This window comes from Lactuca serriola, chromosome 4 (genome assembly GCF_051521515.1).
Source record: "Lactuca serriola cultivar US96UC23 chromosome 4, Lser_US96UC23_V15, whole genome shotgun sequence".
NCBI classification, from domain to species: domain Eukaryota; kingdom Viridiplantae; phylum Streptophyta; class Magnoliopsida; order Asterales; family Asteraceae; genus Lactuca; species Lactuca serriola.
In genome coordinates, this window is record NC_136411.1 from 146,045,946 (window position 1) to 146,118,034 (window position 72,089).

General features: G+C 35.3%; 4 protein-coding genes and 1 long non-coding RNA gene across 6 annotated transcripts; 4 read left to right on the forward strand and 1 right to left on the reverse strand.

The window, feature by feature from the left end:
• The first annotated feature begins 11,099 nt into the window (after positions 1-11,099).
• LOC145102697 (uncharacterized) lies at positions 11,100-14,881 on the forward strand. The gene is made up of 5 exons (XR_013706238.1): positions 11,100-12,190; positions 12,276-12,322; positions 12,389-12,593; positions 12,997-13,059; positions 14,104-14,881. It is a non-coding gene; the product is annotated as an uncharacterized LOC145102697 (long non-coding RNA).
• A 31,783-nt stretch (positions 14,882-46,664) lies between these two features.
• RAD23A (Rad23 UV excision repair protein family) lies at positions 46,665-49,434 on the forward strand. The gene is made up of 12 exons (XM_079040151.1): positions 46,665-46,882; positions 47,165-47,326; positions 47,440-47,478; positions 47,553-47,644; positions 47,726-47,906; positions 47,987-48,097; positions 48,192-48,257; positions 48,414-48,461; positions 48,542-48,651; positions 48,779-48,857; positions 48,940-49,087; positions 49,168-49,434. Exons 1-11 carry the CDS (start codon positions 46,817-46,819, stop codon positions 49,054-49,056), a joined length of 1,071 nt encoding a protein of 356 aa, XP_078896277.1. The 5' UTR covers positions 46,665-46,816; the 3' UTR covers positions 49,057-49,087; positions 49,168-49,434.
• A 3,426-nt stretch (positions 49,435-52,860) lies between these two features.
• LOC145102700 (ephrin-A3 protein) lies at positions 52,861-54,128 on the forward strand. 2 transcript variants are annotated; one of them, XM_079040154.1, is made up of 2 exons: positions 52,861-53,085; positions 53,705-54,128. In XM_079040154.1, exon 2 carries the CDS (start codon positions 53,725-53,727, stop codon positions 54,025-54,027), a length of 303 nt encoding a protein of 100 aa, XP_078896280.1. In that variant the 5' UTR covers positions 52,861-53,085; positions 53,705-53,724; the 3' UTR covers positions 54,028-54,128. The 2 variants fall into 2 exon arrangements, with proteins under 2 accessions (XP_078896280.1, XP_078896279.1); XM_079040153.1 differs by having other exon boundaries at positions 52,868-53,085; positions 53,697-54,128.
• Positions 54,129-54,148: 20 nt separating this feature from the next.
• LOC145102699 (nuclear protein) lies at positions 54,149-55,850 on the reverse strand. The gene is made up of 5 exons (XM_079040152.1): positions 55,422-55,850; positions 55,130-55,347; positions 54,928-55,056; positions 54,488-54,619; positions 54,149-54,340 (listed from the first exon to the last, which is right to left on the reverse strand). The coding sequence occupies exons 1-5, from the start codon at positions 55,771-55,773 to the stop codon at positions 54,224-54,226; spliced, it is 948 nt and encodes a 315-aa protein (XP_078896278.1). The 5' UTR covers positions 55,774-55,850; the 3' UTR covers positions 54,149-54,223.
• A 4,663-nt stretch (positions 55,851-60,513) lies between these two features.
• On the forward strand, positions 60,514-62,517 carry LOC145098888 (uncharacterized). Its single transcript, XM_079036483.1, has 3 exons — positions 60,514-60,886; positions 60,937-61,170; positions 62,252-62,517. The coding sequence occupies exons 1-3, from the start codon at positions 60,514-60,516 to the stop codon at positions 62,515-62,517; spliced, it is 873 nt and encodes a 290-aa protein (XP_078892609.1).
• Positions 62,518-72,089: the final 9,572 nt, after the last annotated feature.

Genomic DNA, 72,089 nt, shown 5'->3' on the forward strand with positions numbered 1-72,089 from the left:
TATCTAATTCTTTAAAGTTGATTATCTGTTTGTGCATCTCCGATTATCATCAATAAAGTGTGCGGTAATGACAATATAATGCACCCTTTTACTCGGACTTGTCCAACAATCGGTGGTCAAATGAACCGTATTAAGGGGATTACATAAGAATGTTACCAACTTATTTCTCTCTTCTTGATAATACAATGACACTTTTTTTGAAATTGTTGTTTGACAAGGTACAACCACCTTCCCATTTAGTGTGTTTGTATATTCAATAAAGGAATCATTTACTACAAATTTAAAAGGTAGACCACCCACTACAAACAAATTCAACATAGCCTTTTTAATTCGTTTTTTGTCATGTTTCCAAGTGCTAACACTACCCTCCCCGGTTGGTTCTTTTTTAAATTGTAATGTTTGTTGGTTTTTTCAAATTCTCGGGGTTTTGCTTATAATTCTTTGCATGCTTATTTAAGCTAGACGTACCGGTATTATTCTCGTCGGCTTTGAGAACCCTCTCGCACCATTTCCACTTTCCATGCCGAACTCCATCAATAAAAATCTTCTCAAATGATTTCCAACAATCGGACCTTGTTTTCCCTACTCTTTTTCTCTTTTATGTTGGTTCCTCATTGATTTCTTGTTGAGTGTTGTCAATGAACACATCATCATCATCAAGCTACAATAGAGAACAATAAAAACACAATTAAAATACAATAACACAACTTAATTCATAAACTTGACCTACAATACATGACAATTAATTCTCATCCATACTTGAACCACAAAAATAACACAACTTGATTCATAAATTTGACCTAGAATACATGACAATTAAGATTATATCTATTAAGTAAATAGTCCAGTGGACACTTATATAAAGTACTCTATTGAATTATGTATATTAAGTAAAAAATTAGTCTGATGGAGTCTCTTTATTTAAAAAACAATAACATATATTTGAAAAATTAAAAACCAAGTTAGGAAAAAGCTATGACATTGAAAGTACCCGGCTTATTCATAAAATTGGCAAGGGAGTGTTCTTTTTTCTTTATATTGATTGTTTTGGAATCAAGAATATTCTAAATGTGATTCTTTAAAGAAAAAAGGTAAAATGACATTGAAAGTATTAGGCCATCTCTTAATCAGTGATTTAGATAAAACACATGTGTTAATTAAGCACATGTCGGGTAAGTGGGTATTATGCAACTTTATGAATTTAAAATGACAATTTCATCCTTCGATTATCAAGTCTTTATGAAAAATGTTAGGGGTATAATGTGGAATTGTGGATTAACAGAAAGCCATTGATAAGCATATGTCACGTGTTTCTTATACCTTTTCTTTTTTTTCTAAAGTTTCAAGAAAAAAAAATTGCATTTTGACTTTCGAAATCAAATTGTTTGACCAAAAAGGTCAAACTATAACTTTTGTGCACAAAATCAAGATTGGAACTTAATTCATTTGAATGGGATGAAATAACCATTTTACCCTTTTAACATTTCAGATTCCAAGGCTACGATTGAAACATAAATATCACAACAGGTGATTCCATTACATAACATAATATTTGAATGTCTACCATTGTCGATCACAGCGAAGGGAAAAAAACGAGTTGTGTATCTTCATAACACATGAAATCAAAATTCTTGACACTTACTTGTGTATCTTTATTGTTATATATCCAATTGTCCACCATTGTCGATCACATAGAGAAGAATTGTTGTTGTCGTCGATCACATATAAGGGCCAAAAAACCGATTTGTTGTCGTCGATCACAAAGAAGGGCAAAAAAAAAAAAAAAAAAAAAACAAGATTGAATGTATTTGATGATTATCACAAACAGATGAGGATCCTTTCAATGTCCAGTAGAGAAAAGAGAGTCGTCAAGCAAGAGAAAAGAGAGTTGTCATCTTTTCGAATGTTGATCACAATAGATAACCCTTCAGTTCCGGTTCTTTTACTCTATACCGGTTCCTTGGACACTAAACCGGTTCCTTGGCCCACTAAACCCGGTTTCAGTTTTTTAAACATATCCGGTTCAAAAAACCCGGATAACTCGGACCCGTTGGCCCCATATCTGAAATACCCAGAACCCGGATAAGAGTAATTTAGGAACCCAACCGTTTAAACATTTTCCGGTTATACCGAAACATTTTCCAGTTATACCGATTCAGGTCCGGTTTTCCGGTTTCATAACTCACCCCTAGTTAGGAGTAGTAAAATTACTTTGAATTGATGTACTTGGTTAAACTCATCTAGGTTGAATATGTAAATTGTTGAAATGACATGTTTTTCCTCGCTAGCTTGTGCCTAACTTGGGCTCATTTTTTGCTTAATATATGTCGTTTTAAAAAAAGAAATATACATAATAGTATCATCCCTCCTCAAAGTTATTATGATTTACATTTTTGTATAATTCTTTTGGAAATAAGAGTAGAGAAGCGTTCATGGTGATAAAAGCAATAATAAATACATAAGTATGCTAGCGGACGGAGGAGGTGGGAGATAGACAAGCTATATTTTTAGTGATAGATTTTCGATAGAAACGGCCGGTCAATATTACGGTGCTTGTTGTGTTCATAAAACATGTAATTATAGGAAATATGGGTAACACATCTATTATGACACCCGATCACATTTAATATTGTATCCAGTAATGATAGATTATTTATTGCTAAATGATGAGATAAAAGATGTAATATCCATAAAATTACGACTTTACACTAGTACAAAACGGACCTGTGGCCACTGGTTTTTAAAAAAAGGGTGGTCATGGGGGTTTTGGGAATTTGCATCACTAAAGATCATTAATCAAACTTCAATAATGTTTTAGCTCACATGTTAGCTAAAATCCGTCACCATTGCAAACTATTTTCACACATTTTGTCATTGTTTTACATAAAAATTGTGACAAATACTAGCCAATAATCACGGAAGATTATTGTGACCAAAAGTATTTGTATGAAATTTAAAAAAACATGTGATTATAATTGTTTTATGATAACAATTTAATCTCTAAATATTATTAAAAGATAACTTTTAATTCTAAACTGAAAAAATCATTATTGCATTTTAATCATATATTTTCCACCCTTGGATTATTTGTTGACATCATCCATTGACTCAAACACAGTTGCTTTCTGTTTCCGCTCAAATCTTCACCAATATCTTCTCTCCCTAAAATAAAATTCAAAATTCAAATCCTCCCCAAATTTAAAGTCATAATTTGTGCATTGACAATATGTTTGCAAATCAACAGTCTATTTCTTTCTCTATGTATATCAATGGAAACTCAATTACTTAATTTTCTCGATCAACCAGTTATGCAAGTTTGAATCCACTGATTTTTATCTTTGCTACAACCTACGATTTTCAATATGGTGTTTGCCTCTTTGACATCCCGATGAAGACAGGCCAAAGAAAGCTTTTTTTTCCTATCAGGTAGGTGTATGAGGTCTCACTGGTGTATCCATGTACGATCTCTTATAAACTCCACCTACGGTACCACACTTTGATTTCGGCATCTTTATCTTTCATTTTTTTTTTCACACGATACATTCATCATCACTAAAAGAAAGTCACCATTTGTTTTTAACGAAAGGGTTTGAAATCTAAGTTTGTACACTTTAAAGTAAACATGAAAATTGTGTGCACACAATCTGTTTGTTTAAATGCCCAAGTGGATATTTTTTGCTCCTTCAACTATCCTTTGATTATTGATTCTTCAATTACCTTTGAACAAATGAAAAAGTGCATAGTTATAGTTAGTTTTTTTGGGGTATGGTTACAAAACTCAACATGGATCATATTATACCTTGACCAAAATCCCATGTAGTGAATAATGCACTGCCATTTTGTATCCGATATTTCTAAATATGGATCTATTGTCATTTCAGCAAAGAAAGAATAATGAAAGTTCTAAAGACACTAGATTTTTAGTCGTCTTCTAACAACCATTTATAGAAGACATATTGCAGAAATTTTCAGTAAAATTTACTGCTCCATAGTATGGATTACAACAACCTCAATTGAAATTTCTAGTACTATTTTCTTATTTGAAAATTAAAAGTCTTACCTAACCCTTCCCAACGAAGAACACGCCAAAGAAAGCTAAAAGTGATTTTTTTTCTCTCAGGTGCAAGTGGAGGTTCTCCATTCCAATTGTCAACCACCATCGCCCATGTCAAAGCTATCACACACTCTCCCGCTGTGTGTTGTGTATGTTTTATATCTATATTATATGTCTCTTTTGTTTGTATTTTACAGTGTATAATCAATTTCTACTATCAAAGTACAATTTTATTACAATGTATAAGGAGATGTTCATTTGTAGTGTAACACCCGGTTCCCTGTACGTATTTAAATTTAAATAATTATATGTTTTTACAATGGGACTCGGCGAGTTGGAGGCCCAACTCTTCGAGTAGACTAGACTTTGGACGCGGGTTTTAAGTAACCTACTTGACGAGTCCGAGAGCCCGACTCGGTGAGTAGGACTGTTTGGATGAAACTCTAAAATTTAGGGTTTGCACCCTATTTAAACAGCTTATGGGGTCTCCATTCCAGCCTCCATCACCCTTAGACTCCCTTCACAAAACCCTAATCAGTTATTGAGTGTTCTTGAGCTTTTTGTGCCATTTGTGTGTATTTGAAGTTTGAGAAGAAGAAGGAAGCTTGGGAGATCAAGAGAAAGCAAGAAGATCCAGAGGTTTTGGCACATTTCCAACTCATTTGAGGTATAAAGCTGATACCTTGACTATTCATCTCTTAGATCTCTAGTTAGGGTTCATTTCTACCTTTTCTAACCCTTAGTAGAGCCATATTCGGGATTTTGTGGTTCTAAGGGGGTATGAATTTAGATCTGGAACCATTGAGGGTTCCCATGGCATGAATATGCCAACTTTATTGCCATAAGAGTCCCAATCATCTTGTAGACTCCATTTTATGGCCATTTGAGCCAAATACCCTATGCACGAACGTCAAGTTTGTAACTTTACATGTATTATGGACCCTAGGAGGTTAGATATATGTTTTGTATGTGTTAAACTCGACTGAAATCAACTATATGGACATGGACTTTGGGGGACTCGGCGAGTCGTCCATGTGACTCGATGAGTCGGGGTACGGTTCCCCAACCTTTTATGTTTTTGATCGAACTGGTTGAGTCTATAAGAGGACTCAACAAGATGGATGTGAAAATGGACCTGAGATTATGGAACTCAACGAGTTCAAGAACAGAACTCGACGAGTTCAAGACAAGTCCCAACTACATGAAGACGTACTCGACGAGTTCATAAGGAACTCGGCGAGTCCAAGGCTAAATGTGTCTTATTGCATGAAGAAGGACTCGACTAGTTCAAGGATGAACTCGGCGAGTCAGTTGTTGAAGGTCCCGACTTTGTATGAAGTAGAACTCGACGAGTGCGTGCAAGACTCAATGAGTAGGATCGAGGTCTTAGTGTTTTGATTGTTTGGGGACTCGGCGAGTTGTTGGGTAAACTCAGCGAGTCGAGTCAACCAGACGTTGACTTTGACCTAAAGTTGACTTTGACCAAGGCGTTGACCTTGACTTTGGCTTTGACCTGAGTAATCCTTGTAAGGGTTAAGAGTATGTAATTGTAAATTAAGGAAGGTTGTTATGTGTAGGAATTGAGAGGAGTTGATCCCAGCATCGCGGACATTTTTGTTACTGCACGACATTGAGGCGAGTTACCTTCCAGTATTGCCTGGCAGGGTAGGTCAAGCACCCCATAATTGTTTAACATGGATAGGTCGGACACCGTAGAATTGCCTAGCAGGGTAGGTCAGGCACCCTAGAATTGCCCGGCAGTATGTTTGTTGTATGGTATGTGCCTATGTGGTATGATGGGGGAACTCACTAAGCTTTGTGCTTACGGTTTTTAGTTTTGGTTTCAAATACCTCTTCGTCGAAGGGGGAGGAGCTGGCACAGTAGCAGCGCATCGCACACACATGATTCCGCATTTTGAGATACATGGGATTATTCTCTAACATTATTACTATTGATGATACGATTTTTGAGACAAGTGATTATGGTTTTATGGATTAATATGATATTGATGATATTTTTCAGTAACTGTTTTATAAGTAACATAATTAAAAACAAAATTTTTTGTCTTGAAAATTAGGATGTTACATGTAGTCAAAATAAAATCCACAGCCGAGTAAAGGATAGATCGTTTGTTGAATTTCAGAGAGATTTCACTTATAAGTTATACTTTTATGATTATAGATTTTTTGTTCATTTTTTTGAGAGACCTTCAAGAAAAAAATGTTATGCAAGTTGCTTTAGATTGGAAAAACTGAAATTGATTTCTACAATAGAAATGGAAGCCTTATGAGGTAAACTATCTTCCAAACCACTATAAGTGTTTGTGTCTGGATAATTTTGTCAACTCATTGAGTTAGTGAGCCATCAAATTTTATTCTTTGTTAGTCTTTCATTTAACATATAGACACGTGTTATACAAAAGCACATGTGATAATTTTCTTAGTCATAATGAGTTATATGATAGGTCTTAGTTGATGAAGGATGAGATTTGGACATGAATTTATCAAGGAACACAAATGACTAGCTTTGCTATCAATAAAATCGGATTGCACCACCAACATCCAAGAGCAAGTGCTCAAACACCAAGATAAAGGTTAACCGAGCTTATTCAATTATAACATTTAGGTATTTGCAGATGCTAACATTCTTGAACTTCATACATTTTATTTAGGTTTTTATGTTTCCTTTTTTTTTTTCCTTTTTTTTCAGAGTGTTCACAACAATGGAATAGGGAAATTATACCATAGCTCCGTGTATTAAGGAGGAGCTATGGCTATTGGAACATCTTTATGAGCTAACTGTAAGAAATAGGAAGACAATTTTCTTTATTTGTTCATTACATCATCTTACTTTCATTTTTTTTCTATTATGATATTGTCTTTTGTTGAGTTGTAGTTGATCTGATTGAAGTTTATATTTATCTTAACATGAAGTTAAGCCTACTTGAATCACAGGTGAGCATAACAAGTTATGATACAGTTACATTTATGTTAGTACCTTGGATTGTTGGAGTTGATGCTGCTATAGAAATTTTCAAGGTTGATCAGTCATATCCTATCATCTAATTACATAAGGACAATGATAGTATTGTATATAGTCCTTATTGTTAATTTATTTACTATCTCAGTATCTCACCATTGATTATATTTAAGTGTATTATGTCATAAATTTTTCCTTAATATATGTTAGTTTATGTTCATGGCAAATATGTAGGCAGTGAGGTATAAAATATTTTCAATTTCTAACAACCTGGTATTAAAATAGATTTGGAAAATATATTCCTTTTGCTTCATTATAATAAACCTGACTGGTGAAAAAAGAAACTAATTTGTGGCTGATTATATTCGTTTTGTCGTTCATGGTTGCCATTAAACGCTCAATCAATTAGCGATTTGTTTCCATTTCACGATTCAACTATAAAAGAAGACATCGCCTTCTCATTCAGACACACGAATGAAATTACTCTTCTTCTTCTTCCTTCTCTGCACTCCTACTTCCGGCGATTCTTTCAGGCAAGTGGTAATACCCAGCAGTACACAATACTGTTTAGGTTGTTGTACCCTGGGAACAGACGGCAAATCTGTTTAAGGGAATCGAGTCCAACTCGAGCCTCAGCCACATCGTTTGCATCTAATTTTTCTTTAAAGGAACCTTTCAAGGACAAAAATCGAAGACTTTATACTAACATATTAGACTTTCCTTTACATATAAACTTCATCTTTCGGGTTTCTCCTCAATTATGAGATAGGATGAAATATATATATATATATATATATATATATATATATATATATATATATATATATATAATTTTTTCTTTGATTATTGACAGTGGAATGTGATTATGTTTGATAAGCGCTTAACCTTGACTCTTGATGTAAAATTGTAAGAAAGTGACTATACATTTATTTATTTATCGGCATGGTTGCTTCTGTCTATAGAGTTTCATTTGGTCGCATCCATTGTTCCCAATAAATTCAATAATAGTTGTGTTAAATTTTAGTTCTATGTGAAATATACATATATTGGATCATTTTTCTCTATATTGATGAACAGATAGTTGAGAAAACCCCAATTATGATTGATTATTTAGTTATGATTTTTTATCTCTTTGTATACATATGTATCTTCATACCTGTTTACAATTTGTGAATTTTGGTTGATGTAAAGTATATATATTTTATCATAAAATTGAGGTTGGTTTGGTTTTAATTCATCAAATAATACAATGGCATTAAGAGCACCTGTAAGTATCGCTTCAAGAACATCAACTTCACTATAGGATTCTTCTACCAGAATTGGATTTTACATGATTCCAACTAAAAGGAAATCGTGTGTATCTATATTTTTTTATAAAATCGTGTTTGTTTATATATATATATTTTTTTATAAAAACGTGTTTGAATAATTTTTTTATATAATACGTGTTTGTATACACTTTATAAAATCGTGTTTGGATAATTTTTTATATAATACGTGTTTGTATATATTTTATAAAATCATGTTTGTATGCATTTTATAAAATGTATACAAACACATATTATATAAAAAATTATTCAAATATGTTTTTATAAAAAAATATAAACAAACACGATTTTATAAAAAAAAATATAGATAAAATAGGTGTTTTATACATTTTTTTTGTAAAATACGTTTTTGTATACAGTTTTTATAAAAAACGATTTGTATATATTTATATACTTAATAAATATTTATTTTTATTACTAGATATTTTGATATACAAAAACTTTTTATATAGAAAATATAAGATTTTTAAGTGAAAATACGTTTTTTTGTATAAATATGATTTTATAAAGAAAAAACATATTAGAAAGTATTCTTTGAAAAAAAAAAGTTGTAAAGAAAACTAAAGTTAGGATGAATACATAATAAAATTCTAAAATTTGGGCAAAAAGGATAAAGTTTGGACCAAATTTGTAACAAAATTTAAAATCTGGGCCAAAAGTGTAAATTTTGGACCAAATTTGTAATAAATTTGAAATTTGGGCCAAAAATATAATTTTTGAATTGGATGACCTGTCGACCGGGTCAAAGGGTTAAATTGAATACGATTACCGGTATTTATGACTTAATTGAATATATATATATATATATATATATATATATATATATATATATATATATCTTTTTTTATATTCTAACGTCTACAAATGTCATCATTAGTTGAACTTTTGTTGTATCAAACATAAACCCCTAATTTCTAGATTCATGTAATTTTTTTTAATGATTCTATGAGGTTACTAATAGTAATATCTTTTTTTTATTCTACATATTTTTATTTTGTAATTGTAGGTATGGGACACAAGACAACAATCATGTTGCGGTTTTTTTAAAGTTCTTGTACGTCCTCTTTTATTCACTGTGTTACAAATGGTAGAAGTATAATAAAGGTTTATAAAGTTCTTCCCTCTTTTACCACCTTCTTCTTGATTGTTTATGATATATTCAACTTTTATCACATGTAATTACTGTGGTTTGGTTGAAGCTTTAGCTCCATGTAATCATTTATTTTTAAAATTTCAGACTTCAATTTTATCTTTGTGTGATGTTCTTATACGGAAATTACATTATGGATGTTGTATTTTATCAAAATTTTTGTTTAAAGATTCGTCAACCATCTGCTCGACGAAATGCTTAATAGAACCCTGTCATTCTTTTTTAATATTAAGATTAAGATTTTATACATTTTTATGCAACTTCACATGCAATTATTGTGGTTATGTTGAAGCTTTAGGCCTCTACAGTTACGGGATATCTTCTTCTTTGTTCAATTTGGGAATTTAGTATTACGCTTTACTAGTTACGACTACCTCATTTTGTTGAATTGTTATACCTTTTCAATTGAAGGATAGGATAAAAACAATAACATTTCACCACCATCTACTGCTTTTTATTCAATTCTATATTCTCTTACTATCCAATTCTTTTTTTGATGCCACATTTAGCCACATGAAAATTTATGAAGCCGGTAATAATTTTTTTAAACAAGTTTTATAAACCCAGATGATGATTTGAGCTAGATCCTGGTCAGAAATTAGTAATTTCTTTTTGTGATCTCTAAAGGTATATGAACTTATTTCCAAAACTTTAAGCAAAATGTGTACAATCCATTTTCAGTTATTTTCAAGTGTCTAAATATACCCTCTGTTCGATATCTTTACTTGATTTATGTGCTTAAGGTAGATGTCTTTCTTTATTTTATCATATGGTTGTTATTGTTGTGTTATTACTTATCAACAAGTTCAAATTTCTTACAAATTTTCTGCCAGTTTTTTCTTGAATTTTTAAAAGCTTTTTGCTGCTATGTTTATTGACTATTTTGCTGAAACCATTGACTCCCGTGTACTTAATTAAATGGCAGTGATATGTTTAGTTCATTGTTGTTTACATTTTTATATTTTGTATAATTTTGTGTTGCATGGCATGTGAAAGGTGCATTCTAAATCGGAAGTAGCAAAACAAAAAATGTTACTTTGGATTAAAAATAATCTTGAATATGCTTGCCTCTCTGTGATCATGTAGGTTGGTCAGACTAAATGAATTTTGTTGTTTAAAGTCAGTTCTTTCATCTTTATCTTTGTGAAGTTTAAATATAAATGAAGTTTCATCATAACTCGGATTGGAGACTTTCCAAGTTATCTTTCACTACTAGAAAATAGAGCAACAACGACAGAATTTTAGCGACGGAAAATTCCGTCGGAAAAAAGCAACAGATTTCCGACGGATTTCCAACAGACAAATTACTATGATATTAGCAACGTTTTTACGACGGTTTCGCAACAGGATAAAATTGGTCAGTAACCCATTACAACATTCCGACGGTTTACCGACGGAATTCAACAAATTTGAACTCCCGTCGGAAATCCGTTAGTGAAATTCCAATTTCTTTTTTACCTTTTTAAATAGCTGGGTAATTTGGTAAATACACGTGAATGTTAGAGAAAGAACGCGTAGAATTACCTCTTAGAATGAACATGAATTACCTCTTGAGCATCACTTGATTGGTGGAGCAAACGAAAAACGTTTTAGGAATAGTTAGGGTTTACTTAGAATGAACATGAATTACCTCTTGAGCATCACTTGATTGGTCCTCTGCTTCTTCCTTAAGGATCTCCTTAGGCGTTGAGTTTAGAGCCTGTTCCTCCTCTAAATAGGGCCACTGTAGTAACATGCTCACCAGTTGATTCTTTTATATCCTCAAATGTTGCATCTTGTGAACTTGTAACATCATCCCCTAAACCTTTTCCTGACACATAAACCTCTTGGTCCTTTTCTTCATCTTCAACTTTGCTTGCTATTTCGTTCTCATTCAGACCGATATTAACACTGTCAGAAAGTTTTAACCCTTCTTCAGATTCAACCTTCTCTGAGACAGTCTCTTCACATACTTCCTTCACCATGAATGAATGACATTGGGCCTTTTTCTGTTATTTACTTGATTAAATTACAATTACATGCACATTCAATCAACAATCAACATATGTGTGTGCCCAGCACTTTTGGTGCAAATAGATCACCCATGCAAGCCATGATTTGTCTCCATTCTCAGCTCATTTATCACCACAAAGATACATAAGTGAGACAAATCACATTTTTAACAAAAGTAGCAGGAAATGCTTCCCACAGTACCTTTTTGTACCTGTTTTCATCTCATTACCTGTGTCAATTCCTTGTTCCCTGTATTCCAGATTTTGTTTTATCATTGTCTACTAAACTTCTCTATGAATAGAGGCTAATGGTTTGTAATAGTCAGTGTGCCAAAGATATATGAAAATTAATAGTAGAAAAAACCTTATTTTCTGGATATCTTCATCTTCCTTTAGAGATCTTGATCTTGGTGGATTCTTCCCTTCCTTCAGAACTTAGAGTTTGTATTGTTTAACTGCAAGAAGCATGACGTGGTTTCAGCATCCAATTTCTTGGAATCTAATGTATCAGTTTGTTTGGCTTTGTCTCCTGCTTTGGCTTTTTTATAACTTTTCTAATAATTTTCTTTTTTTTCACTACTGGTTTTCTTTTCTACAGAGTTATTGCCTTCGCCAGGTGTCTCAACCGCATTTTTATTCTCTATATCTAGTGCAGAATCAATTAGATCTGAACTCCCTCATTTTCAGGTTGTATGACTTTATCTTTTGCTATTTTTTTCAGTTTTAATGTTGACTTATCAAATTCAGACGCTTTCTTTGCATCCTTTTTCAGATCTTTGGGTGTCCCTTATCTGTGCAGAATCAATAGGGTCATAAAAGGTAAATTTGAAATACTTTAATAAAAAGAGATAAGTAACTTTCAGGCATGATAATATCACTTTCCAGGGCTTGTTAAACTTCTTGGCGACTGAAAATGGGTTCAACAGTGACAGGGTCACAAAGGCAAGGAAATCAAATGATTTATTTGTTTATTTATTTTTAAAAATCTTTTTCTAGGTCTTTGTATATGTAAATATATAACTAATCATGTATTTTGGTAATAGGCTGTAGAGAAAATAAAGGCTTTCAAGAACAAGTCGTCACAAAATCGGTAAGAAAATCAACCAAATTTTTTTTTTCAATCATTGTTGCCCAATCTCTTAGATTCCGTGCATTAGTTATAGTTCTAGAGGGTTTATAGCTGTTAAGAACTTAATTGAGTATGACCAAGAACTTTTTTGTAGTTCCCTGCACAAATGCTATACAAAACTGCAGACTTTGTGTTAAGTAACATATGTGGTTGCTATATTATGAACTTCCTGATTTCGAACAACTTCAAATAGATATATATACCTGACATTGCTATATTATGAACTTAATTGATTAACAACTGTCAATTTTTTTTCCTCTTACCACATACCTGACATTGGTATGTAATTTTAATTTTTTTTTATGCTTGTATGCCTGACCAGTTATATAAAATTGTTGTGACTTGTAGTTTTCATGATATGCAGTTTGAAACAAGTGTTTTCTATTATCTTGAAGCTGGTGCAAATATAATAATCACATCTTAGCAGGTAAGTCTTTTTGTTATATTCTAAAATATCCATTCAATTATAACTATAACTATGTTCCATGTAGGATTTCAAAATATGATGTTGTAATTTCTAAACAAAAGTTGGATGCCATCACAGTGACAACCAAAATCAAATATTAAAGAAGGAAAAAAAAGGCATTTCTTACAAAATCTTACCCCTTTCCAGCCAAACATTTAAATAAAGAAAAAAAACTAAAATAAAAATAAATTACACCAAAAAGAAAATCACTAACAATATCAAATGAAAACAAAAACCAAAACGTTATACTGTATAATAACAATAATTTCTTCAACAGAACATAACAATATTAGACTTAGTCTAAGTGGGACAAAAACTAACTGCAATTAGTTGTCCCAACAATATGCTTTACAATAATCAACTTTTTTTTGAAAAATTATGAAAATATAGATGTGATAGGAACATATGGCTCTACTAGTATATACTACTGGGAAAATAAGAAAAAACGTCATTTCGTTGATCAACTTCAACAGTACTCAGGTTATTTAAAGTTGATTTTGATTTTTAATTTTTGATTTTTTGGCTTAACTATCAAAAATGAATCATCATATAAAGACGTGTTGTGCAATAGAGGAAACATAAACCAATAATTAGGAAGAAAACAACAAAGAAAATTTGCTCAAAATGTCTCAAATGAAGTGTTTGTTTACATGGTTGACCCACTACACGGCTGTCATATCAAACCAAGGGCAATTTCGTCATTTCCTATTTATATATACATTCAAATTTTACTTGATCGAAAAAAGGAAATACCTTATCATAAAGGACAATTCCTTAGCTTTTTCACCCTGTATTACTCAAAAAGACCTAATTTACACTTCTGGTCCCTGTGAAATATCATTTTATTCATTTCTATTTCATTGTTTCTTAATGTTTTTCAACTTTACTTATTCGCACATTAACCACTAAACTTTTAAGTTCTCCATTTGATTCCCTTTAGCTTCTATTTCACATTCATTTTGACAATATATAAACATCTCTCTAGCTAACAACTCTCAATGATAGGTGTGGAATCCACGAGAAAGAATTCTCTATTGGTTGTTGATAATATTTGACAATATGGATTGAAATTTTTGGTATTTGACAATATGAAGTTATAGATTTAATGTATGTCAAATAATTGAAATGTATGGATTTACTTTTATATTTGGTTGTTTTAAAATACAGATTTAATGTATGTTTAAAAAATTTGTGTTCAATATGTAAATTATTTTTAGTTTTTAATTTCTTCATTAATTTGTAAATTTTTTTATAATGTCAAAATCCGTTGCTAATCTGTTAGAAAAAAAATTTGTAGTCATTTTGGGATTCTGTCGGTAACCTGTTAGTAAATTATTTCAGATTCTGTTAGTAATCCGTTAGTAAATTTTTCTGTCGGTAATCCGTTGCAAACAAATTCCGTCGGTAATCCGTTGCAAATATATTCTGTTGGTGATCTGTTACTATTTCTGACGGAAAAATCCGTCACTGAAAATTAGCCAAAGCCGTCGGAAATCCGTTGCAACTAATTAGTGACAAGAATATAGCGACGGATTTTCGTGTGTTACAATTCCGTCGGTAAAGAGCTTTAGCGACGGATTACCGACGATTTTGGCCGTCGGTAATGCTCTTTTTTGTAGTAGTGTTTGTTCTTTTCATTTTTTAATAAAGGGTAAATTACATCATTCGTCCCTCGTGCAGTGCCAAAAAGCACGTTTAGTCCCTATTTTTAAAAATTAACTCGGACAGTCCCTTGTTTGTTTTAAACTTACACACTCCATCCCTATTGACATAAATGACTATTTTGCCCTTAATAAATTCTTTTTTCATTTTTTATTTCTTTATCAATTTAAATTAAAAATAATAATAATAAAACAAATATCCCCACCCCTCCCCTTCCATTTCCCCAGGTTCCACAACAAGATTCGAAAGCACCACCACATGTCACCGCTAGCTCCTCCGACACCACCACCTATCAACATCACTGCAGTCTGCAAACACCTTCCCCTTCCTTTCCCTAGTTTTCTTCTACCTTCGTCTCCTTCTTCTCACCCATTCCTGACAACCATCATAAACCCCAAATTGGACCCCAAACCACCATCCCCTATCTTCGTTCTCCCCATTTGCCTGAAGAACACTAGATACCATCACCAACTTCAATCTATCTACCTCTGGATGAAACACAATACCATACTTTAATCAAATTGATCCATCCACTGGTCCCATATAAAGTTATTTCTATGAACCATATCCATCACCATCGAAACAACAATTCAAAATTTGAAACTTTAAAATACCAACTAGATTCAATAAACACATATGACACCCGGAAGCAATCAAAAGCACGAGTTCACGACATCTCATTGCAATCGAAGTCTCAACACATCTTCATTTCAAAGTCAAAATAAGTAACCGATCGAAATCAAGTCCAAGATGAATCCATCGAAATAAAATCAAACCTAACATAACCTGAAACTCAAAATCATAATCGGAATCTGATTCAATTTCTAGATTTGATGACGATGAAGGAGGAAACACAAAATCAAAATCGAAATCAAGTATTTCTCTCTGTATTGTGGTACATCTCCATCTCACATGTTTCCTCTGGTCTCCTTTTTCCCTTTCATCAATTTTGTCTCCCTCAGCCTATTTCTCTCTCAATGTCGTGTTACATCTCCATCTCACTTGGATTCTATCTCGATATCACATTTGAACACATGTGGGTGTGGGTGTATATTTGTTTTGGGTTACTCTATTATCTTCGATCGGTAAAATAGCATGAGGGTTTGGAAGTGAATGGGGCAGATGGGTTGGGGAAACTGAGAGTAGGTGTTAAACAAGAATGTCGGGAGAGAGAGAGAGAGAGAGAGAGGGAGAGAGAGAGAGAGAGAGACGTTGAAGGTGATGGTATTTTGCAGTGTAACTGAGAGAGATAAAGATGAGAGAGGGTTGTTTTTTTTTAATTTCTTTTTTGTAAGTTATATATAATAATAAATAATATTATATTAGTTAAAAATAAATATCCAATTATGGTCATTTTAAATGTGGCGTGGACTAAATTTGCAACAAAAAAGCATATTAGGGACACAGTGTGCAAGTTTTAAGCAAACGAGGGACAACTCGGGTTAATTTTTGAAAATAGGGACTAAACGTGCTTTTTGGCACCTACCCGAGGGATGAATGGTGTAATTTACCCTTTAATAAAAGATGATTTTTTTTTCTTTTTGTTTATTTTTGTAGTTTACACTTCTATAAATGCTAGACGTTGATGTCCAAATAAGCGATGCAATGAATGCAGTGTGACAAAGCCAACAAGATTGATGAATATGTCGATGAACTTGTCATCATTAAATAATAAACGGTAATTATTTTGTTTATTGTTGGAAGAGTTTTATAGTTACAGTTGCAGTCAAATGGTTATTGGGATTGGGGATGTTGTCTTTGGATTTTTTAAGCAAAAGAGTTGTCTTTGATGTACATGCCAGTCATTCTATATTGTTTTTTTTATCATGGTTTCTGTTGTTGCTACTACAAGTGGATGAATTCATCGATTTTTCTATGAGGTTTTTTTTTATGCATTGTGTAACGTCCCAAAATTCAAGACTAAAAATTTTTTTTAATAAAACATTACTTTAAAGCAAAGTCGTCATTTCAAAACATAATGAGAGTATTAATTTCCAAAACACATGTTTGTTATCAGAGTAAACATTCTCGGGTTGTCTAATCTATGGTGTGTACCATGCGATCACCCCGAGCTCTTCCCTCCGCTACCGGAAGTACCTGAAACCAAAACTGAAAACCATAAGCACGAAGCTTAGTGAGTTCCCCACCCTACCACATACCATGCATAACCACATACCGCACATACTGGGCCACGCCCGCTATCCTGGGCCTCGCCCCTTACCTCGGGCCTCGCCCGCTACAACGGCCCCGCCGCTCCAGGCGGGTTCGAGCCCCGCTCGGATACAGATCTGTTTCACTTAGGCCTCACCTATCACAGGGCCTTACCCGCTAACATATAATAGCACATAAACATATCACATCACATAAGCTAAACACATACTAACGGGTCTTGTCCTAAGGCCTCGCATGTCTCTGGGCCTCGCCCTTGTCCTGCTACTGATGAGTCATGGAACCCCGTCCATACTCCTGCTGATAATGAGGTACGGGCCCAACCCACCCTCACTCCTTCCCTAACTTGGGCCTCGCCCCTGATCTGCTGCTAATGAGATGTGGAACACCATCCACACTCTGCTATTGGTGAGTTACGGGACCTCGCCCACACTCATCTCCCTACCAGGCACATGCAAGTATAACACAGACAACAAGTATAAACTATCAAATAACCCATTCCTTGGGCACCCGCCCGCTATCATTGGACCTCGTCCTGAATATCATACTAGCATACTGTGCCTAGGGCTAACCCCCGGGTCTTCTACTCATAACTACATGGGCCAACATTATGGCTGTAGATCCATTCACACAAAAGGGAAACTCACCTGCACTGGCTGAACTTGCTGATGATCCCACTAGCTGCTGCCCGGCAACTTTCTGAACTCCTGCTCCACTAGCTCCCCGAACTACCAATACCAATGCAACACTTAGTCTAACTGACCCCCGAAAGACAACCAAGTCAACTCTGGTCAACGTCAAAGTCTTGGTCAAAGTCAACCTTCCTGGTCAACCCTACTTGCCGAGTCTGCCTATTGACTCGCCGAGTTCATATGCTCAGAGTCCTTCCATTCGCGACTCGACTCGCCGAGTCTACCGATTTCCGAGTCTTGACCTTTCCAACTCATCGAGTCTCCACTCGACTCACTGATTCGAGTCTCAACTCAAAGGGTTTGGGGTTCCGCGTCCTGACTCGCCGAGTCCAAGGCAATCTTCATCCTACTTGACGAGTTGTTCATCCCACTCGTTGAGTTCCTCCTAATCTTCATGCTACTCGCCGAGTCCACTAAAAGGACTCGCCGAGTCCATTCAGATCTTCATACATGCAGAGGACTTTTGAGTCATGCATGGACTCCAAACTGTAGATCTACCCTTCCCAAGCCTATTCCTCACGTAAAGTTGCAAACTTTACGTGTAGAGAAGGAGATCTAGGCTACACACACCATAAACTAGGGTTTAAGGCAAGGAGGCTCTACAATCAACTCAAGGACAGACACTTTATGCTTCACAAGGCCAAAATATGCTTAGATCCAAAGTAGCAACTTCAGATCTGGCTTCTAACTCAAATGGATAGCTAATCATGGCTAAAAAGCCCCAAAACTCACAACCATAATAGATCTAAAGGAGGGAAACGACTTAATACCTTCAATAACTCAGAAAGTTTCCCCAAACTTCAGATCTAAGGCCAATCCTTGAAGCTTTAATGATTCCCCTCCTTCTTCTTCCTTCAAATCACCCAAAAATGGCTTGGAAGCTTGAATGAGCAACAATGGGGCTTAGGGTTCGATGTTCTGGGTGAAAGAGGCAGTAAAGGAACCCTAGGGGAGAGAATGAGACGTTTAAATAGGCTCCAAGTCCCGGATTTAGGGTTTTCCTCGTTCAGACCAAACTCGCCGAGTCTCCTTGGCCGACTCGCCGAGTCGGTTACTTACTCCTTGACCCGGATCCCGCTCGGACTCGTCGAGTTCCTCCTTGGACTCGACGATTCGTCCCTTAAACTTAGGGTTTCCTTTCCTTTCTTGGCCTTCCTGACTTTGGGTGTTACACATTGTTTATGTTTGATAATTACGACCATCCAACTATGTTGTCCCTCTTTTGATTTTTTTAATTACTCCTTTTAGTTTAATTTTTCAAAGAATCAATATTTTTAATAATTAAATGGTTGGATTTATTTTAATTACTCCATTTAGTTGAGATTTTCATGCCCTATATGTTGCTAAAGCGTCGTTTTTTTTTTTCTAAATAATTGTTGGATTGGCTATTTGGCTTGGATATTATAAAAATTAAATTAAGACGAGTACAACAAAAGCACCTATTCATTACAAACATAGCAACATACTTATACCTAAATGCAAAATAGCAATTTATTGTAATTATCATTGATTTTTGTTTGTTTTTGAAGTTTTTTTTATAGTTTGTACCGAAGAGTTCATACCGTTTTTAAATAGACATCTTATATAGGAAATGAAAATGAAGCTCAATTTGACCCATAAAAGCATCCTACTTATGGCTCTTTACCAATAATAGCAATGCAAAAAAACATTATAGATTACATAATTACTCCTTAGGCAAAAAAAAAAAAAAAAAAAAAAAAAAAAAAAAAAACCATTATGGTAATATATCATTTGGCAAGAAAAATATTACATAAGTGGTTATTAATGGTGGGATTTCTTTTGCTATTTTAAAAAAGGTATTACTCTGTTGTAACTATAATTGGTAGATTTGTCATACTACACTACTATAACGATGAAACGTTGATCATTCGTTGCCATTAACAAAATTCAAGGAGAGTTATTATTAGATGTTGGATTACTAGGTGTAAGACTCATGTATTATATGGGTTTATTTAAAAAAAAATATGAAGTTCTAAACATTTGAGAAGTTTAAATTTATAAAAAAAACAAAAACTATTAATTATTAAAATTAAATTGTTTGTTTTTCTTTTAAATTAAACAAATTATTTAGATAAATAAGCAAATGAAACTAATAAAACTTTAATTTAGAAATTTTGAAATTAAAAGGAAGTCAATTAATTAAATTGATATGCATTTATTATTACATTTATTACATTTAAATATTATGTGGAAATTAATAAAATGAAAAAAAAAACCACAAAATGCCATGTGGAAAAAAATTAATTGAAAATAACCACAAAATGACATGTGTCTAAATCAATGAAAGTGTGACATGTGGCAAAAAGTTCTTTATTTATCAGGGAGGATATTTGCGTAGGTTCATCTTCACTCATGGTCAGTTATATATTCTTTTTCGCGTCACAAGTAAAAAAGAAAAAAATATATATTGAAGGTACTCGTATGTGATGAATAGGTCATCCAACTAATAAAACAAAAAATGTTGTCAAAAAAAGATCCTTCAATGATTACAGATACTCAGACATTTCATTGTTTTTTTTCCAGACATTTCAATGTTACCAATAACACTATGTTTTTTTTATGTTAATTTATCTTTTTTTTATAACTATTGTGCCGTCTTTTATACCTTTATATGTATTATTTTATATGTTCCCCCGCGTTTTACACCGGTCATAATCTAGTTTCATATATATGTCTAAAATTAATGATTTTGAATATTAAAGAATAACAACATTTGACTGTAAATATTTTATTATGACATTTAAAAAATGAAACTTGTAATTAAAAGTATGTTACAATTACATTTTTTTTGTATCCAAATATAAAAAATGGTAACCCATAAAAGAAAAAAAAAGACATGTGACTATAAGTGTTTGTATGGTAACCATAAAAGAAAAAAAAGACATGCGATTATAAGTGTTAGTATGGTGACAGTGTTGAAAAGTGAAACCAGTATCGGGAGGAAGTACAATTTTTTTTTCATCTATAAAATGTCCATTTTCCCTCTTTACTGAAATTTTATTATTTTTTCCTCTTTACCAAAAATTAGATATTTTTATTTCCCCCTGTCTCTAAAAAAATTAGACCTAATCCTCATTCTCTCTTTTTCTCTAGTCGTCATCTCAAAAATACTTGGATTCGCTACTTTCTTTCTCATACCCAATGACATACATCATAACCTGTACCGGAACTGCTACACTACACAGTCAACATTGGTCATCAATGTACATGTTGACGCCATCGTCCTACCCTTTAGCGATCATTAATTTTATGTTCATCTTCACCCTTTAACCACATAAACGAAAATATTGATTCTGCCGTCGTTCCTTCTCATCCGAAATCCCTCCGACATCAGACCTTATGATGGGTTTACATGTATTAATGCGGATAAATCATTAACACATGCAACCTATTAGATCTATGTTATAACACTATTGAAGTAACATTTTATTGAACAACAAGAAACCGATGAACCCTAGATATTTTCGAAATAGAAAAACAAGTTATAAATTACATACCTTTTTTATTGTTGTAGTAAACAATCCAAAATCTTTTCTTCTTTGATTTGGAAGCTAGAACCACAAGTGTCGTGCCTCTAATGGTTCACACTCAAACCCTAGCAACCAAGGAAACTTGAAGATAATGGATATAAGAGATAAAATATCGTCTAGCTCCGCCTGAAATGCAGGAGCTGTCTACGTAGCTTCAGGAGATGCTAGACCGGGGATTCATTCATCCGAGAAATTCCATGTGGGGAGCACCGATCCTGTTCGTGAAAAAGAAGGATGGGTCACACAGGATGTGTATTGATTATCGAGAGTTGAACAAGCTGATGGTGAAAAACCGTTATCCGCTTCCGAGGATTGATGATTTATTCGATCAACTTCAGGGTGCATTTTGGTTTTCCAATATTGATCTTCGTCCAGGGTATCATCAGATAAGAATCAGAGATGAAGACATACCGAAGACAGCGTTCAGAACTTGTTATGGTTATTACGAGTTTGTGGTGATGTCATTTGGGCTCACCAATGCTCTAACCAGTGACAAATCCAGAATCTAAACTAACAGGTGTCCAACTTAAATACTATAATAAAATAACAAAAAAAAGGAATCGAAATTCTGTAGCTAGGATTCAAACAATAAATATAGTTATGACTTATAACTACATATATTTTCAAAGAAATAGTGTTTTTGAAAGAATGAAAATAAAAAAAAAAAATCAAAAGATGAAAGCAATTTTAATTATTTTATTTGTTACAATTATCTAAGTATTTATAGCTAGTCAATTACAAAACTCCTAAAATACCTCTACTTTCTACACTATACTAAACCAAATACAAGCATCAATAGATAAAATCAAAAAATCAAAAAATGATGTGTGATACGGTGATACCTCAAAGATAAGACTGGTCATAGGAGAAAAGAGAGAAGTATGCATCCGGGTTCTCCACCGGAGGGAATAGACAGAGAATCGGCAGAACTGTTGAGCCAACCGACGACATCAAAGAATCGGCGAAGATGTGCAGCGAGCGAGACTGCTGATTACAACAAAGAATGGTTAGCGAAGGATGTAGGCTGAGGACGACATGGACTTCCGGTGACCCAAATTATTTAGAAATTATGTTTTTTTAGGTGTTTTTGCATTTTAACCGACACTAGGGTGATATGTGTATTTTTATATATATTTTTATGCATTATATCTTAATATTTTGGCCTTTATTATTCTCTTTTAGAACTAAAAAGTACTTATAATGCTTTGAATTGTGATTTGCAGCTATTCGTTGACGATAAAGCACAAAAGAAAAGACTGAAGCGGAAATCGGGCTTAGAAGCTAAAAGAAAGGAAAATGTTGGAGGAGCCAATTACGCCCCGCGTAAGTTTCATGTACGCTAAGCATAACGACCAAATTCAAATTACACCCAGCGTAATATTAGATTACACCCCGCGTAATGGTTGGCATCGGATAAACTCAATCGCGTAATAATCTTCACTACGCCGAGCGTAATCCGACTTACGCCCAGCGTAATCCGACTTACGCCCAACGTACGTAAGTCGGCTACAAGGGTTATAAAAGTCGATTTTTAGCTAACCAGAAGGGGGGATTCGACTTCCAACTTAATTCAGTCGATATTAAACTTCTGTTAAGCCGTTTTTAGGGTCTAGAAGGCGGCCGGAAGGCCGTTAAGCTAACGGGAGTGGAGATCGGAAGGGTTGGAGAGCGGATACATGTCGGTAATCATATGGGTTGTTAACGTGACCATGTTTAGCATTCCATTGTGTTACTATTCTGTATTTAGTTTCTGATTTAGGTGTAAAAACATTTTACTTTGTGTTTATGATTGAATGAAGCTTTGATTATTAGACTAATTGCTATATTGAATTGTTTGTTTATGTTTAATTTATCTTGCCAGGCTTTTTAAAAGATCCTTACGTATTAATGATAATTATTTGCTGTTAATTGTTAAGTGAATTGAGTTGTATGAACATCTGCTTGATTGCTTGTCTCTTATGATTTTGATGACCATAGAGATTATAAGTCTAGGAATAACGAATGTGAAACTAGGATTAACTTGAGAATAAGTAAGTTAATGTGTGAGCCTTGTTTGATGACCATCAACAAGAGGTTAATTGAATGATTAATTTGATTAACTATATTTACAAGTCTTGCTTGATACGAACTGAACACTAGGAAGCATGTTAGTTTAACCAATTGATCATTGTTTGAATTGACTTGTTTGCTAAAGGATTAGTTATAGTGAACGCGAATCTAATCATTTTAGGAATCGGTGAACATGAATAAATGAATTTGTGTATGCAATTGTCTATGTTTTTAAGGTGTAATTTATCTAAACCAAAGTACCTGAAGAGATTTGCTTTCCTGTTAGTTTATCGAGAGTTAATTAATTGTTAGTTTGAGATTTATTAAACTATTTCTTTATTCTTTTCATGTGACCTGTAACCTATAATCAAATATATTAAATTAATTCACCACCGTTCCCTGTGATCGACACCCGACTTACCTAAGTTATATTGTAATCTGACTAGGTATATTGCCTATAAGTGCATAGTTAGTCTAAGTTTGTTAGGTTATAAATATTAAAATTAGTGAGTACTTTTGTGCACATCAAGTTTTTGGCGTCGTTGCCGGGGAACGGCTTGTCATTAATTTAGTTTATTTGATTATTCGTTATTTGTTTTTAGTTAGTTTTTATTTTTAGTTTGATTTTCGTTGATATCATTTCACTTGCCGGGAAGGTTCTTGTTGTTATTTGCAGGAATTTGGGATTGTACACATTGCTTGACTTTACTTTTGCATGGGTTTCGAGGATGAAAGCGATTAGGGAATTCTTGACCTGCTTGGCCTACTACTTTGTTGATTTGTCCAACTCAATCCATGAGGCGTAGTATAGCAAGGCGTATTGTGGTGGCTAAGTGGAAGACCGAGCTCTTGCTGTTCTTGACTAGTTAGGTCACTTCTTGTTCCGCTTTTAGTCAAAGCTGCAAAGAAAACAAAGGAAATATTCTAACGGGTCCCGAAAGTGGGTGTCTTCGCAAACCAATTCTTGCGTGCAAAGGTTTTTAATCAACCATTGTTGTTTGATCTTGACAAAGATAAGTGATTATGATGTCTCATTTTTTTTTATGTCACTCATCGGAAAGTCATCAGTTGCTGAAGAAATTAAAAAGAAAAATAATTAAGTTTTAAGTCCCTTGATTAAATAGTTAAAAGAAAAGAAATTTCAATTAAAGAAAATGAATACTTCATTACGCCCAACGTAAGTTTAATTACGCCAAGCATAATAAACCCTGGATCGCGGATGGACTTTTCATGGAGTTGGGGTTACGCCCAGCGTAAATCAGCGACCAGGTTATATCTTTTGACCCTTGACTTTTTTGTTACTTTTTCACAATTCCTTCCTTCGCACACACGTTGTGACGGACGAACTCTCTCAAAGAATCTCGATTGTGCTTCTTTTCTTGTAAAATTCGACACACAGGTATGTTTTTCGGATACTCAATGGCTTGGATTTATGTTTCAATGATGAAATTGGCTGCATATTGCCTTTAATTACGCCAAGCACAAATGTATGTTTTGATTAGGGCTTGAATGGATCGATTTCCATCAATGGACTAAACCCTAGGACTTAATTTGTCCTTAATCTCGTGATAGACCCATTGATTTGAGCTCGGGGACGGACGTCAAGCGTACGCCCTGTAAACTTCGATTTTTGACTGCCCCTATGAAGTTTCCCTGTTAATTGTTTGCCAATCTTGAATAGATAAGGAATTAACAGGGGATTGATTCATCTTTTTGGACATAAGTTTAAAGGTGGTCCCGATTTTTTTCCTACTGCCTTGGACCACGCAGTTATATGTTAGATATGGTCCCGTTTTCTCTACTACACTGCCTGCGTATATGCGTAAATTGAAAGCTTTGTCATGAGTATTAATTTTAGAACCAGCAGGACACAGATTAGTGAAATCTGGACGTACGCCCAGCGTAAGCTAGATGTACGCCCAGCGTACAGACCATGCCCAAGGACCATTACTTTGGTCTAAAAAAAATTGTTAATGCTGTTATATTTTGTTTGGTTTTGTGTGCAGATTATGGCCCGAAGAACTCAAAGGACCAACCCACCCGAGGACGTGACCGATCACCGTTTCTTACAATTTCCGCAAACTCTGAACGATGCAACCCGGGCACGATATGTCACCAATTTGAGTCTACTTCTCACCAAGGAGATCGACATAGCACCCTCATTTGACTGGGACTTGGCGACCAGGACTGGACTTGCTGCACTGATCCAGGATTTTTTGCAATACACGCACTCGGATGCGAGTGGAGTGGATTTGTTCGTGTGTCAGGGATGGGCACGATTGTTCAGGATCCAGGAGCCTGTTTATCAGGAATTTTTGCTGGAGTTCTACGCTACAGTTTCCTATGATCATAAGAAGGCACCCAATGATAGGACAACTTTTGCCTTCAGACTGGGGGGAGTGAGCCGGGAATGCAGTGTTATAGAGCTTGCGACTCGAGTGGGTATATACACAGCAGATGAGACGAGGAATGTCCACTTCCTGGCATTCCTTGCTGATTGTCTCACGGACCGGCCAGATGACTATAACGAGAACACTTTTTAGGCCGAGATTACAGGGGGAGTATATACGCCATCTACTGCACGGGGGAGGATGATTCGACCAACTACTTATAGAATGTTGCACCGTTTGATTTCTATGTCTCTCACGCATCACAAGAACAGTGAGAGAGTGCCTTCGACAGACTTGTATTTCCTATGGGCACTTGTTACTCCAGGGAGGCACCTGAACCTTCCAGTTGCTTTAGCCGCATATTTGGGACGGAGGACCAAGGGACTTCGGGAGGATAGCCTGATTTGCGGAGGGCATTTTATCACGCGTTTAGCTCGATCATATCAGTTGTTGACGCGTGATATCATGAGATCGATGGTGTTCCATGATGTGAGGCTGATGAGCCTTCAGTTGTTGGAGTCGATGCGTGTACTAGAGCGGGGCGGAGATGGTGTCTTGCGGGTACGAGTGGATGATGTGGCGGACGAGGATGGTGCAGCCAAGCCACAGCCGAGACGGGTCCAGCGGCGTAGACCTGCTCCTCGGGGAGCGCAGCAGGGACTTGAGCCGGATATTGATATGCACTACCTAGCTCAGGGCATTGACCGTCTTGACATGGGGGTCCAGAACCTTAGTGAGTATGTTGCACATGTAGACAGGCGACAATAGTGGTATGGGGATGCGTTGAACACATTCTTTGCCCACCATGGGTTTCAGTACTCGGTTCCCTACCCACCACCATTCCAGCCATGATAGGGCCGGTACTTCTGGGACACAGCAGCATGATGATGGAGATGATGAGTGATTTAGTTATCCTTTTTATTTTTATTTTTATTTTGTGTTATTTTTTTATTTAGTTTAGTATTTTTATTTGGTATGTAATTAAACTTTAATTTAGTTTGTTTTACTTTTGTTTTCCATGTTGATGCTTTTTGGTTGTTAAGATCTCTGTAGAATTTTCGCCCTTAGAAAGCTGGCAGTAAGTTCACCATCTAGGTCCGACTGTTGCTAGAGAGAGTCGTGTGAGAGTTCGGAGATTATAGTCAAGACCCACAATTTGTCATAAGTGTGGGGTGCATATTGATTTCGTGAGCGATTGTTTAGAAGATTGGCATTTTTTACGATATTTTGACTCTTATGATATGGATGAGTTGTTCCCACACCATAGAGTTTTATTTCGACGCGAGGAAGAAGTATCATCCCGGCAGCCACGACATGGTTGACACTTTCCTATGTTGTGGGGGATTTTTCATCGCAAGAAGAGGATGTCATTCTTGGCGAGACGACGTGGTTGACACTTTTCCACGTCATGGTTATTACACATTGCATTTGTTTGCAATTTTTTGCACCACATTTTTGAAGTCGGCAGTCTTGATTTTATTTTTCGGCAAATTCAGAAGCAGCAGTTCCAGTTCCAGTCTTTCAGCAATATTTGAAGCAACTTGTAGCAGCCCCATTCGATCTCGCCACAACCACCCAGGGGAGTCTATTCCTTTTTCTTCCTTTTTATGTTCTTAATTCGTTTTTGCATACAATGAGGGCATTGTATGAAATAAGTGTGGGGTAGGGGGTCGGTAAAAGTAAATTAAAATTAAAAGAAAAAATGAAATAATAGTTGGAAATTGCTAGATTTAGGGAAATTTAAAAATTTAAAATTTGAAATAATAGTTTAATTTAGAAAAATTTAGTGATAATTTAAATTTTTTACTATATTGTATGAGATGATCCGATGAGAACTCAAATGTTTAGTTGAGCCAATATACGTTATAGTGCATTTGTGGCCTCCCTTATTTTAGTGAAATCATGGAACAAAAACATAACCCCGCTTGGTTTGAGGGATGCAATATGTTTAGCAGCCTAAACCTGAAATGTATCCAAGAAAATTATTATCATTAACCAATAAAGGTTGAGGTTGAGCGCCTCTGCTTAAGCATGTAGGTTTTGAGTGAAAAAAGAGAGGTACATGTAAAAAAAATTACGAGTAAAGTTTGAAGAATTTTGGAGCAAATAAAGTGAAGATCAAAAGATCAAAATTCCAAGAAATTTCAAAAAGTTGAAGATACCAGAAATCAAATCAAATAAGGTGGTGAATTCAAAGAAATCAAAGATCAAATGTCAAAGAAGTGAAGAATTCCAAAAGAGCTCCATAGTGGTATCATAGATTGTAATTCTAGATTATGTATGCTTAGGTTGCTCAACTAAAAATACTTTGAGGATAAGGAGGTTTTCTGCGGATGGATTCGGAGGGTTGCATAAAATGAGCATTGTTCGAAAAAAGTGGACGAGTGTTTATGAAAATTGTGAGTATTTAAAGTATGGGGGGGTACTTTAGGAAAATTTTAGACACAAATGCATGTGTTGCGGTCTTGACATAATGGCTGAGTTTTAAATGGATTCTTTAGTGCGATATTGGTAAAATAAAAGTAAATTTGCTTGAGGGCAAGCAAAGGCTAAGTGTGGGGTATTTTGATATATGTATTTTTATATATATTTTTATGCATTATATCTTAATATTTTGGCCTTTATTATTATCTTTTAGAACTAAAAAGTACTTATAATGCTTTGAATTGTGATTTGCAGCTATTCGTTGACGATAAAGCACAAAAGAAAAGACTGAAGCGAAAATCGGGCTTAGAAGCTAAAAGAAAGGAAAATGTTGGAGGAGCCAATTACACCCCGCATAAGTTTCATGTACGCTAAGCGTAACGACCAAATTCAAATTACGCCCAACGTAATATTAGATTACGCCCCGCGTAATGGCTGGCATCGGATAAACTCAATCGCGTAATAATCTTCACTACGCCCAGCATAATCCGACTTACGCCCAGCGTACGTAAGTCGGCTACAAGGGTTATAAAAGTCGATTTTCAGCTAACCAAAAGGGGGGATTCGACTTCCAACTTAATTCAGTCGATATTAAACTTCTGTTAAGCCGTTTTTAGGGTCTAGAAGGCGGCCGGAAGGCCGTTAAGCTAACGGGAGTGGAGATCGGAAGGGTTGGAGAGCGGATACATGTCGGTAATCATATGGGTTGTTAACGTGACCATGTTTAGCATTCCATTGTGTTACTATTCTGTATTTAGTTTATGATTTGGGTGTAAAAACCTTTTACTTTGTGTTTATGATTGAATGAAGCTTTGATTATTAAACTAATTGCTATATTGAATTGTTTGTTTATGTTTAATTTATCTTGCCAGGCTTTTTAAAAGATCCTTACGTATTAATGATAATTATTTGTTGTTAATTGTTAAGTGAATTGAGTTGTATGAACATCTGCTTGATTGCTTGTCTCTTATGATTTTGATGACCATCGAGATTATAAGTCTAGGAATAACGAATGTGAAACTAGGATTAACTTGAGAATAAGTAAGTTAATGTGTGAGCCTTGTTTGATGACCATCACCAAGAGGTTAATTGAATGATTAATTTGATTAACTATATTTACAAGTCTTGCTTGATACGAACTGAACACTAGGAAGCATGTTAGTTTAACCAATTGATCATTGTTTGAATTGACTTGTTTGCTAAAGGATTAGTTATAGTGAACGCGAATCTAATCATTTTAGGAATCGGTGAACATGAATAAATGAATTTGTGTATGCAATTGTCTATGTTTTTAAGGTGTAATTTATCTAAACCAAAGTACCTGAAGAGATTTGCTTTCCTGTTAGTTTATCGAGAGTTAATTAATTGTTAGTTTGAGATTTATTAAACTATTTCTTTATTCTTTTCATGTGAACTGTAACCTATAATCAAATATATTAAATTAATTCACCACCGTTCCCTGTGATCGACACCCGACTTACCTAAGCTATACTGTAATCTGACTAGGTACACTGCCTATAAGTGCATAGTTAGTCTAAATTTCTTAGGTTATAAATATTAAAATTAGTGAGTACTTTTGTGCACATCATAGGGTTTGAATTTTTTTTTATAGATACAGAGGGTTTATAAATTGGGGTGCTTTCATGTATTTTCATTCTTTTATTTTTTCTTTTCCGTCTCACATACATAGGCGGATCCAAGGGGATCCCGGGGTAGCCCGAGATACCCCTCAAATTTTTTTCGGTAGTGTAATTTTTGTTTACGGATTCTTCAATTTTTTCGGTATAATGTGTGTGTGTATATATATATATATATATATATATATATATATATATATATATATATATATATATGTGTATCCTTTCAATTATAAATGCAAACAAATAATAGAGCTACTGGTTAAGGCGCTGCCTTAGTAAAATAAAGCTCTCAGGTTCAATTCTTGCTCGTTGCATATTCTTTGTTTATTTTTGTTTTATTTTCCCAACTATTCTATCCTACATCGCCAAACATATGTAAACTCAACCATTTTTGTCTATTATATAAGCTTGTTATCCTCATACTTCATTTAATATCTACTTTGAATCCCACATCGATTCAAATATAAAAATATACTTCAACTTCATGTTTATATAACAAGACTTGAGGTTAGCTAAGGATTCGATCAAGGTTTGGGTTTAAAACTGCAATTGAACCGGCGAAGCCCAAGTACACCGGAAAATTTTTTGGGTTAACATAAAAATAAAATTGAGATACCCCTTTACTTTGATCCTGGCTCCGCCACTGCTCACATATTATCTTGTATTTTACTATTGAAGTTTGAAAATAGATTAGATTATGATATGAATATAAAATATATTGTTTCTATTAACTATATTAAACTCCTAAAACATCTTTGTTTTGCTTTTCTTCACTTATAAAATATCTTGTTTCTATTAACTATATTAAACTTCTAAAACATCTTTGTCTTGCTTTTCTTCACTCACAGGTGTCCACCTTGTGTTGCCCACGGATGTCCGTTCCAAATTTTCTATATAATTTACAAGAACAATTCCAAACTTAGGGGTATCCATGGACACCTTTGAGGCTAATGTAGATTCGCCTCTAGCTTCAACCGCGTTCATGGATCTCATGAACCGGGTCTGCACCGATGTTGGATCGGTCTGTGATCGTTTTCATTGATGATATTTTGGTATATTCTAAGACCAATGAGCAACACGAGCAACATTTGAGGGAGGTTATGGAGACCTTGAGGAGGGAGAGGCTTTATGCCAAATTCTCCAAATGTGAGTTTTGGTTGCGTGAGGTGCGTTGGGAGGTTTCGAGGAACACATCTGAGATCCGAAGTTTCTTGGGGTTAGTAGGGTACTATCCGAGATTCATCCATTAATTCTCTGAGATTATCATGCATTTGACCCGTTTGACCAAGAAAAGTGTGATCTTTCATTGAGGTCCAAATGAGCAATCGACTTTCGAGACCTTGAGGCAGAAATTATGCGAGGCCCCAATTCTAACACTACCCGGGGGATTGGATGATTTTTATGGTGTATTGTGACACTTTTATTTCAGGTTTGCGAGTTGTTCTGATGCAAAGGGGGCATGTGATTGCTTATGCCTCGAGGCAGCTGAAGCCTCACAAGGCGAATTACCCCACTCATGATTTGGAATCGGGGTCGGTGGTATTTTCCCTCAAGATTTGGAGGCATTATTTATATGGGGTCCGATGCACCATTTTCACCGATCACAAGAGTTTGGAATATTTATTGGATTAGCATAATTTAAATATGAGGCAAAGGAGACGGTTATATGTTGTAAACGTAACACCCATAAAAATCATGCCAAATTTAAACTTTAAACATTCAAAATCGATAATTATTACAAAATTTGTATTCAGAATAGTTTAGTGTCAAAGTATCCCAGAATCAAATCATGAAAACATAAGGAGGCGAACTATCACACCTCCGCCTTCCCGCGATCATCAGAAGTACCTGAAACATAATCAACAACTGTAATCTCGAAGCTTAGCGAGTTCCCTCAAAATACCAACGCCATACAAACCATATCAATAACATATAAACAAACAGCATGCATAATGAGCCATCAGCCTGACTGGACCGCCTCGCAGGGTCATCAGTCTATCTGGACCGTTCTTCGAGCCATCGGCACGTCTGGATCGCCTCTCAAGGCCTTCAGCCTATCCGGACCGCTCGTAGGGCCTTCGGTCTGACTAGTATGCCTAAGGGTGGCGATTTATGACACGACAAGACAAAAATACACGAAATGAAACGAAATTGGGACGAAATTGAAATTTGAATTCTTGTTTGTGTCGTGTTCGTGTTAACTGTAAAAAACACGATGTCGTGTCGTGCCGTGTTCGTGTTCAAAATTCGACACGAAATTAACACGATTTAGTAGTTCTTTATCGTGTTTCTCGTGTTTGCCGTGTTATATTTGATAAAGTATTCATTAAATAAACTAGTGTTTAGTATATGTTATATTTGTTGTGTCGTGCCGTGTTTGTCGTTTTTTACTTCGTTCGTTTTCGTGTTAGTTAGAAAAAACACGACATCGTGTCGTGTCGTGTTCATGTTACATAAAACATTTTCGTGTTAGACTGAAACACGAAACGATAACACAATTTGCCACCCCTAAGTATGCCCTCCCGGGCCTGCAGTCTATCCGGTTCGCCCTGGGTATGTTGGTCTTCAGCACAAAGCAGGTCCACCTCAACCCAACCCTCAAATCAAACAATCATGCGCACATAAATATCATACGCTAGCATATATAACAGTCAAATCGATCTAACATATCACTAATCATAGCAACATCCTATAATTCGGATACCGACCTAACTGATCCCTAACATAACATTATCCTATACACTAGGATACCGACCTAACCAGGTCACTAAGCATCTCACCATCCTAACTACCAGGATGTAAATTAGTAAGGATATCATGAAATAAACCCGGATACAAATCCGAAAAGGGCCGGAATTGGTGCCTTCGACCATGTTAGTATAGTGAGGACAACAAACCTTACCAGTAGCTCGGGGTGTGTAACACTCCAAATCAGGTATTATCATTGAAGCCCTTGAAATTTCAAATATTGCATAATAAATCCCTTAAGTATGATGGGCATATTTCATGGGTACACTTAGCGTACCATGCATGAATGATCGCGGAGGGACATCACGTACGCTGGGCATACCAAAGGGTACGTAGGGTGTACGTAACGGATGTTCAAACCCCAAATTCCAGAAATGAGACCTATATAAGCATCCTTATCTCATTGAGCTTCACCCTAACCATCCTCTTTCATCCTCAAACCTCCATGAAAACCCTAAAATCATTAGAGAGTGTGTTCTTGAGCTTTTGATTGTTTAAACACCATCCTTGTTGTGTGTTAGTTACTAAGAAGAAAAAGAATCAAGCTTAAACGAGGAGGAGCTTATGGATCTTACATTTTGAGCGGTCTAGGAAGCTTAAGGAGGTAAAAAGCTTTCACCTTGGTTATCACTTCCATTTCTAGAGCTAGGGTTTTCTCCTAAGTCCCTTTTTATGTTCTTGAACCACCTCTTGAGAGTTTGAGCAAATCTAGGGCTTAGGGAGGATAGATCTGAGGTCCTTTTGTCCATTCATAGCATAAAAATGGAGTCTTGATGTGTGTTTTGACCTTATGCATGGATTAAGACTCTTGGAAAGGTCTTAATGGGTTGTTGGGAACATATGAGACCTGCAAAGGCATAAAGTTGCCAACTTTATGCCTTGAGACGTCTTAATGAGCTCATATATGATATTGGACGATAGAACATTGAGTATTAAGCACTTAATCGAAAATGTGCTTAATTTGTTTGTGTGTTGGGTGTAACTTAGAGTATGCAGCGGGTACGGCTCAGGGACTCAGTACATTGCGCGTACCAAGGTGGTACGCAAGGCGTACTCATAGCAAATGAACTCATACTTGTTCTGTGCTTGTAAGCTTTTGGGCCTTAATTAGTCATTGGGCCTGGTCACATTTTGGAGTTAGTGGGCCAACTTATATGTTTTGCGCCACGGATGCTATGGTTGGGCTTTATTGGTCCATGAGGCCCATTAATGGTTTTGGACATGGACTTTGGGCCCATTAGCAAAGGAAGACTTTTTGGGCCATTGTGAAAGGACTTGGGGTTTGGGTTCTTTAATTGGATTGTGTTCAGTCCTAACCTTGGGTAATGTTATTATTGTTTGGCATAGGTGGTTACAAACTGTTAAGAGAGCAACTTTCGGATTCAGCAGACAGAGGTGAGTCTTCTCACCATACCAATGGGTCTAAGGCACCAAGGTCGACCCATTTAATGTTATATGGATTGATAATTGGTTATGTGATATGTCGCTAGGACATTTGTATGGAAGTCCCTGGTTGTGGTCCTAGGGTAGAATCTATTATTTGAAAGTCTATTTGATCCTTTTTTGTGTACAATTTTCATGCATAAAGGCAGCCTATTATGATTGATTGGATGTGGGTAAAGAAAATCTTAGGTCAGCCTAGGATTTGAGCTATACGATAGCCTATGATATATGGTTTCTTTTGGGACGAATTAGAGTTATCAGGTATAGCCTTGGGGAAGGCACAGGTAGGTGTGAAAGGTAGTATTGGGCCCGTACTACTGAAAGCACAAGACCTGTACCCAAACTGATGTTAGATCTGGAAGCTCTAAGGAGGACTGTCGTGGGAAGATATCCTATAAGGACATCCTGATCATTACAATTTTTGACATTGTAGTTCAGTATGGCGGTGACACGACATGGAGTTGGGGGATCAGGATCGGGATTTGTATCAGGTTCGGGCGATGGTGCCGAGCCCATCGACGAGAGGCTACGTGAGATCATCGCAATTGAGGTTACGGGGGGAATCCTTAACGCTACCCTAGTTATCTTTGGGACGGACAAGGAGGGTATGATGGAGATTATGGAGGAAAGGCTTAGTGCATTCGGAGCCGAGATTGTTGAGGGCCAGGTTGGGGCCCGAACTCCCTCATTTTGGGAGTCCAAGGAGTGTGGGGCGCCATATTTTTTCGGGGTCAGGGACCCCATTGTCAGCCGACATTGGGTGGTGGATTTAGAGAACGCCCATCGCACGAGTTCTTGACCTGATGCGGCAAATGTGGGTTTTGCTTCATGTATGTTGAGAGACGGAGCCCGAAACTGGTGAGGAGAGGTGACTAGTCAGGTGGGAGTAGCCGGTGTAGTTGAGATGACATGGGCCGAGTTTGTTCGGCGATTTGATTTGGAGTTTGCACCACCTATTGAGGTGCAATGGCTAGTGAGGGAGTTTTATGACATACAACAGACCACCGGGACTGTGGCGGATATGACCGCCAAGTTTCAGGAACAAGCATTGTTGATCCCATAGTATGCTAACAATGAGGACATGGGGAGGACGAGGTATCATTCCATGTTGAGGGATGATATCCAGGAGTTTGTGAGCTTCGCAGGGTGCAAAACCCTGAATGAGATGGTGGAGAAGGCTTGTAAATGGGAGATGGAGTTGGATTTATGCACCAAGCAGAAGCCAGAGCAGGTTCAGGCGGCTGGGGGTCAGGCGAAAAAGCCTAAAACCTCTGACTCTTCGGGTAGGGGCTAGCAGGGTCGTGGCCGGTGTGCCAAGTGCGGGAAACCGCACAATGGAGGTTGCCGGGGGTCGGTCCCGGTATGCTATACATGTGGTCAGTCGGGCCACACGAGTAGGTATTGCCCTAATAAGGGCTTGATATGTTTCCACTACAGCCAGGCTGGCCATAAAAGGCCGATTGCCCAAGGTTGCAGGGAGGATGAGGAGCAGTGGTGACGCCTGTGCCCGCCACCATGAGGATCATTGATGGTCGCTCTGTTAAGGCGGAGACTCCAGCAGTGAAGAGCCACACATTCCAGTTGACTACCGAGGAGGCTCGGGCAGAGCCAGACATTGTGACTGGTACGTATTTTATCTTCCTGCTCTAGATTTTTATTGTATTGCTTATGTGTATATTATGCTTATGTATAAGAACCTTTTTGGTCAATGGTAAGTTTGCACATGTTTTGTTCGATTTAGGAGCTATCTGATCTTTGTGTCTCTTGCACTTAGCAAGAAGTTTCGGCATGCGCCTAGAACTTTGGATTCCCCGCTTGAGGTGGATATTGCAGACGACCGCACCGTGAGTGTTGTGAGTGTGTATCGAGACTATGTCCTGAATGTTCTTGGGGAGAGGTTCCGTGTTGATCTAGTCTTGATACCGTTGCGAGGGTTGAAGGTGATTGTTGGGATGGACTGGTTGGAGGCCAGTGGGGCCATGATCCATTGCGAGCGCCAGCTGGTGAGGGTTCGAACCCTAAGTGGGGGAGAACTGGTTATCCACGGAGAGAGGGACTCTTAAGGGCTGACCCTCTGTTCAGCTGCGAGGGTTAGGAGATTGCTTTATCAAGGTTGTTCGGGATTTTTGGCTTATATCTCCGATACGAGGGTTGAGACCACTATAGATGTGGGCAGTGTGCCGGTTGTTCAGGAGTTTCGGGATGTCTTTTCTGAAGAGTTACTGGGAGTGCCTCCAGAAAGGCAAGTGGAGTTATGCATTGATTTGGTGTCGGGTGCCGCTCCGATAGCGAAGACATCGTACCGGCTAGCACCACCTGAGATGCAAGAGTTATATACGCAGCTTCAGGAGCTGCTAGACCGAGGGTTTATCCTTCCGAGCAGTTCCCCGTGGGGAGCTTCGATCCTATTCATGAAAAAGAAGGATGGGTCACACAGGATGTGTATTGATTATCAAGAGCTGAACAAACTAATGGTGAAGAACCGATATTTGTTACCGAGGATCAATGATTTTTTCGATCAGCCGCAGGGGGCGTCTTGGTTTTCCAAGATTGATCTTCGGTCGAGATATCATCAGATGAGGATATACCGAGGACTGCTTTCAGGACTCGATATGGGCATTATGAGCTGTGGTGATGCCATTCGGGCTCACTAATGCCCCAGCAACATTCATGGATCTCATGAACAGAGTGTGAGGATCGATGTTGGATCGGTCGGTGATCGTTTTTATTGATGATATCCTGGTCTATTCTAAGACCAATGAGCAACATGAACAACATTTGAGGGAGGTATTGGAGATAATGAGGGCGGAGAGGCTTTATGCCAAGTTCTCCAAGTGTGATTTATGGCTGCGAGAGGTACAGTTTTTGGAGCACATCATCAACCAGGAGGGCATTTTGGTTGATCCGGCCACGGTTGAGGCGGTGATGCGGTGGGAAATACCAAAGAACACATCTGAGATTCATAGATTCTTGGGTTTAGCGGGGTACTATCGGAGATTCATCCAGGATTTCTCCAAGATTGTTGTGCCTTTGACCCGCTTGACCAAGAAGAATGTAACATTTCGATGGCGCACGAAGCATCAGTTGGCTTTTGAGACCCTAAGATGGAGGTTATACGAGGCTCTGATTCTAGTACTACCGGAGGGGTTAGATGATTTGGTAGTGTACTGTAATGCATCGATCTCAGGGTTAGGCGCGGTACTGATGCAGAGGGGGCATATGATAGCTTACGCCTCGAGGTAGTTGAAGCCTCATGAGGCGAATTACCCCACCCACAACCTGGAGTTAGGGGAAATAATGTTCGCCCTCAAGATTTGGAGGCACTACTTGTATGAAGTATGATGCACTATTATACAGATCACAAGAGTTTGAAGTATTTGATGGATCATCAGAACCTCAACATGCGGCAGAGGAGGTGGTTGGACGTGCTAAAGGACTATGATTGTGAGATCTTATACCATCCAGGGAAGGCCAACGTTGTGGCTGATGCTTTAAGCTGCAAGACGGCGGGTTCCCAGATTGGGAACGTATGTTTGAGGATGACGGTGATCTCTCCATTGTTGGATATGATCAAAGAGGCTCAAGTCGAGGGGGTGAAGAAAAAGAATTAGAAGATAGAGCGGAATCGAGGTCAGTATCCCTTGTTCGTTCAGGATAGCTGAGGTCTTCTGATACAATGTGGTCGGGTGTGGGTATCGGTGACTGGAGGAGTGAAACAAAAGATATTAGAAGAGACACACAAGTCCAGGTTCTCTATACATCTAAGGGGCTACGAAAATGTATAGAGATATGAGACTGAGCTATTGGTGGCCCTGCATGAAGCGAGAGATCGCTTGGTTCGTGGAGTGGTGCTTGACCTGCAGGAAGGTCAAGGCCGAGCATCAACAGTCACATGGCAAGGTTTAGCCGCTACCAATTCCCATGTGGAAGTGGGAAGAGATCAGTATGGACTTCATCACGAAGTTACCGAGGACAACGAGGGGTTTGGATGCCATATGGGTGATTGTGGACAGGTTGACAAAGATTGCCCACTTTATTCCGATTTCCAAGAGCATATCCGCTGAGAAATTGGCGAATATATATGTGCGAGAGGTGGTGGCTAGACATAGGGTGCCAGTGTTGGTGGTTTCTGACAGAGATGTTCGATTTACATCTAGATTCTGGAAGAAGTTCTATGAGGAATTGGGCACCCAATTACATTTCAACACGGCGTACTACCCCCAGACAGATTGTCAGAGTGAGAGGACGATCCAAACACTCGAGGATATGCTTCGGGCATGCGTGTTGGATTTTGGAGGTAGTTGGGATACATACCTTCTGTTGGCAGAGTTTTCATACAATAACAGCTACCATGCCAGTATCGACTGACCTTCTTTTGAGATGTTTTATGGTCGGAGGTGTAGGACACCGGCTTGTTGGGGCGAGGTTGGACACCGAGTCATGGGGAGTACTAAGGTAGCACTCAAGACTATCAGGCTGATTCAGCAGGTGCGCGACCGGCTGCGAGTCATGCAGAGCCACCATAAATGCTATGCTAACTGGCGGAGATCGGATCTTGAGTTCCAGGCGGGGAACTTCTTGTTACTAAAAGTGTCGCCATAGAAGGGAGCCATCAAGTTTCGAAAGAGAGGCAAGTTGGGGCCCCGATATATTGGACCGTTCAGGATTACGACCTGTGTAGGCAAGGTGACCTATCGTTTGGAGCTGCTGGATGAGCTTAGCTAGATTCACAACACCTTCCATGTGGCATAGCTTCGGAAGTGTGTCATCGACGAGGCCGTGGTTGTTTCTCTAGACGACATTCAGGTAGACGAGAGCCTGAACTACATTGGGAGGCCCGTTGCGATTTTGGATAGGAAGGCTAAGGTTCATCGGAACAAGGAGGTGAAGCTAGTAAAGGTGCAATGGCAGCACCGAAGGGGCTCCGAATGGACATGGGAGCCGGAGGATGAGATGCAGGAGCATTACCCCGATCTGTTTGCATCTACGGACTTCAAGGACGAAGTCTTGTTCAAATGGGGGAGAGTTCTAACACTCCAACTCAGGTATTATCTTTGAAGCCCTTGAAATTTTAAATATTGCATAATAAGTCCCTTAAGTACGTTGGGCGTACTTCATGGGTACGCTTAGTGTACCATGCATGGATGATCGCAGAGGGCCATCATGTACACTAGGTGTACCAAAGGGTATACGGGGCGTACGTGATAGATGTTAAAACCCTAATTTTCGGACTTGATACCTATATAAGCATCCTTATATCATTTGAGCTTCACTCTAACTAGCCTCCTTCACCTTCAAACATCCCTGAAAACCCTAAATTCATTAGAGAGTGTGTTCTTGAGCTTCTGAGTGTTTAAACACCATCCTTGTTGTGTGTTAGCTACTATGAAGAAAAGGAATCAAGCTTAAACGAAGAGGAGCTTCTGGATCTTACATTTTGAGCAGTCTAGGAAGCTTAAGGAGGTAAAAAGCTTTCACCTTGGTTATCACTTCCATTTCTAGAGCTAGGGTTTTCTCCTTAGTCCCTTTTTGTGTTCTTGAACCACCTCTTGAGAGTTTGAGCAAATCCAGAGCTTAGGGAGGATAGATTTAAGGTCCTTTTGTCCATTCATAGCATAAAAATGGAGTCTTGATGGGTTTTTTGACATCATGCATTGATTAAGACTCTTGGAAAGGTCTTAATGGGTTGTTAGGAACATATGGGACATGTAAAGGCATAAAGTTGCCAACTTTATGCCTTGAGACGTCTTAATGAGCTCATGTATGATATTGGACGATAGAACATTGAGTATTAAGCACTTAATCGAAAATGTGCTTAATTTGTTTGTACGTTGGGCGTAACTTAGAGTACGCAACGCGTACGGCTCAGGGACTCGGTACGCTGCGCGTATCCGGGTGGTACGCGGCATACTCACAGCAGATGAACTCAAACTTGTTTTGTGCTTGTAAGCTTTTGGACCTTAATTAGTCATTAGGCCTGGTCACATTTTGGAGTTAGTGGGCCAACTTATCTGTTTTGGGCCATGGATGCTATGGTTGGGCTTTATTGGGCCATGAGGCCCATTAATGGTTTTGGACATGGACTTTGGACCCATTAGCAAAGGAAGACTTTTTGGGCCATTGTGAAAGGACTTGGGGTTTGGGTTCTTTAATTGGATTGTGTTAAGTCCTAACCTTGGGTAATGTTATTATTGTTCAGCACGGGTGGTTACGGACTGTTAGGAGAGCAGCTTTCAGATTCAGCAGACAAAGGTGAGTCTTCACCATACCAATGGGTCTAAGGCACCAAGGCTGGCCCATTTAATGTTATATGGATTGATAGTTTGTTATGTGATATGTCGCTAGGACATTTGTATGGAAGTCCCTGGGGGGTTCCCGTGGTAGTATATTAAGACCATGAGGAGGTTCGTATGGCATTTAGTGTATGTCCTTGGAGGCTTTCCACGACTTCCTAGTATGTTTACTTGTTTAGCTCATATGATATCTCCATGATTAGTGTAGACCGTGTGGAGGTTCCCGCGACAATTAGCCAAGACCACGTGGGGATTTCCCGTGGCACTTAGTGTAAGACCTTGGAAGGTTTCCACGGCATCCCTATATGTTTATATGCATGACTTATGTGATATATGTAGTTTTATAGCTAATATGATATGCGTTATGTGGATTGTGTGTGGGTTATGCTCTGGGGGACTCACTAAGCATTAACTTACAGTTTGTGGATTTGTTTCACGTACATCTGAGCCTAAGGGCAAGGGCAAGGCTTGAGGTGTGGCGTGCACTCTCCTAGTGGCGTTCTTATGTTACACTCTGATGATTTGAAATAAAATTGTATTTGATATAAATTTTGAAAACAAATGTATTTGGGATTTCATGGTTTACGGAAAAGTATTTTGGTTAATCAAAAATGAAAACTTTCTTTTGAAAAATCGAGTCATTACAAGGATGATAATATCAAACTCCTCCAAATACAACTCCAACTAAAACACCTACATCCACCAATGATCTACTTCCATAAATTCCCAAATTACTAAAATACCCCAAAATTCAAACAGGTCAACCCTTGGTCAAGGTCAAAGTCAACGGTCAAGGTCAACAGACCATGTTGACCCAACTCATCGAGTGTAGCCCATAACTCGATAAATCATGAAAACTCTAGTTAACTCGTCGAGTTTCCAGGCAACTCGTCGAGTCCATGTGGTGTCCAAATGTCGGAAAAACCCTAACTAACTCGTCGAGTCATCTCATTGACTCGTCGAGTCCATGCAGAACCAATATAGGAAATCTTCATCTGACTCATCGAGTTGACCATGCAAATCGTCGAGTTCCTTCAATCCATTTCTCATTCAGAAGCTTTTAAGCAAGAACAAGGCTCCTAATTGCAGATCTAGCCTCCTAGGGCATGGTTTCCATGTAAATTTGCAAACTTTACGTGCATGCAAGGTCCTAAATGCCAAAACCAAGCTAAGGGAGAGGTTTAATCCAAATAGAAGGGCTAAAGCTTGATAATTTCAATAACTTTATGGCTATAAGGACTTAGAGGAGTCCAGATTTGAAGTTATAACTTCATATCATGCCAAATACCTGACATGATCCACATATATGATAAAAATGGCCTTAAACCAAAGAATAAGGAGATCTAACACTAGAATGATGAAGGTAACAACTTGTTACCTTCAAATGGTAGCCAAAACGATGTAGATGTTGGATCTACAAGCTCCTTCCCATTCCAAGCTTTTCACTCTTCAAGTTTCCCTTCCAAAATCAACAAATAACACCTTTCAAGCTCTCAACACACATAATGGGGTTTAGGACTCGATCTAGGGTTTCCTCTGGCTGTAATGACGATGAAGGAGACTAGAAACGACCCATAAGCTCTTTAAATAATGTGCAAACCCTAAAGTTTAGGGTTTCCATGCACAACCTCTACTCGTCGAGTCGGGGTCCTCCGACTCGTCGAGCAGAAGTCATAAATCACGCGGGCTAACTAAGTTCGACACAACGAGTTGGGGCCTCCAACTCGTCGAGTTCCTTCAATAAAATGTATATAAATCTTTTAAAAATATACCTGGGAGTCAGGGTGTTACAGTAAAAGATTGCGACTGCGATATTTCTTACCATCCCGGGAAGGCCAATATGGTGGCCAATGCTTTGAGCCGTAAGACGGCAAGTGCTCCGATTTGAGACGTCTGCTTGAAGATGATGGTGATTTCACCTTTATTAGATATGATCAAGGAGGCACAAGTGGAGGGTTTGAAAAGGGAAAATTGGAAGATTGAGTGGATTCGGGGGCAAATTCCATTGTTTGTTTGAGACAGCCGGGGGTCATTGACTCAGTGTGACAAAGTATGGGTTCCGACATTCGGGGGAGTGAGACATAAGGTCTTAGAGGAGGCTCATAAGTCCAAGTTTTCTATTCATTCGGGGGCCACAAAGATGTACCGAGACCCGAGACTGAGCTATTGGTGGACTTGCATGAAAGGGGAGGTTGCATGGAAATGAGAAGAGATCACCATGGATTTTATCATGAACTTACCTAGGACGACGTGGGGAGTGGATTCCATTTGGGTTATTATGGACAGGTTGACTAAGAGTGCATATTTTATTTTGAATTTCGAGAGTATCTCCGCCAAGAAATTAGCAGATATATATGTGCGATAGATGGTGGTCAGGTACAGAGTGCCAGTATCTGTTGTCTCGGACCACGATGTTCGTTTCACCTCCAAATTCTAAAGGAAGTTTCATGAGGACCTGGGTACTCAATTGCATTTCAGCACTGCTTACCATCCCCAGACCGATGGTCAGAGCGAGCGGACGATTCAGAGGCTCGAGGATATGCTTCAAGCATGTGTATTGGATTTCGGAGGGAGTTAGGATACTTACCTTCCACTAGCAGAGTTCTCATACAACAATAGTTATCATGTTAGTATTGGCCGACCCTCGTTTGAGATATTGTATGGTCGGAGGTGTATGACTATAGTTTGATGGGGAGAAGTTGGACATCGAGTCATAGGAAGCACCGAAGTGGTGCTTAAGACCACTAACTTGATTCAACTGGTGTGTGATAGACTGAGGGTTGTGTAGAGTTTCCATAAGAGCTATGCTAACTGGCGTCAATCAAATCTCGAGTTCCAAGTGGGTGATTTTGTGTTGCTAAAGGTGTCATCTTGGAAGGGTGTCATTCGGTTTCGGAATAGGGGCAAGTTGGGCCCCCGATTCATTGGTCCTTTCAGGATTTCTGCCCAAGGTGGCAGGGTTGCTTATCGGTTGGATCTTCCGATCAATCTTAGTCAGATCCATAACACCTTCCACATGTCTCAGCTCCGGAAGTGTGTTGTAGATGAGGTTGCCGTTATTTCTCTGGATGATATTCAGGTGGATAGGAGTCTGAATTGTGTGGAGAAGCCCATTATAGTTTTGGATAGAAAAACTAAAGCTCTTCATAACAAGGTAGTCATGCTAGTGAAGGTGCAACGACAGCACCGGAAGGGATCCAAATGGACTTGGGAGTCGGGGGATGAGATGCGAGAGCATTACCCATATATATTACGATTGCCGACTTCAAGGACGAAGTCTAGTTCAAGCGAGGGAGAGTTGTAATACTCCAATCCAAATATTCCATTGTCCATCTCCTTGTATCTTTCATTTTTTTTGGCAAAAATGACCTTTTCGTACGTTAGGCGTACATTTGGTACGCTTAGCGTACATGAGAGATGCACATTGGGTGGCTGAGACTCGTACGCTGGGCGTACGAGCAGGTACACAGGGCGTACGTGTCAGATATCTAAAACCCTAATCCTTGGACTTACACCTTATTTAAGCAACCTTACATCATTTGAACCAAACCCTAATTGGCCTCCATAGCCTCATTTCATCCCTTAACCCCATATTTTCATTGAGAGTGCGATCCTTGAGCTTAAAGAGTGTTTTGGTGGCCATTTTAGAGATTATTCAAGAAGGAAAAGGTGGTGAGCAAGTTGTGGGTGTCATTAAGCTTCTAAATCCTGCATCTAGTTCATCTTGAGAAACTTCTGGAGGTATAAAGTCATCACCTTGTCATCTCTTTTGTTATTTTGAGCTTGGGTTTTGTTATGGAGTCCCTTTTTGGTTCTTGGACCCTCTCTTGTGAGTTGAGCAACTCCAGAGACTAGGATGGTTAGCTCTAAGCTCTTTGAGAATGTTAGATGCATAAAGGTGCCATCTTGAAGGTTGTTTTGATTCCATGCATGAGCTTGAAGTCTTAAATGAGGTCTTAATGGGAAGAATAGAGTATTGGGAACCCTTATGGAATGTAAGGGCATAAAGTTGCCAACTTTATACCCTAGGACATCTTAATGGACTTAGATCTGAAGTTTAACTTTGAAATTCCAAGTATTAAGCACTTAATGGTCATGGTGCATAATCAGCTTGTACGTTGGGCGTAATATCATGTACATTGTGCGTACATCTAAGGGGCTTAGTATGTTAAGCGTATTGAAGTGGTACGCTGGGTGTACGCACCTCAGATGGGTTTGGGCTTCGTGTGGGCTCGTAATCTTATTGGACCTTATGGTGTTTTGGGCCTAGTCCCATTTAGAGTATATTGGACTGTTATTCTGTTTTGTCCCATAGTTGTATTGGTTGGGCTTGTTAGGCCATGAGGCCCATTAATGGCTTTTATATTGGATCCTAGGCCCATTGGTAAATGAAAGACTTTTGGGCCACCATGGAAATTCTTAGGATTAAGTGTTTGGACTCTTTGATTAGGTGGAATTATAATCCTAATTTAGGGTTATTTGTATTATTGTTCAGTGTGAGGTTTCAGACTATTAGGCAAGCAACTATTATGTTCAGCAGATTGAGGTGAGTCTTTTCACTACATCCATGGGTCGAAGGCACCAAGGTCGGCCCATTATTTGTTATGAGATGTTAGTAATTGATTATGTTATGTTTTGCATTAACTTATGTGAAGACCATGGGGGAGCCCATGGCACTTAACAAGACCTTGGGGGGAGCCCATGACACTGGGATGCAAGACCATGGGGGTAGCCTACGATATTCCAAATGAAGACCATGGAGGGAGTCCATGGCAAATTTATGTTTATGTGTGCATGGCAATATATGGTTATGTGTTTATGTGTTTTTGGGAAACTCACTAAGCGTGTGCTTATAGTTTTCTTGGGTGTTTTAGGTACTTTTGTTTCTAAGGGCAAGGGCCCGACTTGATGGCACAACGTGCACTTCCCAGTATCTCTTCAATTAGTATTTGAATACTATGATCTTTTAAACAATGTAGTCATATAATGGGATTTTTTGAAATAAATGTGGTTGATATTATTAATTATTTAATGAGCAATTTCCTATGAATTTTGGGTGTTACACGTCATAAGCCACCATTGAACTACTAGGTTCGTTTTTCTCCTGCATATTACAACCCTTTCTCCCTTCACCTTCCCATATAAAGTTCCAAACTTGAAGTATTTGGAAACTAAATTTTAGAAAGATAATGATAATCAAGTAAATGATACAAAAACAAGCTCTTGTAATTGCAGTTTTGCTTTAGAAGATCCGAAGTCATGGAACAAATAGAAACAAATACATCTAAGATTGAATATGAGATTTTTGAATACAAATTGTAATCAATGATTTGAATTAGACATAACGAAAAACAATAATAATAGCAACATAAACTTGATTTTCCCCTTTTTCGAATTATAGAACATTGTGTACATGAAGTAATACAAAGTTTATAAGAAAAAATGGAATGTCAACTGATTAGTAGCTTCGGATGGTTGAACTTGATTAGAAGCTTTAGATGATTGAAAACCATCCCAGAACACACAAACTGAGTCACATTAGGACATGTCCCGATCAATTTAGCGTTACAAAAAATACCATCATCTCCACTTTTCCTGTCCCACAACACCCTCTGGACGCATCCACAAACTCTAAAATAAACTATTAGATGTAATCATGTAAAAGGAATCGAATTTTGACTACAAGGATATGAAATTTCAAACTTAATTTCTGCTACTATGGGAGGTAGGATTTTTGATTAGGTCGTAGAGTGGTTGAAAGATGTCGAAAATAACCATCTTGAGCCTGAGTGTTGTGATACAAGTCAGGTTGTAGCTAAATTTATTTTCTTGTTGAACGACTGAGCATCTATGTTGATCTTTGCTACAGACCCCTTTCCATGGGATCTGAACAAAATTCTCACTACCGACAAGCAGTCAAGCGGTGGGAGCGATGCCACTTCGATTCTCCTTGCTCTTAATCTATATAAATCCTTTTTTTCTTTGTAAATTGTAATCAATTAGTAAAATCTACAATAGGAAAACACCCAAATGATGCTTTCAAGAATTGGTTATGGTGGATTAGGATTAATTTTACCTTGATGAAGCTTGAGATTCAGACAAGGTAGGATCCGTATTTGAAAAAAAAAACCATTTTGGGCGTCCGTCGGAGCTTGTATCCGTTGGAAATGTCATAGGTGAACCCCAAAAACAGGTTTTACCTACTATTGCAGGTAATAGTGGTATGTTTTAAACAAAAAAAAAAACAAATATCAAGATTAAAAATGCACCAAAAAATATTATATGACTGAATATGTTCAAATGCTATAATTGATTAGACTTTCAAATCATCATCCCTAAAAAATTTGATACTACAAAACTTAGTTATTTTCGGTAAAATATTTGTCCTGAGAATTTATTTCTCCACATAATTGTGTGGAGCAAAAAAGTAACAAAAATAACTATGGTGGTCACGTGCAAAGCTCGTGCTCAAAATAGGAAAGTAAAGCCCTCTCCTCCCTTTTTGCCTTTTCCGTTTGCATTCCTGCAAAACACAGCAGTCGCTTTTCCCTTCGTTCTGGAAAATCTCGATCCGTTTCTATACCGTTAGGGTTTCGGCTTACTAAAGCTCCACATAATCCGTACCATTTGTGGGATCGAGCTCCGCTGATCTTCATCATGAAGCTCACCGTAAAGACTCTTAAAGGGAGCCACTTTGAAATTAGGGTTCAGCCTTCCGACACTGTGAGTCCCCTTACTCCTAAATGTGTTTGCAATTCCTTTCCAAATAGACCAAAATTACTGATTTTGATGTGTTTACATATGATTAGAGAAGCACGCATGTCATATCTTTCCCATACCTCGTAGTTTATTATCCAGTTTGTATGTTTTCTCTGTGAATCTGAACCTTTATGTCTACCATTCTGTTAAATTGACGAAGAAAGTCAGGAACTTTATCTTTACCAATGATGCATCTGAGTTCTTTTTCCACATTCATTACTAATCCAAGACTTCTTACATTACCAGATTATGGCAGTCAAGAAAAACATTGAAGATGTACAAGGAAAAGATAATTATCCATGTGGGCAGCAGTTATTGATTCACAATGGTAAGGTTCTAAAAGACGAAACTACATTATCAGATAACAAAGTCTCAGAAGAAGGTTTTCTTGTTGTCATGCTAAGCAAGGTAACTTTCTTACAAACTTTCTTACTAATTTAGTTATTTACAGTGTTAGTTTTTACCTTGTTTCTTTTTTTTACCTTCATATCATAATTCTGTTTACTTCCATCTCTCAACAGACTAAAAGTTCTACCTCAGCTGGAACTTCATCTACTCAGGTAAACATTTATCTCCATCCTCTTTATATATAACCTTCACTATAGAAATCTCATATTAGTAAATTACAAAACAGCCCCTTCCAACAACTGCATCAGCTTCCAATCCCACCAGTACATCTTCTTCTATCCCAGCAACAGCAACAGTAACACCACCTGCTGCACCACCGTATGAGCTTTTTGTCCAAAATTCTTATTTTTTATAAGAAATGGCTAATAACATTTTAACTTGTGTTTTATGAAACTACAGTGTTATTTCTGATACATATGGTGAAGCTGCTTCAAATGTAGTAGTCAACAATAGTAGTGTTGACCAAACTGTTCAACACATAATGGACATAGGAGGTGGGGTTTGGGATAAGGAAACTGTTACTCGTGCACTACAAGCTGCTTACAATAATCCAGAACGAGCAATTGATTATTTATATTCTGTATGTTTCCAAATCATCTTTTTTTTTAAATATCTTTTAAAACTTATAATACACTAATAATGTTCCAATTTTTTTTTCAGGGTATTCCAGATACAGTAGAAGTTGCAGTTCCTGTGACTCAACTCCCTACTACTCAAGTTGCACCTCTTTCTGGAGGACCTAATTCATCTCCTTTGAACTTGTTTCCTCAGGTTACTAATCATTGAGATGTTTTTATCGTCTTTATTTATTTATTTATTTTTTGTAATTGATGCAGATGATTATTTATTTTTAATTTATGTGCAGGAAATGCCTTCAAGTGGTACAGGTGGCAATCTTGGATCCCTTGATTTTCTTAGAAACAACCAACAGGTGGTATTTATGTATCCAACCCTTCAAATTAATGTCATTTTTTTTAATGATGAATTAGTTATCAGTGCCGATGTGGCGTCCAGCTTGGCTCCTATGTGGCAAATTAGTTGATATTATATAATTTATTAATCATTTAAATTCCAATCTGCATTTCAGTTCCAAGCATTGCGAACTATGGTACAATCAAATCCACAAATACTACAGGTACACTTTTTGTTATTCTTTCTTTCTTTATTTATTTATTTTTTGTTACTTTTTTAAAAATTAGTTTTCATTTGTTACAGCCTATGCTTCAAGAGCTTGGAAAACAAAACCCTCAGCTTTTAGGATTAATCCAAGAAAATCATGCTGAGTTTCTTCAACTAATTAATGAACCTGTAGATGCTTCTGAAGGGTCAGTAAACTATATACTATAATTACTATTACACATTTATAATGACAATCAAATTATTTTAGTAAAATAATTTAAGAGGCTTTATTTGATTATGAATTCAAAATTGTACTTTGAACTTTTATTTCAGGGATCTGTTTGATCAACCGGATCAGGAAATGCCACATGCTATCAGTGTTACTCCAGAAGAACAGGAGGCGATTGAACGGGTATTTATATTTATATTTTTAATTTTTATAATATATAGTTTTATTTTTTGAATTAGTTAATTAATTTTTGTTGTGTTTTCAGCTTGAGGCAATGGGTTTTGATAGAACTCTTGTTATTGAGGCGTTTTTAGCATGTGATCGAAATGAGGAATTGGCAGCTAACTTTTTATTGGAGAACGCTGGTGATTATGAGGACTAAATAGAGATCACAAATCTATGTATTCTGAAAGGTATATAATATATAATATATATTGCTGTTTTTGTTTTACTTATTTGATATAATATATATAAAATATTTTTATATTTACAGGTGATTTTGACTTGGGAGGTTTTACGAGACCCATTTTAGGTGGTGGTTTATACAGTTTGGACGTTTATTGTATTGTCCATGGAACTGAGGCTTTCTTTTTTCTTATTTATTTGCGTTATCTTTTTTTTTTTTTTTTTTTTTTTTTTTTAATTTTATTTTATACTTCTCCCAAATATGAAGGGATGAAGAGGATTTTGTTTGTGCATTTCAGTTGACTTGTGTGACCCTGATTTTTTTTTTAGTGTCTGACCAGTTTGTTACTGCTAATGTCCCGACTTACTTTTCTTCCAAGTATCATTTTTCAGTTTGTTGATTATGTTTAAAAACCTTAAATCATCGACAAACAATGTAAGTTCTGCAACATATCATATGCTTTATGAAGGTCAAAGTCAAGTTGTCAACCATCTTAGCTATCAAAATTTACAATTGACAATACCACGATCATGGTTCCAAAAGTTGTCTTAGGGTTTGGATTAACATAGATGGTTACAAATGAGGATCAATGGAGCTAAAGAGGTTTTCTTTTGAAGAATTGTTTAAAGTGTCATAGGAGGATTGCTTTTGCAAGGTTAATCATTGCAAATACATGAAATGTCGGTAGCATCACTTGTGTTGTAAATGATGATGGTACACATATTGAAATACATTACAAAACTTGATTTTGGGGACCAAAGTGGTTAAAATTTAAAGATGATGACCAAATCTGTACTACTTGGATAACCGTAATGGCCATTTATAAAATTCACTTAATAATTTACTAAACTTTATGATCCTTTAGAGCTTACATAAGTTTTTTAGGGAGTTTTTTCAAAACCTTTTTTACTAAAAAGATTTTAAAATTTGAAAAAGGTATTAGAGACTTAGAGTACCTTTTTTAAATGGAAGTTTTTTTCAAAAACCTTGTTAATTTACATTCTTTTATCAAGATTTTTCAATGATCTACTCTAATAAATAAAGATTTTTTGCTACATGTTATTCTTTCATTTAATTTGTCAAATGTCATGAGGTTATTTTAAATTATTTTTCTTTTCACTTGTCATTTTATGAGTTTTTTTTTATTTTATTTTATTTTATTTTTTTTTTATTTTTTTTATTAAATTTCACATAATATTTTGAATTAAAGTTCATTAGTTTCTTTTATTTATTTATTTAAATTATTTGTTTAAATTTAAAAGATAAAAAAACATTTCAATTTTAATTATTCATTATTTTTCTTATTTTCTTATAAATCCAAAGTTCTTATATATATATATATATATATATATATATATATATATAAGGTTAGGTTATTTTGTTTTCACTATCTATTGTGTGCCCGTATGACTGATTCTGGACCAATCATTTTAGTTATTTTAAGAAAGTAATTAATGCATATGTTGAAGATATAATAGGTATTAATTACATCTTCAGCATTTAATATGTATTAATAACTTTCTTAAAATAACTAAAATGATTGGTCCAGAATCAATCATACGGACACACAATAGATAGTGAAAACATTTGAAAATAAGCAAATTAATTGATGAAGCTCTTTTATTAACTCATGTAATATATTCCTATGAGTCTTACAACTAGTTAGGTAATAGATAACTAATTGTGAACCAAAAATAAGCAAATTAACTGATGAAGCTCTTTTATTACAGAAATAAAAATGAAAATTTTTAATTGAAATTTTTTAATGAAAATTCTACCAAAAAATCTCCACTTGTAGAAAATATAATATACTTTTTAGTATATTACCAATTCAATTCACATCGTTTTTAATCATCTAATGTAACAGAATATGATATTTAACTATTCAATTTTACAAACCTACTTTTATAAACTTATTACTTTTTTTTTACCATTTTATCAATAACTTCACATAAAATGATAAAAGAAAAAGACAATATATATCAAATTATGAAATTTTATTGTTTATGGTTAACCAACCATATGTTTTTTTTTGTAATGAATTACTTAATTTTAGTTATTCAATACAATCTATTACAACTTATTTTATCATAACTTATTATCGCACTATAATTACTTTTTAAACGGGAAAAACATATATTTCATTGAATTTGTCATATATATATATATATATATATATATATATATATATATATATATATATATATATATATATATATATATATAAACAACTCATTTTCATAGGTTATATTCCCTCCGTCCCAAAATTATAGTCCATCTTTCATTTTTCGCTTGTCCCAAAATAATAGTCCATTTCTAAAAATAAATAACATTTTTACCAAAATACTCCCTCATTATTACTTAACAAACTAAACATTTAATGGAGCACTAAATGCAAAGTAAAGACAAAACTATCATTTTGTTAAATAAAGTTGGTGGTAATTAATGATTTTCTTAATCTGTGTGTTTTTTGTCTGTGGACAATAATATTGGGACGGAGGGAGTATACACTAAAGTCCCAATATTTTCAACAATTTGACAAGAAAGTCCTAAACTTTATTTCTTTTACAGTAAAACCCTAACTACCAACAATTTTTTACACGCTTATCATTTTTTGCTGGTTAGCCGCTAATTAGGACTTTACTATATAAAAAAAGTTTGACTTTCTTGTCAAATCATTGAAAACATTGGGACTTTAGTGTATAGTCTTAATTTCCCTTGAAACAAATAATTTTATCAGTCTCGTGAGACCCAAACCCAAGAATTTTTAATTTTGATTTTTGTCGCATCACCACTATTTTTCTTACTATCATCTTTACCCTACTACAATCACGATAAAGGGAAACAGATACAAGAGAGAGAATGAAAGACGGTGAGAAGATTTGTAAAGTTTTCTTCTTGGTTCGTCGTCAAATATGAAATTGAAAAGTGGAGACAGATTGCACAAACACAAACAACACACGCCTAGCCAAAATGGTGTGAATGTGGATAAGGGGTAAGAAGGGCAATTTCATCTTTTCAAGTTTCTTAGTTCTCAATTTTTAGGATGCATAAAGCCAACGCAATCGTGATTCTTTCTTTCTTTCTTCATTATCTCCATTTTTTAATTGCGATTTGTTGAAATTAATATATATATATATATATATATATATATATATATATATATATATATATATATATAAACCTTAAAATTTTCAATAGGATCTAACCGACCGGAGTAGGTTCCAATAACTCTTATGGTTAAAAGACTATCATACCATTAAATTTCTAACAAAAAAAAGATATATATACTAAAGTCCCAATATTTTCAATGATTTGACAAGAAAATTATAAACATTATTTTTTTGACAGTAAAATTTTAATTTACGATTTGACAAAAAAAGTCAAACTTTTTTTTTATATATAACAAAAGTCTTAATTACTGGCTAACCGGCAAAAAATGATAAACGTATAAAAAACTGACGATAGTTAGAACTTTACTATTTAAAAAATAAAGTTTAAGATTCTTTTATCAACTTATTGAAAATATTGAGACTTTAACATGTATTTTTTTTTCATTTTTAACACTAACCATATCACTTATTTAACCTAATTGGTTTTACCTTTATTCATTGTCTGGTTTAACATGGCCTGTGAGTTTCTACTTTTTTTATTATTATTATTATTATTATTATTATTATTATTATTATTATTTTTAATGCCTATAATAGTTTATACCCCGTAGAAAAAATAGCACATTGGTATGAATTATTTAATTTCTACTGTGCTGATAGTCTTTTTTTCTTATTGCGGCCTTTGGGCGGAAAACAACCCCTACAAGCATCCCAAGCGCCGTATTGACGGAGAAGCCCATCGTGCCGACTGCCAAATACGACCCCACCCGACCCAAATCTTCACTTTTAATCTGGAAAGTGCGCGAACGTCTCCGGAGAGTAGTATAACTGACAATATCGTCGTCTCTTCCACCGATCCGTTGACTTAGCGGAAACTTCTGTCTCCTCTCCGGTAAGTCATTTTCTCCTCCCTTACTTCTTCCGAATAGATCGGTCTTCCTGTTGATTTGATTTAGATCGATCCGATTTATAATAGTTGACTTAATCTGGTTTGATTTGCAATGAATGTAACTAGAAATGCAATTTGTGCTTTCTACCTGAATAATTTGAAGTTTGCTTGCCTGCATTTTGCTCGTTGGTTGTTTCTAATTGTTTCTGCGATTATACCACTTGTCAATTTTAGATCATCTTAGGTTTTGTTCATCTATACGATCAAGTTTTTGAGTGAGAAACATAAATGAATTCTATACAGATCATAACAATAAGCAAGTAATTCACTCTTGAATCGCTGAAATTCAGATCCCAAAGAACCAAATCTAAGTCATGACAGTAGAACATCTCTTCAAGTGAAAGAAAAACTTTATGCATTTATCATTTATGACTGTCGGCTAATTATTCTTACCAGTAACATTACTTACTTCTAGATCCGTTTGTTTTTAATGGTTTTTGCAGTTGTACATTTGCAATCAGAGATTATTATAGCTTGTTGTTCAATTATGAGAGTTTTTATCGATCGATGTATGATTACTCATGTGAATTTCTGTTTTTTTCTTCTGCATTTAGAATTCCAGTTGCAAAAAGCCAAAAAGATATGGTTCTAGAAGGAGTGATAACCTCCCCTCATCGTAGATCACAGACACCATTCTCTTCCCCTTCAGTCAAAAAACAATACATAAAAGAAGATGAATTGGGTAGCTTCTCAACAGTTATCAGGCGACATCGCTACCTACTAACTGCTCTTGTACTTCTTGCTGTCCTCTGCACTGTTTATCTCTATTTTGCTGTTACTCTAGGTGCCGGGGACATCTGTTATGGCTTGAACCCAACTCAAAAGGCATTGTGTCAAGTCAAACTAGCCAAAGAATCAATTGCCAAAAGAAAACTAAAATTATAATTTCACACTAAACCACCAAACAAAATCTTGTATCTCCTTTTTCTGCTTGTATGATGATGGTGATAATGTATCTAATTCTATTAGTTTTATATTTGTTACAATGATATGAGAGAAATGTCGATTTCATGAATAGAAATGTGTGATTATTTAATATAAAGAGTTGTCTGAAACACTCGGGTACACAATTACACATAAGTTACTGAACGATATTTAGTTCTTTAAGCCATGAGGTGTGCAAAGGACACGGATCTTGCTTCCCTTGCGCGATTGCCTTCTCTGAGAGTGAATAGAACCACCCGTTTCTCCATTTGAACTGCAAAATTCATTACCACTTTTTGAGAGAATGAACAAAGGTCAAGTATAAGCAAAAACAAGACGTTTGTGTTATGTTGGATCTTATACCATGTTAGGTAAACGTGTTGAGTTGTAGATTTTCTTTGCAAAAGAGGAAAAAACTTACCTCTTTCACTGCTGTAGGGAAGTGTGAAACTGCTCGAGCATAAGCACATAACCTTTCCTCGACCCCTTCTTCAAACACAATGCCTTTCTCTGTGGCTGCTGCAGATGCCAGTTCACTTATGAGGCTACCTACCTGAAAATTTAGGCAAAATGCTAGATTTGATGAGTGATGATTAATGAATTATATAATAGTAGTATAAAATCTCAATTAAATTGTTTATTGTTTGTCCCACATCGGTTACACTTACACATGTCTCCTTAAAAAGTTTACCCCTATACAATATGGGACTTGATATGTATGTACACTTGTGTTTTTGATTCATCCATTTAAAAAAAAGTGATATTTCCACATTTGTATAGAAGTCAAAATACAATCAAAACCATAAGTCCATAAGTCAAAGTCAACCTTGAGTCTTATATTGATGAAGAAGGTAAAGTTACCTCAGAACGGAAGTCCTTTTCTACTGCGCCCACAGTGGCTCCTGGATGACGAGCTCCAACAAGCATGAATGCCGATATCCATATAAGCTTCTCTAGCATTTGCTTCTGAAATGGTTCTTTCTCAAGTACCTGATTTCCATATTTCCTTAGTTTCTTTTACATAATTACAACTTCAACTCCAACATTTCGACTCAAAATTTACCTTGCAAGAAAGACCTCCAGCGCGTAACCTATCAGCGACAGCAGAACCCCATTTCCCAAATGCAGCAGTCAACCCCTCGGGATTCGTATCAGTTATACCATCAATAGGAGGCTCACCAAGCTTCGCAACAGCAAAATACGCCAACACTTGATCAGCATCACCTAGACCTTTACTTTCGAACCATGGCTCCAGCATCCCGTTCTGGAAAAACACCAAATCTGCTAGATTGTTATGATCCAACTAAACCACAAAAACACACGAGAGGAAAACGAATAAGTTCTAATTATCGAACCGTTCCAACGGGATTGAGGAGTGGATTGAAGAACAGCGTCTAGATCATCGTTCCTAGTGCACACCAGTATCGGACCTGGGAAATCGATCGGAACTGGCTCGCCTCTCTTCACGAGCAAATCCTCGCCGGCGCCCATCTGTTGTAGGGCTTTTCCGACACGGCCACCGCCTACGATGATTGAGGGTATTACTTTTGTGGCGGTGGTGGCAGCCATTGAGGTTGTTGGTGCTCTTGATGTCGATGATGGGTAAGACTGGAGTTTGGATTTGAGATTAAGAAGTGAATTAGGTTTAGTGGAGTGGGAGTGGTACCAAAGAGAAGAGATTGAAGTGGTGGTTGTTAAGTTAGCCATTGTCGTTGAGGCGAGGTTGAGGGTGCAGTGGGTGCCATGGATGGGGTTTGTTTCGTGTGTATTTCTTTGTTGAGACAAGGCAGAGAGAGCCACTCGTTTGTAGGATGGCATATCCGGTTCCAGTTGGCCCACAATCCATTTCATGACATTTTCGATTTTCGGGTCTTGGTCTAACTCACTTGGGATAGTGTAAAACTTTTTTGAGCCTAATATTATCAAGTTATTTACTAAAGTCCAAAATGACTGTTTATGTATTCTTAGATATATTTTTCTTTGACATAAAGCAGTATCACTTTCAATATTCGTGAGGAATATTGATCCTTCGCAAAAAAATGTTTGAAAGATGCTAATATTACAAAAATCCATATAAAAAGAGCCCACTAAGGAATCACAAGTCACATTTCTATATATACACACACAAACTAATAGTTAACCCGCGCAATGCGGTAGCGACGATTAGTTTCATTTCAGAAAGTAGTTTCTTGGCGGCAATTGCTTTCCTTTTTGCATACATCAAAACATTTTGTTTCTGTGGCCAATGTTGTTTTGGCTTGAAGGTATAAGTACACAACTTATTTGGGTTTACATAAAAAGTATTTTGTTGGGTGTGATTGTTTTCATTTACATGAATAGTTTCTGGACAATAATTAGATTTCTTTCAACGTGTTTCAAATAGTTTCCATTCAATTTTGACTGGACATTGTTATTTTTGGTTAAAAATTTATGTGAGTTGCTATTTTGGGTAAAAAATAAACATGTATTTCTCTTTTTGTCAAAAAAAAACTTATTTTATTACAGGATAACATTAAAGCAAGTTGTTTTTTGTTAAAGTTAAATATACGTTTTCAAATTCCAATGTATGTCAAGTTTAAGTGCTCATATATTATTTGTATTGTTAGTTTCATTGTTTTTTTTAACATATATTATTGTTAGTTTTATTGATTTTCAACAATATATATTTTTATTATTATCATCTATATTGGTTTTTGTTATTATTTTTATCATCCATTTTTAATTTTTTCATTCATCATTATAGAAATGTAATATGATAATTCTAATTAGGGAAGAATGCCCCCTCGTTGCGGGGTTGGAGGGTATTTCATAGCCTCTTAGTTTACTATCTATTTATTTATGCAGGGATAAGGATTTCATTAATCTAGAAAAAATCACAACGATCTTCTCAGATAAACAACAATAAGAAACTCAGGAATGTACTTGGTATTCCTTTTGTGTACTATTGGTGGCTTCATATAAAGTTGAAGCAAGGATTTGAAAATTTGATTGTTGCTTTTGAGAATTATTGGAACACCTATTGCAGTAATTTTACCAGGGGTAGAATGGTTAGAAAAATAAAGAATTGGGAAAGGTTAAATTATTGATACAGATTCAATGCAAACAAACCAGAATCTTGTATTTGGGAGTCCATAGATTATGCTAGAGCTTTTTCCTCTTTGATAAGTAGGTATTCATAATATTTGTAATCAACACAACTTTCATCAATCAGGAATATACAAAAGATATCATAAATGATACTGGAACTACAATATAAAGAAGGATTGAATTATGGTTGTAACTTGTAAATAAAATGAACATACTTGAAAGGGTTATCTCCAGGATTGTTGAGCTTCCCAACCCATGCTTCAATATGAAAAGAACATCAAATTGAAAACAATAAAGATTTCCAAATTAATCAAGATGTAAAAAAGGAACATATATACAAACAGTTGGTGGACGTGTCTTCAAGTAAATGTTCATCTTCATCCTCAACTTCTAATATAGATTGATTAAATGTTAGCTATTTGAGGTTACAACAAAAATCAAAACAAAATTTTAGAATCCTTTCATTTCCATTGCCACTTGCATATGAAATTAAAAAATTAACAACATATTTATTTGATTGAATAACATACAAAAGTCTAATAAAAAAATTGGAACGTTGAATTTGCATTTGTACCAATTGTTATTATGATCTGCTACCAAAATGTGTTTTATCTGTTAGAAACAAAATAATATTAGAAAATAATTTGAAAAATATATTTTAGAAAAATAAATAATAATAAGATAGCAAAACTTTAAAATAATATATAAGTTTTGTCCTAACTAAAAATGTCGGTCTCTTTTGTGAGAAAGACGAAAATGCCCTCATCATTAAAAATAGTTCTAGAAAGACATCAAAAAAGGTGTTTACCTTCCTGATGAGGATGAATAACCTATGAGCAAGCTCAAACTTAGCTGCAATTAACAGATCATTCTTCAACAACATCAATAAACCACCAAATGATGAGACATAAATGTCCCTGAAAAAGCAAGAGGAGTTGATACTTAAACCAATTTTCATAAATTGAATAAAAGGGAAAAATAGTAATACAGTTTAACATACGCTCTCAATCCTTCTTCATTTATCATATACACTTTTCCATGCATCATAGATTCAAACTTGTAAGCCACTTCCACCCACCATGGAAAAAAAGTAAGTGCAATGCAAGATAATGAATTAATAATCAATATCCTATTATTCTTTTATCATCAAAAGTCAAACCCAAATTAAATAAACCGAATAAATCAAATAAGTCAAGTGTTGAGATTATTGGGTAAAAAAAAATCCTCTATCAGGAGTTCCATCCAAGTTCAGGGTGCACTCTAAAACCATCATAAATTTCTCACCAAAAAGACAAAAACAACATTTTCTATATCGTTACTCAAACAGATGGAAGTACTTTATAAATTGGTAAAAGTATTTTTAATAATGTTAATTAAGTGTTTGATGATTCTTATCTTTCCAACAAAATTATCACCGAACAGGAAGGCGTAGAGCAAATCATTATTTTTTGAATCTATTTTATTTTCTTCTATCATTTTGGCATAAACCAATATTAATTTCCAAGAAAATACAGGTAACAACCTTTTTCAATCACTTTATGTATAGTACAAACAGTCCTATTAAAACTTATTTACATAAATGGTCCATGTTAAAGTAATTGAACAAAGATCTTCCATCTTTATAATAAGTAACAGAAATGGTCCTATATAAGAAATGCAAGTAACAAACAACTATTATTGTTAATGAAAGTAAGTACATTATTATTATCAGATTAATTAATAAGTATGTTGATATTGTCTGTGTTTGGTAGCAAACAGGTAGGAACGAAAGCATGAATAATGTTGTACTTTTCATTAATCATCGGCCATTTTGCTTTAAAAGTTGTATAATTAAATTAACATTCAGGTAAGTATGACAATTTAATTTACGAATCAATTCGAAAACATCTCTTAAGATGCATAACCACTGTGATCATCTTTTAATTTCATGTATTTAACCTTGACCATTAAGCAGAATATGATTGTGGACCAAAGAAATACACCAATGTACCTTTAACTGTTTGTTTATTTTACAACCTACTTTGTTTGTACATATTTTAAAAAAAATGGATGAGGAAGATAAATTACTACACATAGACAAGTAGGTATTACCAAAAATGTAAGTGAAAAATAGAAAGATAAATAAAAGGTTAAATATTAGGATATATATGGATTTCTTATCTTGTTAATGCCGATGTCCTTTGTTGAGATTTTGCTCTTAGCCGGAACAAAGACACTTGCATCATAACAGGTTATGTATGCATATCTTCCAATACAGTATAAAACCCAAACAACCTGATTCATATATGACCAATAAAAAATCATTATTTAAGTGAAAAACAATATAATTTAAATGCCATTATTGAATTGAATTCTGTAAAATTGGTTATAAATAGAATATATATATATATATATATATATATATATATATATATATATATATATATATATATATATATATATATTGAACTGGATATTTGAGCATCAATTTGGGAATATAACTATTAGTAATTATGCAATAAAAAATTTCACGTTTTCACTTAAGTATAGAAATATGAATCTTATTGAAACAATAGAAAGAATGGTTCAGTAGTTCACATGGAATATGCGTTTTTGCTTTAACTATTATAAAGATCAAAAAATTCAAAATTTTAAGTTAAGTGGATTTATACAAATATCAAAGTTGGAGCTTAGATTTGTTAAATCCTGTAATCTAGACTATGTTTACATGGAATGTCAGGTTCCATTATGTAAATAGTTATTAGTTAGTTACTGTTATAGTTGGCAGTTTGTAACTTCTTATAACTGCCATCTCTGTATGTGTATATATATGCAAATAATCTATGTAATAATGTTGGCTGATGGAATAACATTTGAAGAGTTTATTTTGTAAAACTTGTGGCTTTACTTGAGAATTAAACAAACAATTGATCTTTACTGCAACAAATTGGTATCAGAGCGCAGAGTAATTTTGTGTAAGATCCTGTAGACGAAGATACGTATGGTACGGCGTCGCATAATAGCAACATCATACAACCCTGGAATTAACTGGCAAGAGTTACCATCATTGGAGCATCCAAATGAGGGTTCTATATGAATCTCAGGAACTTTGGAGTATTGTTGAAGAAGGCTTACGTGAACCTGCAAGGGGTATTGAACAAACACCCCAACAAGTGACTAAATTACGAGAGAACAAGAAGAAGGATAAGAAAGCATTGTTCTTCATATATCGGGCAGTTGACGGAAATATTTTTGAGAGAATCTCAACATCCAAAACATCGAAGGAAGCATGGGACGCTCTGCACAAGACTTATCGTGGTGAAGAAAGAGTGAAAATCGTACGGCTACTAAACCTTACGCTGTGAATTTGATAATTTGAAGATGAAAGACTCAGAATCAATCGAGGATTTCTACAATCGCATAATCATAATTACTAATCAGATGAGGCTTAACGGAGAGGATATTGAAGACAAACGAATTATCGAGAAGGTTTTACGGAGTTTAACCAGGAAATTCGAGTACACTATAGTGGCAATCGAAGAATCCAAGGATCTTTCTGAAATGTCTCCCGAAAGCTTGTTAGGAACATTACAATCCCATGAACTCAGATTAAAACAATTTGATGCATACCCAATCAAACATGCCTTTCAGTCGCAAGTTTCATTCAAAACAACAAGGGGAAAGGAAGGGGTAGTGGAAAGTCATCCGATACAAACTCAGAATAAGAAAACGAAGATGAAAGAACCTCCAAAGGGTGAGGAAGGGGAAGACCTTTGTCTTAAATTCAATGTTATCGTTGCAAAGGTTTTGGTCATACCGTAAGATTCTGTAAAAAAAGATTGGCAGAAGAAAGAAAGGAATCGAATTTCATGCATGAAAATGGTGATAAAGAAGATGATACCATGTTCATGACATGGGAAACACCAGATATAATACCTGATGAAGTGTGGTACATCGATTCTGCATGTAGCAATCATATGACTGGGAACAAAAGTTTGTTTGTGGAACTTGATGAAGCAGTAAAAAGCGAAGTTAGAAGTTAGAACAGGGGATGTAAAAAGGCACACGGTTCAAGGTAATGGCATTGTTCGAGTAAAAACAAATAAAGGAACTAAAAGAATAACGAATGTTTATTTCGTTCTTGCTTTAAAACACAACCTTCTTAGAGTAGGACAACTTTTATTAAATGATTTATGAGGTTAACTTTAAAGGGCTCCTATGTGTGATTAAAGACAAGGAAGGTTGGATTCTTGGTAAAGTGAATATGACCAACAATAAGATGTTTCCTCTTAAATTCAACAAGGATACGTTGGCTTCTTTTAAGGTGTCAACTTCTGATAAATCTGACCTTTGGCATCTGAGATATGGACACCTGAGTTTCGAGTCATTAGCATATATTTGTAAGCATCAACTAGTACATGGTATGCCAAAAATCAACAGAGTTAGCCAAGTATGTGAGGGTTGTGCATTGGGTAAACATGCAAGAAGTCCATTTCCTCAAGACCAAGCATGGAGAGCATCAAAACTTCTAGAACTAATTCACACAAATGTGTGTGGACCTATGAAGATGAAGTCCATAGGAGGGAGTTACTACATGCTCACATTCATTGATGATTTCAGCAGAAAAACATGGGTTTACTTCCTAAAAGAGAGATCTCAGGTATTTGAATATTTCAAGATCTTTAAGTCATCAGTAGAAAAACAAAGTGAACACAACATCAAGACCATACACATCGATAACGGGGAGAATACACTTCACATCAATTTGAAGATTTCTTAAAGGAAGATGGGATTTCACATCAAAAAATCACACAATATACGCCTCAACAAAATGGCGTTTCAGAAAGGAAGAATAGAACCATTATGGAGATTGCAATGAGCATGCTTAAAGGAAGGAAGGTACCACTCAGATTTTGGGCAGAAGTGGTCGCATGCACAGTGTATCTGCTAAACTGAGCAGCTACAAGAAGTGTTAAGGGGAAAACACCCCAAGAAGCTTGGGGAGGGGTTAAACCTGGTGTTTCTCATTTAGGAGTGTTTGGATGCGTTGCTTATTTTCATTTTCCAAAAGAAAGAAGTGGTAAACTGGATGATAAATCATAAAAATGTATCTTCATAGGTTATAGTGAAACCTCAAAAGCCTACAAACTTTACAACCCAACAACCAGTAAGGTAATCATCAGCAGAGATGTTTTATTTGAAGAGGATAAAGGATGGGATTGGCATCAAAACACCAATGAAGGATCAAGAAAACTTATTGAGGAAGAAGATGTGGTAAATGAAAACCAGAACATTAATGTCAATGGTGGTTATAATGGAGATGATGATCATATGCACTCAAACAATTCAAGTGCCACTCCATCAGAACCATCATCACCTACATAAACATCAACACCTAGTTCTACACCGAAGAAATATAGAAGTTTGAATGACATATATTCAAGATCAGAACAAATTAACATCGATGTGGACCAAGAGACAGTGTCTTTTATGAAGAACCACACTTGGAACTTGGTAGAACTTCCACCGGGACATAAATCCATTGGTGTCAAATGGGTTTATAAGAAAAAACTAAAAGAAAATGGCAAATTCGAGGAGCATAAAGCTAGACTGGTGGTGAAGGGATACAAGTAGAAGTTTGGGATTGATTATAACGAAGTGTTGCACCAGTTATTCGCTTGGACTATTCGGTTAATCATAGCACTAGCTGCTCAAAATGGATGGATTATAAACCAGATGGATGTAAAATCAACATTCCTAAATGATGATTTACTCGAGGAGGTGTACATTGATCAACCACATGGTTGTGTCAATCAAAACGAAAAACATAAGGTATGCCGTTTAAGAAAAGCTTTATATGGTTTAAAACAAGCACCACGGGATTGGTATAGTCGCATATACAAATATTTTATGAAGCATGGTTTCAAGAAATGTCCATATGAACACACGTTGTTTATCAAAGAAAGAAATGGTGAGTTCCTATTTGTATGCCTATACATGGATGATCTGATTTTCACAGGGAATAGTAGAAAGATGTCACTAGAGTTTAAAAACTCGATGAAGGGTGAATTTGAGATGACGGAATTAGGATCTCCACATTACTTTCTGGGAATTGAAGTAAAACAAAGCATTAACAAGATTTTCATTATGCAAAAGAAGTATGCTCAAGATGTGTTAAAGCGATTTCATATGGAGAATGCCATTCCATGTTCGACCCCAATGGAACTAGGCTTAAAGCTCTCAAAGGAGGAAAATGGAAAAGAGGTTGATTCAAGTTTGTTTAGGAGTCTAGTTGGTAGTCTGATGTACCTATCTGCTACTAGACCAGATATCGCCTATGTTGTGAGTTTAATTAGTAGGTTTATGGAACACCCAAAACAAGAACACTGGGAAGCTGGCAAGAGGATTGTTCGTTACATTAAAGGAACAGTTGGAAATGGAATTTGCTACATGAAAGTTGATAAATCAATATTGATTGCTTATGGGGATAGTGATCATGGAGGAAGTGCAGACGACAGTAGAGTACTTCAAGGTATGTTTTCAACATTGGTTCAGGTGCCATTTCATGGCAATAAAAAAAACAGAAGGTGGTTGCATTGTCTTCAGCAAAGGCTGAATATATGTGCACCAGCTTAGTGGGGTGTCAAGCAATTTGGATGCGAGGGATACTTGAAGAACTGATGCATCCTTAAGAAGGTCCAGCAACAATTTACTGTGATAACAAGTCTGCAATAGCCTTAACCAGGAATCATGTATATCATGGGAAAAGTAAACATGTAAGGATTAAGTTTCATTTCATAAGGGAATTAGTTACTTTTGGTGAAGTAGAAGTTATCTTCTGCAGTACAAGGGATCAAGTCGCAGATATCTTCACTAAGGCATTGGGTGCAAGAGATTTGAAAAGGTTAAAAGAAAAACTTGGAGTATGTGAAGTCTAGCTTAAGGAGGAGAGTTAAATCCTGTAATCTAGACAATGTTTAAATGGAATGTCAGGTTCCGTTATGTAATTAGTTAATAGTTAGTTATTGTTATGTTTGGAGGTTTGTAACCTCTTATAACTGTCATCTCTGTATGTATATATATATATATATATATATATATATATATATATATATATATATATATATATATATATATGCAAATACTCTATGTAATTATGTAGGCTGATGGAGTAACATTTGAAGCCGTTTAATTGTAAAACTTGTGGCTTTACTTGAGAACTAAACAAATAATTGATATTTGCTACAACACTGCTTTACAATTAATTGCTGAAAAAAAGTATTTTTTTCTCCTTTAATTCAACATTTAATTTTCTAGAGTAGGATTTGAATGTTAACAAAAGAACATCACTTGACAACATCAAACACCATCTTTTGACCCCATCTCTTCCAATTTCTCCACCTAAAACCAAAAGCTATAATTTGTTTAACCTATCTCAGATGCAGATGCAGGTGCATGAAAAATCAAAAATCAAAAATTGATATTTGAAACTTGGAGTAAAGAGGATCTACATTTATTGGTTGAACTTAGGGCAAAGGGGAAAGGAGGTATGTTTCAGAGTATTACATATTTTTGATTTACATAAGGTATGTTTCTGATGGATTAGTTTTATTTTTTTTAACATATCTTTTGTTTGGTACATATCTCAAGGTGGAAGGATTCGTGGAAAAATCATCTAGCTTCTGGTTATATTGGGACTTACATGGTACATGTAACTTTCTTTTGATTTCATTTTCTTTGGTTTAATAGCGAAGTTAGAGTTGGATGATTTCTTTCATTCTCTAAAATTTTTACTATTGTTCGATGACCTCGAGAATGGTTTGAAAATTATAGGTTAATCTTTAACATGGTTTTATTGTTTGTGGCTCAACTTGAGAGCTTTATTTGCTTAGAACGTCAATGAAGCAATGCTTCTCTCATTACTTGCATACATATTTTCACTTTGAATCTTTTCCCAGTTCTTTCATGTGCTAAATATTTGATATTGATTGTATTTTTTTTAAACTTGCCTGAAAAGTCAAGGTACTTTAATATATATGGTGTTATAGCATCTTACTTTCATTTCTTTATTTACAACATTGTAATAGAAAGAAATGGAAGTATGGAACTTTTTTGGGTCAAATGCTTGAAACGGCAATGTACTCTTATTTGTATGTTTGTTATAACATCTTACATTTATTTATTAAAAATGTGGCTAACTAAATACTATATTAACCTGTGTCTCTTGTTTTTTATTATTTCTTTCTCAGCAGAAGCATTCTCCAAAAAAGAAATAACCAATTAACTCTAAAAATTGATTAAACATAACTAAATATACAATGAGATCTGTAGGTCGGCAATCAAAACTTTACTCTTCTAAAGCTATGTTGGATCTGTATGAATTCACATATTTATATATTTATGTTTGAACATTTTAATGGTTTATTTGTTTGTACACTTTATATTTAACCTTATTGATAATTTTGTTGGGTTGATTCATGCCTTCATTGTACCCTTATATTATTATTTAAGTGAGTAATTTTTTAAAACACATAATAACTTTTATGAAAACAACTTATTTGAAATATCTTTTAATTTTAAACTAATATGAATGTTTTGATGTTCAATTGTAAAATACCTTTATTTTTTTGTATTAAAATGTTTTAAATACGACTATAAGTTCTTTTAGTTTGAACTTATTAAAATTTTAAATATTTTGTTGTCAAAAACTAAATTAATAGTTGTAAATATTAATAATCATATCACAAAAAAATATATTATCAATAAATAGCCCTTTAAACAAAATGAAAAAATAATATAATGTTACCTTAAACGAAATAATTTATTGTAGTAAGAATATAGTCTAAATAAACCAACTTTTATATTCTTAGTTATTAAAAAATATTTCTAGATAGTTTTCGTCCCTAAAAACAACTAGTTGTCTACCAAACTATTCGCCGCTCGCTACATTACGCGTATAGACGGCTAGAAAATGAATTCTTCAATATATTTGCATATTGTTTCTTAATCAATTGCTCATATGTTGCATCTTTTTTGGGAATGTCGGTTCTGTTATTAATATGATCTTAGGAGTTCCAAGACATACACCAAATTTCCCAGGGTATCTATGGTATGTAAAACCCTAGATTTTCTCAATTTTTGTTCAATTTTTCATTTTGGATTTCAATGCATATAAAACCATTTTTTGTTGATGATTTTTGCATTTTATTCTAGCATTTGTTATTGGTTTCGAAAATGAACTGAATAAACTGATCTTAATAATTCTTTATTTATCTTTTTTTATTGTATTGTATCGATCTAAATTCCGAAGTTAAGATCTCCTTTAGTCCTAAGTTAATGTTTATGTTTCACTTAATATATGAATTAAAGTGTGTTTTTCGGTTTATAGGATTAAAATGATATCCTCATAGGTTTCAAATGCCTATTATTTATTTGTGCATGTGGTTCATATACATTTGTATGCAATTTGAACTCTTATTGTTTATTCTTACCGATTTCAAATTTGCTAGCATGATTCTTATTGACAACTGGTTAAATGTCGTAAACTATTTCCGAAAAAGAACTAATTACCTCTACAAACTAATTTTTGAAGAAACTATTTGCATCTGTTGCTTAGCGTAGATAAACATATAGTGTGTGTGTGTCTCTCTCTCTCTCTCTCTCTCTCTCTCTCTATATATATATATATATATATATATATATATATATATATATATATATATATATATATTCTATTATATTAAACATATTCATCATTTCTTGAAATTTACGAGATACAAAAAATATAACATTAGGTACAATCATTTAATGTTAATCTTCTCAAAACGACTAATAATTAATCATTACCAAATATAACAAAAACCATCATGGAAAGAAGATCATGAATTGCTTGTAATATTATTAATTTTATTGTTATTTTAACATTAAAACAATCTTATATTTTTTTTAACATCTTAAAGACCATTTATATCTAACTTAATTTAAAAATATAAACATGTTATATTAAAAAAATATTATGACACTATAATTATTATACGAGATGAGATAAACAATCTTCTTTTTTCTTTGTTTCTATGAAACCTATTTTTTAGGAGAGAATTACTACTAATTGATTTTGTTATTGCGTCATCTTTAACAAAAGTTAATTAACTTTTTGAAAAACTCCAAAATATATGTCGAGATTAGCTTTTTATGAAAAATTATAGAATGTGTTATATATTATATAAGCTTTTATTTAAGACTAATGATGTAAAATTTTGTAGAAAAATATTTCTTTAATGTTATTCTTATTTTGAGATTGTAGATTTTATATATTCTATTCTATTATATTAAACATATTCATTATTTCTTAAAATTTAAGAGGTATAAAAAATATAACATTACGTACAATTATTTAATGTTTATCTCCTCAAAACAACTAATAATTAATCCTTACCAAAGATAACAAAAACCCATCATGGAAAGAATACCAGCAATTGATTTGAAATCTCGTATTCTCCTCATTTCCTAAGTTTTTGTTCTATAAAAAATTAATATCTTCATCTCTTCCTGGATAGCCTCTAGAATTACGCAAAAATATGCAGACATAACAATGGTTTGGACGTCGACATCATATCGGTTGCTTTCTCTTCTCAAAGGTAAGCTTCTTCCCTGTAAAAACATGTAGTTTACCTTTTGTTGAAGCTTTAGTTTTGATAACCTGCAGCCTAGCAGCCTAATTAACAGGTCGACATCATCAAGCGATTGATATATTTTTCTATGGCCATATGTTGATTTAGGAAACATGCACCCTCTCAGAAAACTCGCAACAACAGACGAATTCCTACACCATTCTCAGAAGAGTCAAAGTTGAAGACTCAAAATTTAAAATCAGATTTTTGCCTCTCCCCTTTCTCATGCCTATGCAATTGTAAACAATTTATAGGTTTTGTTGCATATATGTTTCCTCTCTTTCTAAAACCAACGGTCTGATTCAACTTACTGTGGAGGTATATAAGTCGGAGGAGGTGACAAAGATGAAGCCCATTCTCTGCCACTCACATCCTCGACCACAGATCTGGTACCTTCACCCCACAAACTTCTCTGTCTATTTTTATAAAGTTTCATTAATTTCGATTTTTTCCCTTTTGTTTTTTGATTTTAACTATGGGTTTGTAGGTTAAAGGAAAAAGTTATGGGGAAGACAAATCTACTTCTCTCTATTTTTGAACTTCATTATGATTTAAGCTATATTTTGCTTCTTTAATTAATTCTTGACTTTAGGATGCTATTATCTTTGATAAGGGGCCAATAAATGTGTTTAATGGATCGACGCCAAGCAACAATAAAGAGGAGAAGAAATTGTTGGCCTATTAAGCCATAAAGAAAAGAGATTGATGCTCCAGATATGGTGCTTGATTAAGTGAAATGTTCGATTCTACAACTACTTTGATTGTTTCACTATGGGAGGGGTTACTCTCCATTTCTGTTGTAGTTAGTGGATTTTTTAGAGGCATGGTTTATCCTTTTGTAGGGAGCAGGTTGGCCTTGCTTTGCAACATTAAAATTGGTTTATTTTTGGTGTTCAACCTAAGGTTTGTCACTTAAATGGTTTGAGGATTTGTACTATTTTATACAGCTTTAACAATTTTTTTTAGTTTTTGACTAATTTTGGTGATAATTACGTAGATTCTATTTGACTTTCTGCATCTTTGGTAAGTCCAATCATATCACTATCTAAAGCCTTTAACCTTGGTTGTTGATTTGTTACATAAGCCTATTATAAATGATTTGAAGATACAATCTGGAGGTACAATTTTTTTTATGTTATATACTATATGTATTGATTCTATTTATTTGTTTACTAACCACAAAATCCAATCCCACCACATTTTCTCTGCCTCCTATACTCTCTGTTGCAATCCCTCACCCAAATTTGTTTCCTAGAAACCCTAACTACAAAATCCCACATCCACCAACAACCAGGACCTCAAATTTGTCATTGCTCCACAGCCACCACCATCGATCTTTTATATGAAAACCTAGACGATGCCACTGCTCCTCGGTCGTGTTTAACCTTTCGATGTCGTATGCCTAGACCGTAAAGAACTACCTCGCACCTAAATGAAATTAAATGTCGCATTAAAACTATATTCTGAAACAAACTATTTGCACCCGTCGCTTGGCGCAGGTGAACGGCTAGTGTGTGTGTATATATATATATATATATATATATATATATATATATATATATATATATATATATATATATATATAGAGAGAGAGAGAGAGAGAGAGAGAGGGAGGTGGGTTCAATTGAGAAAATAAAAAAGGTTGAGAATGGGGGAATCATTCTCAGCCACTCATTTATATAAGCATAAAAGACACGGTGGCAAACTTGTAAATATGTTAATAACCTTCAATGTCAAATACGTAACTATAGAGATTTCGATAACAATTCGTTCATCCTCAAAATTTCTCCTCCAACCTTCAACAATCATCCAAGTTTCTTCAACTAAACCATCATCAATGTCATCCAGTGTTAATCAATCATCAATATTCGTAGATGGGAGGTTCGTCGTTCAAGACAAATTCGCAATCCAAATTCATCAATTTCATTGATTTGTTAAAGTTTGGAACTGGAACTTCCCAGATTCGCAAACGAAATCAGTTGGAATCGGAATTTCTTCGTTGTTCATGAAATTGGAATATGAGTTCTTGACTCGCAGTCACGGTCGACATTGAAGGACTCATAATCGATACTCACATGTTCCCAATCTGATTTTCGGAAATCAAAATCAAAATGAGAAATCGATCAGACATAGGTGTCGCATCTGAAGTTGAAATCGGAAGTATATGATGATTTGGAATTGATAACTTGATGTTTTTAACATTTTTAAAATAGTTAACTTGTATGCACTCCAACTGTTTGATGAAATGCATAAACTAAATTATCACGTTATATTCATATATGAATTTGTTTTCTCGCTTGAATCAGTATATGATTATTAAAACAAAACAAAAAAAACGAATATGCAAGTCTAGATGTTATTCATATGTGAATAACATATAAAAATTATATATATTTGTGAAAACACATTGTAATATTCATATGTGAATATACTGTGTAATATTCATAGGTGAATATATCATCTAATATTCACAGGTGAATATACTATGTATTATTCACATGTGATATACCATGTAATACTATGTAATATTCAGATATAAAAATATTATCTAATATTCATAAGTGAATATATCATCTAATATTCACAAGTGAATATACTATGTAATATTCACAAGTGAATGAATCGTCTAATATTTAAATATGAATATACTATGTTTAGTATATGCTATATTCATATATGAATGATACTTAAAATGTAAAAAAAATTAATCATAGTTTTTATTCATAAGTGAATAACGAATGTACTGTAAAAAAAACTTGATTCATTTTTATTCACATATGAATAACGATAGCTGAAAATATAAAAAAAAAATTATTTTAAATCTATATCAATATGGATGTCTATTTGTAGAGAATAAAAAATCATGAATTTTGGTATATTTAAAATAATTTTTCGATAAAATTAGTTTCTTAAAAATTAAAAAAAAACGAAAAAAACTATGTTTTTGTATATATTAAGGTAATGATTAGCATAGTTTAAGGAAATATGTTTTGTTGGAAAACACATGTCTATTTTTTTCTCATTTCCGCTGATACGACAGAGGCTTTTGCGGTAAAAATAAATGAGTGGCTGAGAATGATTTCTCCATTCTCAACTTTTTTTTTCTCAATTGAACTCTCCCTTATATATATATATATATATATATATATATATATATATATATATATATATATATATATATATATATATATATAATACAATGTGAAAGTTCCGGATTAAAACTTAAATCAGAGATTATAATTTACTTTGTATTTAAGAATGCATGAAACGCATAACACAATCTCATGGTTCTTAATGAATATCAATTAGAACAACAACAACGACCAAGAGCGTTAGAATCTGGCGGAGGAATACAGACGCCCTGCGTAAATCCTCGTCCTAAGCATTCATTTGTGCACTGAATCGTTGAATGCATTCTCAAGGCATCACATTGAATTTCGGTGCAATACAGATTTTCATCTCCATTAGTCCCGACATCTGACAATAATATTCACAATAATGCAATAGTCGTTATATTTTAGCAAAATGCAAAATAAATGAAAACCAGCGGAACTGGTGTTTCAAAACACATTAAAGAGATGCGTAAACTTCGACCATTCAAAAGATTTACAATATTTTTAAACGGTAAGCATAACTGCAAAAGCTATTTGTTTTAGTATTTAGTAACTGATTACTATTATGTTGTTATGTTATGTATTTTTGTAGTGATGAAACCCTTAGCACCTACATAGGTGTATAGGATTTGTTAAATGTTCCATAAGAAATTTTTTCCAAACGCTAATACAAGTTGAAGACTAACCCGTGGATGAAACTGTAGTCATAAAAAGCATAAGAAGTACAATGTAGTTCATAAGATTAATGTTTTTCTCCATGATGCTTTTGCTATCTGTTCTGCTTTTTGTGCATATGACGAATTTAAGATGTTGCTCGACACGGATTTTATACTAACAATTTTATTCGGTACGTTTAATAATTAAAGCAACAAACTCAATTCAATTTGGAATTAATAATCGACCATTTAATAACCTGTTACCATCTCTATCTCTATTTATTAATATAATAAAATAGTAGTTTTTATGACACATGAAAATTTTTCTCTCTCTCCAAAAAATTATTTTCCCGCTTAAACTTCACCATTCAAGCATTACCCGAATTCTTTATTTTTTATTATGATCACGCCCCATTAAATCAACAATAATCCTTAAAAATTAGCTAGATAATCCATAGAAATCACGAAGCAATTCATTTAAAGAGATGAAGAAAGTTGTGTTGCGTGGTCAATAATGG

Coding starts and splice junctions, on each gene's coding strand:
- RAD23A (XM_079040151.1), top strand. CDS start 46,817: ATGAAGCTCACCGTAAAGACTCTTAAAGGGAGCCACTTTGAAATTAGG. Junction 47,907..47,986: donor CAATTGATTATTTATATTCT/GTATGTTTCCAA, acceptor TTTTTTTTTCAG/GGTATTCCAGATACAGTAGA. Junction 48,098..48,191: donor CTTTGAACTTGTTTCCTCAG/GTTACTAATCAT, acceptor ATTTATGTGCAG/GAAATGCCTTCAAGTGGTAC.
- LOC145102700 (XM_079040154.1), top strand. CDS start 53,725: ATGGTTCTAGAAGGAGTGATAACCTCCCCTCATCGTAGATCACAGACA.
- LOC145102699 (XM_079040152.1), bottom strand. CDS start 55,773: ATGGCTAACTTAACAACCACCACTTCAATCTCTTCTCTTTGGTACCAC. Junction 55,348..55,421: donor TCCTCAATCCCGTTGGAACG/GTTCGATAATTA, acceptor ACAATCTAGCAG/ATTTGGTGTTTTTCCAGAAC. Junction 54,620..54,927: donor AAAAGGACTTCCGTTCTGAG/GTAACTTTACCT, acceptor CTAAATTTTCAG/GTAGGTAGCCTCATAAGTGA.
- LOC145098888 (XM_079036483.1), top strand. CDS start 60,514: ATGAAAGACTCAGAATCAATCGAGGATTTCTACAATCGCATAATCATA. Junction 60,887..60,936: donor GATGAAAGAACCTCCAAAGG/GTGAGGAAGGGG, acceptor ATCGTTGCAAAG/GTTTTGGTCATACCGTAAGA. Junction 61,171..62,251: donor AGTAAAAAGCGAAGTTAGAA/GTTAGAACAGGG, acceptor GTATCTTCATAG/GTTATAGTGAAACCTCAAAA.